This window comes from Perca fluviatilis, chromosome 11 (assembly GCF_010015445.1).
Source record: "Perca fluviatilis chromosome 11, GENO_Pfluv_1.0, whole genome shotgun sequence".
In the NCBI taxonomy this organism is placed as follows: Eukaryota; Metazoa; Chordata; class Actinopteri; order Perciformes; family Percidae; genus Perca; species Perca fluviatilis.
The window spans coordinates 21,125,240-21,188,844 of NC_053122.1; the positions used below are offsets into that span (position 1 = coordinate 21,125,240).

A 63,605-nucleotide genomic window follows, 5' to 3' on the forward strand; every position below is an offset into this window, starting at 1 on the left:
GTACTTACTGTCCAAGTAAATTGATGAACTGAGGACTATGTGTCCATCGCATGCATCCTACTGGTAATACATCAAAACACTCTCTTGTCTACGATATCTACCATGATGAACTGTTTTCTTCCAAACAGTCTCTGCTAGAGCAGTTAGAGCATCCATCTCCTCAGAGATTCTGATGAATAATGGAGTAATAGGAGGAATTTCCTCAAGAATAAAATGTTTCTAACCCTGCACCTCTCCAGGCAAGCGCTCCAACTCTCCTGGTGCAATTGCAAGTGCAGCAGGCGTGCCAAAAAACCCAGGCGTCTACACAGATCTATGTTTATCCCATCCCTCTAGAAACCCCACTATGGGGTCTCTGGGGCTTTCCCCCCTGCCCAAGCGTGTTTGCCAATGAAAGAAACACATGCTCCATTATTATTTATAGAATCATTTGTTTGTGTATTATTATATTTTTCCAGAAGGAGAATGTCAACTCAGGTCCACCTAAGATTTTTTACAATTTATGAGCTGTATTGAATTCTTCATTTGGACATGGGTAGGAGTGCAGCGTATTATAACAGAAGGAGGGATATTTGAGAAATGAGCTTTGTCATGTGAAGTTGACATTTTTATTATTGTGAGCAAGTGTTGAAAAGCTCCTGAGCCAGTTATCATCATTATCCATCGCATCTGATGAGGAGGCCTCGGACATGGTATGTCTCCAGTATGGAGCAGTTCACTTACAGTAGGATAAAAAACACTGATAGTTTTCATGTATCAGAAGACATATTTAAGATATATTACACTTGAATGCTCTTCCTGGTGTTTAATCATTTGAGCAGCCTGTCCTGTAATCTTAACTGAAGTGATTATTTTGTTAATATTGCTGTTACCCAAGGAGTATTTAAATGAAATATGTATCTAACAGCACCATAAAGCTTTTCACTCAACTTGATTGACAGTCTGCATGCTGATTCAAACAAAGTCATCCTTGTTTGAACAGCAGATTCTCACCACCAGATACAGAGAGTATGCTAAGTGTTTTTCCTCAGTGCAATGCATTTTCTTAATTCACTCCTGTTTTGAGAGATGCTGAGCTCACATGTTTTTCCAGGCGTAAGGGACAAGCAGGAGCTTTGACAGGTACTTAACAACAATCAAAAACAGTTATAAACAGGGTAGGCTATTGGGCAGGGCGCAGGAAGGAGGCGAGGAAGGCACATACCCTTCAGACCCCTATCACACTTTCCAGAGAGGAACTCGCTTTTTCCCAAAATGCAAAAAAAGAAAAATCATAAATCTGTGAGTTCCACAGACCTGCGGCATGAGCTAAGGTGTTTTCATAGTGCTCGGCACATATGTTTCACCAAGTATGTCTGTCTTTGAGGAGCTAATGCTCAGATTCTCATTAATTACCCTCAAGTTTTACATTTTTGTTGAACTGTCATTGTTTTTTTTCAAGTATTCAACACTGAATTAAAGTGAGACCTATGTAACTTTTGAAGGAAAAAATTACACATTCTTCTTCATTAAAAGTTTGAATTCACAACCAATACAACGCACCCTCGCTTCTGTCGGTATATTCAGAGGTGTTGCTGCTGCAGCCTTACTTGGTCTGGTATGAATAGAATAGAATAGAATATATTTATTGTCATTGTAGTACAAGTACAATGAGATTAAAATTGCAACCTCCATATCAAGGCTTTACAAATTATTAAATGAGGTAAAGATAAAGAAAAATAATAAAAAAATAAGGCAAACCACAAATAGGTAATAAGTAGCAATAAATTACAGTAAAATAGCAAAAAAGGAAGACAGTAAAGTTTGGACAGCACAGAGCTGGTGTGTCTGGATGCGCGGCCATCTTGATCTATTCCAGTAGTTTATCTGGTGGCTTATATTAGCCAACATAAGCCACCTTTAGATATTGCTGTGTGAATGGTATTAATTCCATAACTTACTAGAAGCAATGGGATCCTGTATGAACACATTTTCTGCCAAAGTTCAAACTGTTTTTTTTTTTTCACATGATTTCTGTAATTTATTTATTTCATTTTGCTCTTCTCACTGGTTTGAAGTGGGATGAGCTCAGTCTGAAAATGGTGATTGACGTATTTATGTGAACCAATCGGAGTTTAGCGACATTTAGTTAGGTAGTGCTTGAATATTTCTTGGCCTGGTGTCTTATTATCACTGGGAGGTTGCCAGGCTGTCCAGTCTCTGTGCTAAGCTAAGCTAACTGCCTGATGTTGGCAGCTTATTATTTACCATATAACGACATGAGGGTGGTATTGATCTTCTCATCTAACTCTTGTCAAGAAAGCAAATAATTGCCTTTTCTTTGCCACTGGTTTCTGTGTTACTGACTCTGCACATTTTGCTATGCATTTAATTCCATGAATCCAACACAACTAGACCACAATCAACACTCCTCAGCAAATCCTCCACAAGGCAGCACAAATACATCCTGTGCAGTGGGGTGATGCTGGAATAACAAATCCTCTGCCACTTTCAGCAGTTCAAGAATTATCTCACTATCCACTCTCTCTGCTTGACAGCTCTGTGCATGTCCAAGCAGACCAGGAGGATGAGAGTGGGAATGGGAGGTAGTCAGGAGGAGCGGGGGCAATAATGCTTGATATGTTTTTTTTCTACCTTTTTTTTCAGTATGTGCTTTAGTTGCACCCACTTCCTTCATGGTAACAGCTGTCAAAACGTTGTCGGATTACATCGCACCGCAAAGTTACAGCTCATACTAGAGCCTGGTACAGGTCAGGAAGTTAGGAGGAGTCCAGCAAGCAGGATACATTAAAGCCTCTCAGTTTCTCAGAGCAAAGCAGCTAGGACCCAGGGGAGGAATAGCTAATACCAAGAGGGTGCTACTCCTGCACTGCTAATTTAGGTACACGTGTCAGGGATATTGAGGGCTTTTCCACTGATGTTTTAGGTATTAGAACAGATACACTTCATAATTGTGTGTTGTTTTCGCAACCGGACGTGTGTTTCTATTCACAGCCTGGGATCACAAAGACCATTTTCTCTTGGATTAGTCAAGCTTTAGGGCTTGTACTGTATGATGAGGCCACAATATATTTGCAAGATTGTTGAGAGAGAAAACTCCCTGAAATCTCCACTCATCTGTTAAGGGAATAGAGCCTGTTAAAATAATATCAGGATGACAGGGTAATTCTCCAGCACCTACGTATGTCCGAACGCTGTAAACCCAAAACAGAAATGTTTACATCTTGCACTAACGAGTTTCATAGTAACTTTGTTTGACATTGAAGTAAAAAAAACATCACTGCCATGGTACCGTGCAGTGTAATATGACAGAGGCCATGATAATCAGTTTACACTTAATCAATATAAAATGTCATAGCAAAGTGAGGGTGATCCTGCATGAAACTGTGAAAATCCAACAATGTCTTTATCAGATTCCCATAAACACCTAACCTCAACAATGACGTCTGATTACATAGAAGGAAGGCTTTTTTTTTTTTTTTTGCTGCAGTCACTCTCCTTCTATCAAAACGTGAGCCGCAGACATTTTCCCAGCTAGTCCAGGGATTTGAACAGGAGTCTTTCTGGTCACTTCACATCCTATTTGCTGCTCTAGCAAAGGGGAAAACCCCTAAGTGACAATGTTTTTTTGGAGGAGGTTTTGTGCCTGTGTTTGCCTGCAGAAAATGTATGAATGATAACCGATCCACAAAGGCTTTATTATCTCCAATTCATTTTAAAATGTAGACAAAACAACCTACACTCAAGGTACTTGCTTGTTGCTTGGCTATATTACTTTTAAGTCAACGTAAATCATCAAAAGAATATGTATGTTTCCATGACAACTGGGCAAACTAACCCTGCTTATGAGGACCATGTGACACAATCGAAAGCTCCAAAACAAGTCAGTAAGTTAACCTTGAGCTGACATTGATGATCCTCCAGTGTGATACTGTACAGTAAATGTATTTATTATTATTATAGTATGTATTATTGTTTTTATAAGTCTGTGAGTTGTTGCAATTATACTGTTCATTTTTGCAAAAAAAGAAATGCATGACTTGGAAATATGCATCAGTCGGGATTAGCAAGAAAATTATTGATAATTTAGTCTATAAACAGAAAGTTATGAAAAATGCTCTTTTCCAAAAGCCAAAAAGACATTTAATTTAAAGAATTGACGTCCACTAAGTTTTGCCAATTACCTAATTTATTAATCAACTTGGTTAAGCCCTACAGTACATGTCAGAGTGTCGTTCCAAACCATGAAATCACTAAGACTATTATTTCAAGATTATCATTTCATAATGAATTACTTTATAGTAATCAACTGATTAAAGTAAATGCTCAAAGCACCACTAAAGAATGAAACCACACGTGAAATAATTTAAAAATTCATTTATTATTTCAGATTTTTTTCGCCTTTGTTATACAAAGATGTTAAATAACTTAAATACATTCTTACCAGTCATTTGTGATCTGTTTATACCTACAAGCTATACACATGAGGTAGAGGAAAATAATTTAGGGATCCCATAAGACATGAATAAGTGAACATGGACAAAGATTTGTTGGTGTAGCATCATCACAAAGGGCAATACATGGTTGATGTGTTTTATCTTTGTTTTACAAGCACAGCACAAATCCTAACAAAAAGTACATGTACATGTAAAGTGATCCACATGGGAGTATACACTAGTCCACACTGATGCAATCATGAGTTTATACCGCATCGTAAGGTGATAACCAACATTACAAAGTCTTTTCACAAAAATAGTTGATTATACAAATAGATCAAATCCTATAAAAAATATTGTTGATGACTGTGATTTTGTTTGAATACCCTCAAAAATGTGTCATGATCCTGCGCATGTATAAAAGACAGCTAAAGGTGAGTTGATTCTAAATTTGTTAGGATTTGTTAGTGCTTAGATGACAGCGAACAGTATAAAAGTATAAAGTATACACTGCTTCTCGAAGCCTTCACCCCAAAAAGGAACAAACACCCAAAAGAAAAACAAAGTAAAAAATACAGGATATAAAATCAATTTAGACTTTGATGTTATTTACACTAAACACATGCTCATAATATATTTAAAAATAATTTATCTTTTTTTTTTCTACAAAACAGAATTTTGTACATGATCCACTGACGACTAAACAGTGCAGAGTTTTGGATTTGAGAATATGGACGACTGTGACACCTAAAAACCAACTGGCTGCTGCATCATGCTTCTCTTTCTTGGGAGAAATTTTTAGGCCTATGTACAATCTATAAACAAACAAAAATGCACTCGGTGTGCATTTGGTATTCCTGTCATGCCTGTTTTAAATCCACTCAATAGTAGAGAACATCAGTGTGTTTGGGCTGCGAGGTGTGTGTGTGTGTGTGTGTGTGTGTGTGTGTGTGTGTGTGTGTGTGTGTGTGTGTGTGTGTGTGTGTGTGTGTGTGTTGTGTGTGTGTAACGCACACTGCGAAAGCTGTGGGAAGCAGGCATTTATGCTTCAGGTCTCAGCATAGCTATTATGGTTTCCATGTAGCGTGCAAAGTTCTATGTATATGTTTTGACCAGTCTTTATTTGGCATGCCTTCTTATATCAAAATGCTTGGAATTCATCTCCTCAGGACAAATAACTCATGCAAGGCTCTCTTCCTAAAGCATGAAACTGCTGTCAAGGACGGTCCTTTAATTTAAAATATTGTGCTAATCATCTGTTAAAAGTAAAAGCCACTTTTAAGGATGGCATGTTGCTGCATCGCTGATTACAATCTGTAACCATCTTGTTACAGCAGCTGTGTGCTGTTTCCACAAATGTCTTAAGTTAGTCATTGCTACCAATTTCTGTTTCAGTTGCTTGTGAGAGTTGAACATGTGCCTCACTTTTGTCTCTATACCACAGGAAAAGAAACCTTTGCTATTTACAATAAAAAAAATTTTAACAAAATCTGCACTGCACTGTATCCATAAATACAGATCTTAAAATACTTTAAAGGGCTTTTGGGCTTCAGTGCGTGAATGGCGCTATAATACAAAGCTGGGTCCCTCACTCAGTAGTTAATTCACACCAATCTAAAACAAGGCATGTCTTATAGTTTATAAACATAATGTTCCCAGAAGCTGGGTGCTGAGAATACAGTAAAGTATTATTGTCTGCATTGTTTTTGTGTTCAGAGGCATTAGATGAGAAGATCAATGCCACTCTCATATCTGTCTGGTAAATTTGAAACTACAACCACTGGCCAGTTAACTTAGCTTACCATAAAGCCTGGAAACAGGGGGAAACCGCTAGCCTGGCTATGTGCACACTGACAGGTAACAAAATCTGCCTACAAGCATCTCTAACTGATTACACTGATTAGCATGTTATTTTTCATGTTTCTAGTCTTTATGCTAAACTAAGCTAACTGGCCAGCTGTAGCTTTAAACATGAGAGTAGTATCAATCATCTAACTCTCGGCAACAAAGTGAATAAAAAAGCAAATTAACTTGTGTATTATAACAACTTCACTGACTTTTGAATGAAGAGAGCTGATTTGCAAAACCCCAACGTTTGCATTTAGACATCAATTTGCTGAACATTAAACTAATATTAGTCTTATAAAATATATTTATATTAGCCATGAGACTTACGCATTCAATTTCACTTGAGCAACTCTGCAGACCCGTCAAGTTAGATTTCCGTCTCAGTTGCCTCCATACTGTTTGGACTGACCGATGCAGCTCCCACTGTATATACATGCTGCATGTCTACATGTGTTGAATATGGCTCAATCAAATCGTGGCAGCTGAAGAGGAAAGCAGGATGTGAAATGGTAGGGGGCTACATTCCTCCAGTTCTCCACAGTTTTCTTTACAACTTCAAAGTATTAAAAGATAAACAAACAAAAATAAAATAGATTTAAGCTCCGCAGAGCTCCACAATTTCTAATGTGAGTCGTCACGTGATCACCTGTTGCAATGTTCTTGGCTGTAATAACAATGCCACTGTCATTTCCATCTTGGTTATCATTTGTATTTGCACTATTTCTTTCCAAATAGTTATAGTGGTTTAAGTTATTCCCTGAACACTGGTTCGCTCAAGGCCGAGAATAGCCTAAACTGACTGGTTTAGTTATTTTCTGTTAATGCATTTACTAACAACTTCATATTATATTAAAAAAAGGGAAAAAATGAGATTTTTTCCCTGTGAAGGAGTAGTCCCAAAGGATTTATAAATTATCCACAGCAAGACAACGGACACAAGTGTTCTGCTTTCCAAAGGGCCTTGTCAACATGAATCAAGAAGAAAAATGAGCGAGAGCACACAAACAACAAAACATTTGTGTGGTTAGTGGTTTGTTTTAACATAGTTAGATAAGTGGCTTGTATAATATCATTACAATATAACTGAATTTATGTACATACATATGCAAACACACAATGTGTGTGAGTGTAATATGTGCGTGTAGAGTAAATCTTACACCCTGTCTTCTTTTTTTTTTAACAGTCTCTGAATATGGTTTTTAATCGCCATAAAAGTCGTCATTCAAACCCCCTTCCCCCCACACTATCTATCACATGCTCACGTACAAACACACATGTAAAGATTGACAAACAAACACACACACCATTCTTCTTTGGGTAAGACCCCAGAAACCAGTCTGTTGGTGTTACTGTCCTCGAGTTCGATCCTCATTAGCTGGACGCTAATCTCTGTTTTCTTGTGAAAAGATGCAATTGGATTTAAAAAAATAAAAATAATAAAAGCTTCTCTCTTCAAGGCAAAGCCATGATTTAAAAAAAAAAAAAAAAAAAAAAAAAAAGGCTTGAGATGTTGACCCAGTTGTCTGAGAAGTTTTTTTTTTAATCTGCAAACCCCAGACACAGGGGCCACAGGATCTCTGAAACACAACCCACAGAAATCCCTCAAAGTGCTTATTGCTCCTCCATCAGCTCGCTCCTCTTTTGTGTGCAGAACACTGTTCCGACAGTGGAAGCAAAATCTTGTTTAAAAACAAAACAACCACTCCTCTTCAACACAACCATCTTTCCTGCTCCACTGATTGTAGGGGCTGACAGCGTTTACCCTTTGCAGGTATAGACCTCCTCCCTCTGTGTGCACTGCTTGCATTCGACGTAGCAGCACCAGCGCACCTGGCACTGGCAGGGCCGGGTCACCTCCCTACTTTGAGTGTTATGGCCTCGCCCGCAGCAGATTGCGTCGCAGTTCTTGTCCTTATAGCACTTACGGGCTGCCGTGCCCGACGAGTACTTGCTGGGTCTACAGAAACTGGGCGAGTCCTCAATGTGCAGCAAGTCCATAGTGCGAGGGATCTGATCGTTCAGGGCAGGCACGGGCTGCTGCTGCTGCTGCTGCTGTTGTTGCTGTTGTTGTAGCTGTTGCTGCTGCTGCTGCTGCTGCTGGCTCCGGCCTGTGGAGATCTCTCCCTCCCCCGTGGCCTCGTTGGTTGAGCTGCCGACCTTAATGGAGGTCTCATAGCGCTGCTTCAGCTGCTTGCCGATCTCGTGGAAGGGCAGGAGCTGCCTCCAGCAGGTCTGGACGGTGCAGGAGCCGGAGACGCCGTGGCATTTGCAAGTGGTCTCCACTCCGGCCTTGATTACCTGGGGCAGAGACAATGAAATACTGTTAACTGCCACGAAACATTAAAGGGATGTGATGAAAGCTATGCCATTTAATGAGCCTGTGTTTCGTAAGCAGTATTTCAAAGAGCCAAGATTACCCAAATATGCACACAATTAGACGATGAGGGTGGAGTGCAGTGGTTTGGGAGGAATGTAAGACACTGTGGAAAAGTATTACATTCACTGCTCTCTCTGATATAATAAAAAGGGGAAAACAGAGGCTTCACATATTGCATGTGAACTATCATTAACATAATTCAGAAGAGACCAAAATTACACTTTGCCAAGCCTTCGTATTAAAGAGCAAAAGAATATTAGCTGGTGGAAAGATTGATTTTGTTTTGATAACCACGGATTACATTTTGATCAAACTCAATGACTGTTATCATGATAAGTAAGGGAGGGATACTGCTTAGAGAAGCACTCACAAATAGACAATCCATTCAGACAACCATGGGAAAGAGAAGGTGTATGTAGATGCTGGGCACTATTCTTTAACTGTAAATCTGTTTTCTAAACCCAGAGTTGATCGACTCAAACTTCTAGTGTGGTATTTATGTCACTACCCAGAGAATAAGTCATGCAAACAGTTGGAAAGAGAAAGAAAAGTAAAGAAAGTTCTCTCTACATAAAATCATTCATAATTGCAATTGAAACATGGAGATCGTCAGCAAAAGTAACCACAAACACGTTATTTTAACGCTACTTGACCTCTCCACGGTCAGCCAAAGTTCACTGCAGCATCAACCACAAAGTAAAAGCAGTGCATGTGCGAAAATCAATGACAATAACACATTGTCTTAGTTTGGATTGCATCTACAGTTCTTTTCTCAGACTGTGAAAGAGATTGGGGAACAGGAAGTGCATATTCATCACACCAGCAGGTCAAGAAAATTTGATAGGTCAGTTTTTAAATGTCGGGGGGATGCCGAGGCTAGCACATTCCAGCTCTGTCCTGTGTGGGAATTCATCTCGAAAGACTGCGGTATACCTCACTACGTGCAGATCACAAAAAAAGAGCAAAAACAATGTTGTAAATCTTTTATCACAAATTAAATCTCCTGAGAGATTGGATTTTGGAGAGCCAAGCTGAAAAGGAAGAGCCTGCATTGGTCTTTTGGGAGAGGTTTGTGTCTGCTAACATTTGGGAAGTGTGCCTCTACTATAATTCATGTTGAAACCAAAATGAAAATGGCTACAATATGAGAAAAGCAGAGTAAAAGCAACATATTCCAAACCTTAAGTTTGCTTTGGCTTGACAGATTAAGACCATTCCCTCTATTTTATTTTACTATTAAAAACACTTCCAAGATGAAAACCCCACATTAGCTCACCACAAACAATTGCTGAACTGTGCCAGAGCACAAATGTGAGTCGCTGCCTATCTAATCTTGGAGAGAAAACCAAATATTGACTAATGAGCACTTTTAGATTTCACCAAATTTACAGTGGCAATTACTTTAATCAGGTTCTTTTCTTCAGGTTTCCTGGAGATTCATGAAACTCTATCTGCGGTTGTATTAAATTCCTCTTTGGTCATTCTAACCGTATACTTGAATAGTGTGTTTTGTCTGGGACAGCAGTCATTTACCAGCTCTGTAATGTTTAAACTCCAGCATTACAAAAGCAAAACCAAAGATATGGTAGTACAGTATATCCGGGATAAGACGCACAATGACTTGGCACTTCATGTTGCTGTTTGTCTACATAATTGCACAGAACCCAACCTGTATTATATTATCACAGTTTTCCCACCATTTAACTGATTCATGTGAGCAGACAATATTTCTGTTTAAATACTGTCTGTGACTCCAAATGAACCCTGACCCCATTCAAACTGTTTTCTTGATGAGTGTGTCCTGGTTGGCCTCGTGTGTGTATTATATCAATTTTGATAGATATATATATATATATATATATATATATATTTTGAAAATTATTACTTTAATAAAAGGCAAATTAAGATGACAGTTGTGTAGAGTGGTATGAAGATACTGCTCATAAAATGATTTTGTAATTTACTTTTTTCTTTCCTTTGAATGTTACTCCCTAAAATGTAACATCACCGAGTCCTTAAATCACCGTTTAATGTGTTAGACAAATTATTAGCTAATAAAATGCTGTTGCTGTCAAAGTCACAGACAAATATATGATAATCAATGAAGCAGTGAATGGCGAAAAATAGAGACCATAAAGGGTCATTCCAACAATTTAGTATTGGACGTCCATAAAGTTTTGGGATTCACAACAGATTACAGACGACTAATTATTAAAGCAAGAGCGGTCAAAATCGATGCAGCCGAGGCCGTTGATATTTTAACTTTTCGTCCCTGGTTTTGCGATTATGAGTGACGCCTTTCAGATTACACATAAAAGTTTGATTCATTGATGATATAAAAATATCTATTAGAGCAGCTTTAAGTAAAAGTGATGTAAGCTAAATAATATTCACAGTTTTAGTAAGATCCCTCCAGAGCTACAGAAGACATTATTTAACTGTTTTCATGGGCTGAGTAGTACTCCCCACTTTAAAGTGTAAACTTAGTGCAGTGCCCCGTAAATAAACCATCACCATCTTCTCACTCTTACCTTCATGCCCACATTTGTGTTGTGCATGTCCACACGTGCGCGCAGGTCCTTGTTGGATCGTTTGCCCAGGAAGTCCTTGACAAACTTGTTTGCGTATTTGAGGTTGTCTCCGCAGCCTCCCCACTGCCACGCCTTGCGGTTCTCCAGGTCCGGGGCCTCATCACACGTGCAGCGCTCCATGCGTCCTGCGCTGCAAGCTTTGGCCATCGCATGGGTTAGGCCTGCCGAGGAGATGGCATACAGGAAGGCTGTCTCTTTAAATCCTGGAAAAGCCCATTGGAGAGTGACAAATGAGAGGCAGGAAAATAGAAAAAGAGTTTGGTGCACCAAAATCCGAGTTCCTTTAATAATATTTTTCATTTTCAATTTTTACCACAGGGGAGTAAAATACACAGATTCTTCAGTGTGCAATATTAAGGTCTGTTAAAAAAAATGAAAATTAAATCCCATACCTCTCTTTAATATATTGGCTCGGTGGCGCCCCTCTAAGGTGCAGTTCCACCTCTCAAAGCGGAATTGATACTGGCATTCTAGGGCGCTCATGGTGATGGCCTCTCTCAGGGTCTCGGCCACGCCCGGGTCTCGTCTGCACATCCTGCGCTGCTTCTTCTCCAGTTTGAGACGGTCGCACAGCTTGTAGTGGGCCCTGCCCACGTTCTCCTCTGGTAGAGAGTTCAGTGGCAGGATAGACAACGGTTCATTACCTGTCAACCTAGAAGAAAGATCACAGACACACTCAGGTCAGTTAAAACAGCGCACCGAGAGGGTGGATTCATCTTGATAAAGGTTCCAATAAAACACAGGATGCTGACCTTCTTGGATAAACAGTAAGAGTTGCAAAGATATACTACACAAACAGCACAGGAAGCGCAGCTGGGGCATATAATGCTCAAAAGTTTGGTTAATGTTCAAATGAATTCAGCTGTTCGCTGGTTAATGTTCTGGGGAATTCAACATTTGCTGGAGATTGAGATCAACCTCCAGCACAGGCGTGTCTGTGTATAGAGCAAATTCTCTGCAGAGGTGGAAGAGTTCTTTCTTTACATAAGAAGTTCCTGACACCGTTTTGTCCCTGTTTTAGACCTCACACACTAATGAAGTCACAGTATGGGGACATATTTTAAACAACGGCATGCAGTGAACCTGACAGTCATACTGTACATGTGAAACAGTAGCCAGCGGATACTTGGTTTAATATTTATATCATATTCCGATGGGGGGAGGGGGATGTCACTCACAGCAGCGTTGTATAGATTTAAACATGACCACACTGCAGGATCTACACTCATTATAGATGCTCCATAACAAAAGTGAAATATAACAAGCAGAAGTTTCAGTTCTAAACATGGTATGGAGAACATGTGGTAGACGTGAACTCCTTTCATCAGTTTATTTAAGGGAAGCGTATATAAAACACACAAAGCGGGGACTGCCACATAGCTGGCAAAACCAACGACCAGCGTTCTGAGGTTGTGATGGGGAGAGCAGAGCATTACTTTCATAAACACACACAGGGGACATGACTGTCAGCCTGTGACCATTTTGGTCACACCAACTGACAGGATTGGCACCATAGTTGTTCATTATGTGGAATTTCTGGCCTCCTTTACACCCTTAAAGTGAAACTGAAGAATAAATGGATTTACAGAACTCACAAAAGCACAAGTCTTCTGACCAACGTGCCTTCACAGATGGACTTGGGACATTTAAAGGACACATTTGTAAATGGATTTACACCTCGCCTAATGCTGCCCTAATAAAATGCAGGACTCTTACACTACTAATTTTTGCTTTCACTGGAAAATGAAGTGTTACATTTTCATCTTTGTAAAAAATAAGTGAGCAAAAACAAGGATTAAAAGGACAGAGTTTTGCATATGAATGTCTTGACAGAAACAATCCATGACATCCATGATCAGTCATGAATTGTTGTCCATCCCTTCTTGCCCGTAAAAAGTGTACAGCTAAATCAATTAATAGAAGTCCAACTATAAGACTGTGAAGAGTAACCTAATGGATCAGTGTAACAGAAATGATTCTGCAATATTTTTGTAAAGGTGCAGAGCACCTGCTGGATGTCCACACTGCTTTAGTTAATGGAGCAGGAGTGTTGATCGGTGAGCTACATTACTTACATTTTTTACTTCATTACTGTTTTTCAGAGAAGATTCTGTCACCACTCATATTCACTTCATCCTCTAGCAGAAGGTCAGAGGAGTTCTTCAACAAGAGATTTGTTTTAATAAGTCCAATAACTGACTGAAATGTTTCCCCTCCAGTCCTCTGTTTCATACCAATGGACTTAATAGTTCACATATGCTATACGATATTGTCTTTACTAAGCATTCATGGCCTGGTTGAAAATCTGAGCAGTCAAATTAAAAAGGAGGCATCAGGATTTGCTTTCTGATTGGGTCAAATGGTTTCCTTTTTAAGAAGTGTGTTTGCCTTTCCTTAACTTGTCTGACAGCTATGAATTTTCAAATGGAAACCTGGCAAGTTGTGTCTTGACAGAGATTGCTCTCCCAACACACTTAGAGAGTATAAAAATCTATGGTTTGAGGCGTACAGAGTGAAGCATACACAATGCACGAGAACTGTCTCGCTGTGAATAATATTTTCCTCTTGTTTGTCTCATGCTTTGTTAAAATGCACTGTGTTAACAATGCCAAGGAAACATATTCAAAGTGCCAAAACAAACAATTTCAGCTGACCCGGTATGTTACATTTGACTGACAACCGTTCCACAACATTTCTATGGCAAGCAAGGGGTCAGGAATTGAATGTAGGCGCCACATGGGGTACCTGCCTAAGTCCATTTGAAATACCAGTGGTGAATTAACAATCATATCAATTTTAAGATGTATTTCAAATTCACACTACACCATGAAGCAGTTTACTACTGCATATGTCTGCAATATTGAAAACAATAAAATAAGCACATTTGAATTAAATGTATAATATTTATGTAATATATATATATATATATATATATATATATATATATAGATTAGCAAAGAGATCCAACTATCAAATGGTGGTCTTAATTTACTCAATACCACCAATGTGACGTGCACATTCTTCAGTAAGGCATGCATAGTTACATGTATCAGCGTCAAATCTTGCAAAAGCCCACATGTCTGCAAAAACAAGAGACCATTAGAGTGACAGGCCTCAACTGTCTGTGTGACCTCTGTCTGTCTGAGACAAAAAGATGGTCTGAGCGCAGCTGGAGGGAGGCCAAAGATGACATGAGACTGATCTCAGCGCTACTGTCTCTGCGGCTTTTTTACACAAAGGCAAATTTCTAGCTAGTTTCAAAGATAGCCCAGAGGCAAAGCATGGAGGGGAGAGATTTGCGAGCGGAGAAACACTTCACGTCTCCAGAGAAGAAACTACTGGCCGTAACTCGCTCTTGTGCATGTTTCCACTCTGTGGCAGACCAGAAAATAGTCTATACAGATGTAATCCATTTCTTGTGTTTATCTATTATCTATTACTGGATGCCCTTTTTGATTTCTACAACATTAAAAACAGAGTTGACGACTTTAATTCAACTGGAAATTGAAGAAAATATTTTCACTGGATGCAGGACCATGACCCCTGCTGTCACACAAAAGGGTCCCACATTCCAATATGGTGATCTGCAAAAAAGAAGAAATATCACACTGCTGTTTGCTGAAGAATGAACTTATTCAACTCACTTAGAGGAAAAGAGAATTGGAAGACAGCACAGTGGCTGAATCACAAAAATCATTACAAATCTGAACTTGAAATCTTCTGTCAAAAGGAAATAATTTGTTTTCCCATAACAATGACGACCTTTAGGAGAAAACATGTAAAAACCCAACCACATGTCATCTTTGACAATGGACCATTTATAGAGGGTTTATAAATTGTAGTCTCGCTTTGCCAGACCATCCTCCACAGCGCTGTGGAGGAGGGTCTGGCTAGTCCACATAGCATTCTGGGATGGGAGAAAAACGTGTTAATTGGCATTCCTTTTAACCAATCATAATTGCCATGGGCAGCGCTAAGCTCCACACGGAGCCGCTGCCAAATAGCCTAAGGAAGGAACTTGTTTTGGTGGAACATGTGTACGTTCAAAAGTTGTTTTAGTCCTGCAACCGAAAACTCAGATTGGACAGATAGTCTAGCTCGCTGTCTCAGTTTACCCTGCAGAGATCTGAGGAGCAGTCAACAATAGTCCTTATAAATGGACTGGAGTTTAAAATCCAACACAAAGAAAGCGGAAGGAAACGGACATCTGCGAAAAGAAATGTATCCGGCATGTGGCACCGTAGCAATCCCGGAAGTGAAACGTTGTGGATATAGAATAATAAACTGTAAATCATTGCTTTATTAAGGGTTAATACATATTGTATTAAAGCTACATAGATCAGTTAAAAGCCATTCATACAAACAGTATTTTTAAGTTGCCAGAAAGGGAAAAATCCCTGTTGTAATCCAACTGATAAGGCATTAAAGGGGACATATTTTACTCATTTTCAGGTTCATACTTGTATTTTGGGTTTCTACTAAAACATGTTTACATGCTTTAATGTTCAAAAAGCATATTATATTTTTCAAACTGTCTGTCTGAATATGCCTGTATTCACCCTCTGTCTAAAATGCTCCATTTCCAACATTTTAGGGCTGCATCAAATTATCATTTTCCCCATTAATCGATTAATTGTTTGGTTTATGAAATGCCAGAAAACAGAAAAAAAGCTCATGGTGAAGTCTTGAATCAGCTTGTTTTTGTACAAAGAGCCATGCTGTAGTCACTAATCTACAAATATATAAAACAAAGAAATTTCAGCTGTACAACATAAATACCAAATAGAAAATATAATTCTTCACAACCTGGAAACCTGAAATCTGTTCATCTAATAACTGATCTATAAAGCACTAATGAATTATCTTCTGCCATTAATACAGCCACTGGTTACAACTTATAAACCCTTTTTAAAGGGCACCTTATTAGAAAGTACAGTTTACAGTTGCTTATCACCAAACATATTTAAAGACGAATAGAAGTGATGTTCAGGGACCTACACAGTATCTCTGTCACACTGAATTAGAAAGTAAGAACATGTAACTCTGTTTTCACATCATGGACCTAAAATGGTAGGTGTTTTTGTTTGAGGTGTTGGCACAGCAACACCAATTACACGTGGAATATAACACCAACATATAAAACTCATTATTATCCTACGTGAGGTGGGATTCTTGCTGATGTTTGCTCAGCTTTGCTTTTTCCATTCACACACTTGCCTCTACACACTCCTCGCAGACATCACTGACCCACTCTCACACTGCGCCTCCTGCACTGTCTTTCACTTAGTAACACCGGAGTTTGTTTAGTCCTTTCTCTTTACCTGTCAGCACTTCCCATTGCCCGTAACTTTTACTTTATGTACATTTTCCAAGGCAGCGGGTTCAGTGAAAACGCCTCATTTCACACCGCGGAGTCGATCCCTCAAGGAAATCATTGACTAGTACTAAACTTTGCCATCATCACTCCCTCTCTGGCTTTACATTACAGGCCTGGAAGTGACCCTCAGCTGGTAATTCTGCTCGTTTTTCACTGGTTTGGTATGTAAATAGTTAAGGAGGTGTAACAATACCTAAACTCTTAGATAGTGGCAAACATTATCTCTCTTACTTTAACTTTTTTTGGCCTAATTGAATTGCCTGCTCCGTGTATAGGGTTCACAGACACAATGCTGTAGTTTTGTAACTGCTGGTGTTATTCATATACTCACACAACCATATATAAACAAAGGCGGCTCAGTCCATGTGGTTTAGATTAATTTCAGAATGCTAAAGCAAAACAGAAAACTTTACAAATAATCTATTAGATGCAGAGCTGAAACAATTCATTCATTCATGCATTCAATCCTTGGTTCCAGCTTTTTAAAATGTTTGTTGATTTGCAGTTGATAATAAAAAAAAAATTTCACAGCTGGACTATCAAACGGGACAATATATAAACCAATTTTAGCTTATCACCGATATGTTGGCACAAGAAACTGAAGTACAGAAATGCCAAAAATATGTCTGAGGTAATTTACAAACAGTGTCACCATTACAAAGTTTGTCCAACAGAAAGTACTGAGTTTTCCCTTCTGTCCTTAACAAAAAAAATAAATGGAATTCTTCAAGCTTTTCTAGTATGCCTTAAAAATGATTATTGGCCGATATATTATTGAGATATATATATATATAGATTTATTTATTTATTTTTTTATTTATTTTATTTTTTTTACTTTCAACTCTCAAAAGTCCACTATTAGGGCTCTTGTTGTTGCCCTATTTAGATGTTTTTGTTTCACTTATCAGAGACATTTTTTGCAACTTCTGCACACATTCACATTAGAATAGAGCCATACTATTCAGCAACCCTCCGCCTACTTCAATGGCATGGATCCACACATTCTCACCTGACTTCATTCACTTCTAATTAAGGGTCTATTCTCATCTGACTTCACTCACTCCTAATCAATGGTCTACTCTAGAAGTCCCGCCCATTTCCTTTGTTCTGGCTCGCAGCCACATGAAGCAGCATGTGAGGGCCCCCTGTGCATGATTAAAAAAAATACATAACCGTAAGCCTCATCATCTCCTATCGCTCTAAATGTGTGCATAGTAACAATAAATATCAGTTGTCCCTCCTACATTCTTATTGATGTACAACGGTAATACTCGATCTCCTGTGAACCAATCCTATAGATTCTAAACATGTAATACAATAATGTCAAGATCAATATTTTCCAAAGGGAAGACTCTCTTTGGTGTTTCAACTGTTGAACAAAGTCTTTAAAAATGATTGAAAATACCAACAAGTTACCAAAATGAAAACGGAAAAGTCTTTTGGCAATTTTCAGCCAGTGTCATCATGTTATCTTCACTCCACAAGGCTAACAGGTGCTGGCTACGTTTGGGTATGTACTAACCATAAACGTGTGTGTGTGTGTGTGTGTGTGTGTGTGTGTGTGTGTGTGTGTGTGTGTGTGTGTGTGTGTGTGTGTGTGTGTGTGTGTGTGTGTGTGTGTGTGTGTGTGTGTGTGTGTGTGTGCGCACACATGGATACAGGCACTTACTACCTTAAGTCAACACCTACAAGAGCCAGTCGTGGCTGAACGCGCCCAGGCAGAAAAAGCACAAAAGCCACAGTTTCTCCATCAGCCTGAACTTGCAGGTTGTGTGGTCTGGTGTCTCGTAGATCATAATTTACCCCCCTCCTCCTTCTCCTCTTTTTTCCCTCTTCTCCGAACTTCCCCTATTCCCACTGGTCAATTACTCTAAACGAATGCCAATCATTCCGCCCAGCTGTTGGCTCAAACAAAGCCTCCTGTAGACAAAACCACCGCTGTCTACGAACGTAACCTACAAGAGACGGACAAGACAATGACGGACATGAACATGTGTCCTGGAACAGTTCAGCTGTCATGAAGACAAACTACCGTGCTCACCTGAGATTAATCTGTACATATTTAAAAAAAAAAAAATCAAACATTGAGTTTTTGTAGGAAATTAAACTCGCCAGTGCTGATCTACTTTTCTCTCTTTCACTTTTTCCTTCACAGTGTTTAAAATGCTCCTTTTGGGGTGGGGGGGGGGGGTGTGCTTTTCTCAGAAATGTTGGATGAACTTCAGACCACCCTGCCCAAGTCCCATCTGGTGTATCACAGCCCAAGCCATGCCAGAGGTTGTAGGAATGTGTATGTGTGTGGTGTTTTCCCTCTGGCCCACTCCAACTATAGCTGACAATGTGCTCCACAGCTTAAACTTGAATAATTGAAGAAACCATGAATCAGTGTCAAATGACTCTCTGGTACAAGGAGTCTCCAGGCTATTGTCCACCTCCAAGAGGTTCAGAAGACACTAAATTCTGCACTGAACTCAGATATTTTCTCCCCAACACAATTCATTCCCCAAGTCCTTAAAACCAGAGAGGAAAGAAGTAAACGATTATCTACGAGGCTAAAATAACATTAGTCACTGTTTGAAAAGCACTGGTTGTTGTGACTACTCCTAACAATCTGGGGTTGACACAGTACAGTAACATGACAAAACGACTTTGAAAACAAAGTGGTACTGGCCTGGGACTTAGTAAGTCATTATTAGTTGAGTAATGAGCCTTTCAGCGTAGTGGAGATCTCATGCAACATCTAGAAGCACTGCTATTTACAATGTGAGGGGGGGGAAGTCCAGTATCTTGTATGACTTAACAGGATATGACCCAATGTTATATCATCTGCTGTCCTTTCTGGTCATTTACAACCCACATACGCCGTGTCAGACTACTCCCACTAACGTATTAATGTACTCTCTTGATATTTTAAATGTGAATGGCATGCTGCATTAGGAATATTTTCTTTTAATTCATTGTATTCTCACGCCACACAAAAAGTTAAACCAGTAAAATATCTGTTTTTTAATTCATAAAAAAGAGGGAAACGTTACTGCTCAGCCTAATTTTTTAATCCACAGCCGTGAATGCATGCGCTGGTAGCTGAGCAGTAGGACTACAGGACCAGGTTTGGGAATGGGAGTGTGGGGCATGGTAAGAGGTTTAACTGCTATGTGAGAACTCAAGGCTTCTAAGGTCAGCAGCTCAGTTATAGTCACTGTGTGACTGGCACAGATTGGGCGCGCAGCAGTGTCCGCATGACTCCCCTGTTCTAGCCTACACCATGGCACAGAGCAGCCCTGTACCAGCGCACCGACGCACCAAACACGTTCAGGCACACATACTGTATTCGGCTTTCACCGCTTCGCACATGCAGACACAAGACCTAGAATATGGTAATTTAGTGAGAGAGCAAAACAGTTTGACTATAACCTATAAAGAAGATATTTGCATTTCAGTGTGCAGAGACTGGAAATATCAGGTTTGTTCATTCCTCTTACACTGTGCAAAAGCACTCCTGTGAATAAACCGAGCATGCAAAGTCAAACCGCAAAATCCAAAACAAAACAGTTGCTGTTTTGAATCACTCATGCCTCAGTAACTACAAGTGGCTGAGTTAATTAACGGTTATTTGCTCTTACTACTGAATGATTACTTTGGTTCCTGAAAGGCTTACAGAACCCAAATGCAAAACAAAAAAAATGCAACATTTTATTGTTTTTAATCTGAAATATTGAAGTTTGAACACTTGTTGTACGATACAATATGGTACTTTATTGTCTGGACTGGAATTAATTTGGCGTCATTCATTTGAACATACATATCACTTTTCATAGACGTACAAAATGCATCAAACAGTCATGTTTGTGACAGTAATTTCAAAGTTAAAGATGGAAAGTGTTGTTAATTTGCCTCACCTGACAAATATTCCCCAGAAGCATGAGTTTCTGTGCATGTACATACAGCTAATTTATCGCCTGGAGTGAAAAGCTTTGACTCTTGACAACTGACTGATGATTAAAGCAGCAGCAACCAGTTGAAAGTCATGCAAATGGACCATTTTAATGTGAACTAATCTACTTCAGGGTTAATCACATCACAGATCGCTTGCCATGCCTAGGCCCATTCATGTTAGCGTATGTCTGACTGTGTCCATTCTCAAACTAAAGCTCAGGCTTTATTGATAAATATGTCTTTTGGGGCAAACCTTAGTCTATGTAATAACACCCATTTGGCAAACACACCATTTGAGTAGAGTATCTGAGTGCATGTCAGGTCAGGCTGCTGTATGATTGTGTTTATGCAAGATGTACGTCCTGATAAAGTCCAGTGAAAGTCTAACCCTTCAGTTTTGAAATGGTATGGACAAATTTCTTTCATCCTTTATGAAATTATTCATCTTTGCAAAACAGGTGCATGACATTAAAAATGAAAGACGTTTTAAATTGTGAAAATTGACAAATAATTATTATAAAACAATGTTAGACATGACAAATGCACAGATATTTCTAAAAGGCCAAAGCCTTATTTAGGGTTTGTCAATCTGCTAATCTTGGCAGGTATGTAAAGTGCCATGTCTCTTTTATCCCCACAAACCAGGCAGAGAAAACGCCTGTGGTCAAGGATGGAAAACACAGGACATAGTGGTCACACTAACTAGCATCATCTCCTCAATGCCTGACCACTAAAAGTATCTTGAGTTTATATTAGTTTTCCTGTTTTGCAAATTGCCCATGTCTCCAGCTCCATCTGCAAAGATCATCATGCGTTACCAACAAGAGTTTCCTTCAACAGGAGTTTCCTTCCCATATCTTCTCACTATCCACCAATGAAGTGCACAGCTGACTGTTGGGACAGTCCTTTTAAAATCAAATATGTCTTAGCTGCGGTCTCCTCGGCATGCTGATGACACCAGAACTGTAAGTGTGACGTGAGCAGGCCAAACACATTTTAAAAGCCTAACCAAACCATGTAATCTTAAAAATATTCAGAACAACCATGTTATTATACAGTATGAGCCCCATAACAACCCACTACAGACACCACCAAAACCTCCATAACAAAAGGTGTGTACTACTCTGCAAATTTTCACGATTCAACCTGTTAAATAAACAGTAAGGCTGTGCATTACTTAGTTTAGAGAAGACATGATATTCTGTGCAGAGGGGATTTTTTGCTTTGTAAGTTGAAAGACACTTTGTACATGTCATGCAGGTTGACCACAACTAAGCACACGTAGAAGTATTTTCTTTTCCTAAATTATTTTTTCACAGACTTGGCTGCCTTTACATTTGATGTTTTCTCATTTCATTTCCCACTCTCCTACTGTTACACAAAAAGGTTACAAAGTGCTGATTGAGGACCATCCTGAACTCTCAGAAGGCGCTGCACCGCCCTGTGGCATCGACAGGCATAGCAGGCCTTTCCACGGGGATGTTATAGAGCAGAGCACTCAAAGCACAGCTTAGCTCAAATCCGGATTTATCAAACAGAAATATAAAGAAAACAAAGCTCTCTCTTTTCAGAGGCCATGCAGTCTGTTATCTAAGCCTCCAGGGTTGCATGATCTCACCACGCTACATGGTCACAGCGCCAGTGCTGAGAGAATCCTATCTTCTTGGCTCACAGTAAAGTGATACCCTTTGAGGTGTGGCTGTAGCCACAGGATATCCTATGAAGTTGGGAAATCCCTCTATCAACGGTGCTCCCCGCCCTGCTGCGCGTCAGGGCTAATCAGTCCTTAAGGTCTGGTAATGAGACGCCCGCCACCACTGTCTGCCAGGCATCGCCAGCCTGAGCCCACACTAACTCTGCTGCTCCTAATGAGTGGTAATCACCCAGCAGCTCCCCACAAACCACTGCAGGGATGCCGGCACGCACATGAGGCAGGCAAACCAAAAGACGGGAGGGGAGAAAGAGAAGGGAACCAAAGGAAATGTTTACATGGAGCCTTTTCAAAAACAACTTGTAACATTTCTGTGCGAAAGAAATGTGGCTTCTTTAAACTTTAAAACACACACCGTTTGATACACACCAGGAACTAATTCAGCACAGTGATAAAAAACCTTTTACAGCTGCAAACTGAAAAATCCCTCCTCCACAGTAAATGTACACACATCCCATTTGTTATCCTGTTGTTTTTGGCATTCTGCCTCACTTAATGGAGCGCTGAAAACAATAATACCTTCTGAAAGGGCATCATCTCTGTTCAGGAACTAAATGCCGATAGAGTGTTTAAGGATATCGCAGTAATTAAACAGCATGCAAAGGCAACCACTATATTTGCTTCTTCCGGATGCTGCGGTGCCTCTGTGATTGGCTAATCCCAGTTGCATGACTGTGGGCAGCCTTCCTGTATATGTCGCACATGAACTAAATAAAAACAAACTCTTGACTCAGTGTTAGGACTCGCATTCAGCACAGTTTACAAGACCACTGAATGATATGCCTTTTACAAAAACTCAAATTTAAACCAACAGTCGTCTCAGAGAGCCCTCTGAGTCCCGACAGGGTCAACTGAGCAAACAAATTACTTCAGTCTCTGACAGTTTACACAATATCAAGGTGCTGCAACCTATCAAATCAAGTAAAGAAAGCTCAGCATACATCTCCAATTCAAACTCTAATGATAACGGATTAAGCAGAACCAGCACCTGCCACAACAGGCTGAGGGAAAGAAAATGAGTGCTCACATTCTTGTGGCAAAGGATGACAATTTAAGCGGGTGCTTGACTACGCCAGGAATCCCACCCCACCCTCGACTGCGCAGACTATGGGCAGGAGAGATTGTGTTTATGTTACACTTACGCTCCACCGCACTCTGGAAATTGGGTATGCAACATTGACCCTCTATTTTGAGTAAATCAGTACTCAAGAGGCCCTAGGATGCCTCATGCTCATGGAATATTTATTTGAACAGGTTTGTACTAGTGTGTCCACCAGTCAAAGCCGAGCTGGACTGTGCTGGAGTGTCACCGGTGTCGAGTTTCTGGGAAGTTGGCCACGGGGCAGTCACATTTTGTATCTGTGTCACCTGTGCAGGCTCTTTCAGTATGTTTCATGTTCCTCAGCTGCAGGGCTAAATCACTCACTGACACTCATTCATATTCCCTCCTCACTGAGCCGCGGAATAATAAATCTGGGAGTATCGTAATACCACATGTCTCGCTGCACTACACAGGCCACAGATAAAAAAAAATAAAAAAAGACTGACAGAGGGAATTGAAAACAAGTACTAACTGAATAAGTAAATATGCATTGCCATTAGGACCATTAAGGCTGATGTGAGTGCCAATTTGGCACGTCAGCCTTAATACATACTGCCTGCCAAGGGAGGGAGACAGAAACAGAGTACAGGGTTACATTTGTCTTTTTAATGCAACTTTGGAGCTGAAACCAAAGACAGAGAAAGTACTTGATATGTACATGAGCATTATAGATGATGACGTTGTACTGAGAAGGGCCGAGATATTTCTATCATACAGAGATATTACAGTTGTCGTACAGCATGTTTACATCACTCACATGAGAGCCAACTCTTCGGTCCAACAGCCAAGAGAACAACATTTACCCAGGCATGTGAAAAACTGTAAATCACAACAATCAGGTTTATTCAGACAGTTTGATATCTAGAAAATGACTCAGTACTTTTTTCTTGTTTTTAAGTTTTAGTAAGATTTTTATACCAACATACCTTACCTTAAGAAGATAGCCTATACACCCAGGAGAAGCTAAAACCCACTTCAACAGGTAGACAGGTCTATCACACGAGTCTAATGGGCCCTTAGGGGACACTTCCTGTTCCCAGATCATTTAACACTCCTGGATCCTGCACAACACCCATGCCTACAGAACTATAAATTTGACTCTGCTGGAAAGGCTTCAAGTGTCATCACTCTACAGTCTACAGCCATTTGTCTCTGTGCACGTCTGCACTGTTTGCAGCCAAGGGGAGCACTAACAACACCCATCAACACAGATATTAGATACTACGGAAAAGCACCCAGATCTTGCTTCTGTTTAGTGTGACATGCCACCTTGGTACATTTTGTTCTGTCAGTTTGTAAAGATTATGTGTTGGATAAAAAGGCGAAATATGGCTGCTCTTCCACCTGACATGCTGACCTCATTTGAACAACCTTGGCTTCCCTGCAGGGTTAATGCTCTTCTGTAACTTAAGAAAAAGCTAACAGTGCAGTTCATGTGAGTAGGCAAACTGGAGTTCAGTGCATTAGTAGGCACTCTGAAAGTGGAGGTCATAGTGGGCTACACCTATAATCCAAGGCGTTCCCTGGGAATTACTTACTTTGAAATATACACCCTTGTGCTCTTTCTAAATTAAACATTATTGTCTATATGACATGATACATGAAACGCTAAATGTTTCTGATTAATTTCCTAACACGTGTTCCAAGTGTTGTTTAAAGTTGATGGAGGCAGCAGGAAGAAAAGAAAAAAAAACCTGCCAGAGTTGTGTGATGTTTATGCTGGATGGGGGAATTTTCTGTGCAAGCTGAGCAGACGTTTCGGCCACCAGTTCAGTCAGTCAGATTGCTTTATTGTTACCAGCTGTGGAGTCTGAGGCATATACAATCACCTTTCGCTCCGCGGCTGTTTTCAGAGTCGACTAAGGATATGATTTTACAAGTGTTTTAGCAAAATAATCACTCGACCGCTACCTGCCATTCAAACGTGCCAGGGGTTACTTTACAGTGGGCGCTGGCTCAATTGTCAGGGAAAGAATGGGGTGAACTCTCCTTGGCCAACATTACTCCGAGGCTGCATTTATCTTATAATATATGCTGTGTTTATGGGCTTGCTAAGAGGTGACCCTGCTTGTCACACTTTTGTTTAATTGTCAGCAGCTTCAGTGAGGCCAAATCATGTGCAGACAACCTGTCGCAGCCCCCAGCTGCGAGGGGCCGCTGAGCGCTGCTCAACCGCCGCCAAATGACACCTCACTGACCCGCGGATATTAATGCAATCGAAACAACTCATAGAACAAATCAAATGTTGTTTTTGCTCCAGAGTCGCTAAATAAAATTGCGTTAAAAAAAAAAAGTTTCAATAAGTTTAAAGTAGGAACAAAGTTGATACCTGCTTTGTATTTCAGGAACCAATCAAATCAATGAAAGCAGCATCATGGGCCTACTGTAGGCTATGTCTGTCTGTATGTCTGTCAGTCCTTACCCGAAATATGCTGCGGTTGGTCCAGGCAAGTTGAGAAGATACACTATGACAGTGAACGATAACCATCCCAGGAGTAGGTGTCCATCCAGCATTTTGCTGCGGCTCCAGGGCAGATCATTTCGTTTCTCCTGAGTAGCTGTGTAAAATCCCTTGTTGAACGTCCAACACTTCTTATACAGAGAGGAGCTGCGCTGCGCTCCTCCCATCAGCACAGAGAGAGAAAAAAAAAAAAAAAAAAAAAAAAAAAGAGAGAGAGAGAGTAATATGGCAATACATACTACAGAGAGCTGAACTGATTCACAATTCACGCTCAGGTTCCAGACAGACACATCTTCTCAGTTGTCTTCATTTATGATTGGCATGGCAGTTTCTCCTCTGTGGGCGTTTTAAGCACCATACCGTCAGTGTTTGTGTAGACTGAGGTCAGTCTCAGCTGGCCTGTATGTGATCAAATACTTGTTTATCATCAGTCAGTGACAGTTTATTTCCAGAACGGCAAACCCTGCATTTGTATAAAGCAGGAAAAGCAGGAAAATACAGTCCATGTCCTGCACTGTATGGATGTGAAGTCCATATCGGCTAAGAAAAATATGTTAAAATTGTAATTTTTACAACAAAATGAACAATTTTCTAAAGAAATAAAGTTGTATCTTATGTTATCTTATTTTTGTGTAGCAGTGGAAAGTAACTAAGTAAGTTTATTTCACTATTAAGTACTGCACTTTAGTACAGTTTTGACCTAGTCTATATGACCAAACAAGCTCACCACCAGGGCAACACCATCTGCTGAGGAAGATCCTGTGATACGATTGAAAGCTCCAGAACAAATTCTCGAGCATTTACACAAGTGGACCTTGTGTCAAAATAGTTTTGTCAACTGCTGTTTCCAAGGTCAAGAATGAACTTTTAAATCTGAGTTTTGACATATTTAGTAGGATATGGAGTGAACTTTTTCCATATGTTTATACTACTTTCTATATTGTGCTTTTTGCTCCTCTACATTTATCTGACAGCTGGAGTTACTTTGCAGATTCACAGAAAACATATAATGGGCTTATAAAATACGATGCATTTTGTTAGACATTAAATTCTCCAACTGTATGTACAAGTTGTACAAGTTTTAACTGTACAAGTTAAAATTAGCTCCACCTGAACTAAGAGTAAACATGTATTCACTCACAGGGGTCATTTTCCTGCATAACAAGTACTTTTTGACTTTTGATACTTAAAGTGCATTTTGCTCAAATAGCTACTCAAATAAGGTTTCAAATGCAGGATTTGTACTTGTTATAGAGCATTTGTTACGTTGTAGTATTGCTATGTTTGCTTAAGTAAATGATCTTATAACTTCTCCCACTACTGCATTGTATGTTGAGGTTTTATAGTCTTTTTTTTAAGTTTTGCTCTAGATATTGTATTATAAAATAGTTCACTCATATGCTCCATATAACATCGTGCCTGTGTTGATTTCATCAGTCAAGAATATATCATTTGCCAGAAAAGGCTCCATGTTTGATAGATTTTTGGTTAAAGATTGTCTGTTGAAGTTAAATACGTATCAGTCTGGTCTTGCCTTTTTGCGAGGCACAGCGATCACTTCTCCTAAACCATGAGTTCATCCGCAGTTCACAATGAAGAAAGCAAATTTATTCGCAAATATAACTGTAGGCGATTTCGCAAGAGCTGAAGACGAAACATTTAATCACTTTCCATAATATCATATTAAGCAGCATAAATCAATTGGCAAACTATCAATCATTCTGGCAAGTAATCTGAACGCTTTGGCAGGCCTGCTCTTGAAAAATATTTACTCTTCCTACGCATTTGATTGCATAAGATTTGAAGATTACCAAAACGTTTAGTTATTGTCACAGAAAAGATTCTCTAACATGCAAACCCTGTTGACTCACTTGTAGTAGAAAGTTACATGATTGGAAAATACATACATTAACATATTATATACATTGAAACAATAGATTATTTCACAAATAAATGTAACTAAAACTAAGGTTGATATTACCATTTTAATGTATTATTTCAAAACAGACTAGATGATTAAATGAGAGTAATTCCCTTAAACTATTTCACTGGCATGACAGCAATATCTTCTAGAAGCAGTATTACAGATTTGTTGATGCTGACCTCTTGATTTGTAAATGATATCCACTGACTGTTTGCCAGCTGAGAATGTCTTTAGTCAGGGACAACCCTACTTAACTCCTGTGTAAACACCTTTCAGTGGCTCAGCTACCACCTGACATCCTTTGTGTCCGCACACACCTTGATTTCTGGCACGTCAAGAGAGAGAGGTACAGTATCTGAAATTGGGAAGGGTCCAGGTTTTTTCAGCTACACCTGGGGAGCGCTCCTGCCAGGATTCGGGATGAAGTCTATTCATTCCCAATCTCAAACAATATCCAGCCCGTTCACCGCAGATCACAAACATGCACAGATGGGCCAAGTGGCTTCACAGAGCCAGGTTTCTACTTACTGTGTGTAAACAAAATAGCACCTCAAATTAGAGATTAAAGTGAGCAAATTTGATAATTTACGGTTGCGTGTTTCACATGATACTGGATCTCTCATGATCGCTCCCATCAACAGATCCCTAGTTATTCGGCTTTTGCATAATGATATCTGAGCATGAGTGAACATGACATGTTGACTTGCTGCATTGTGGAAGGCTATTTTAAAGTTTGACATTTTGGAAAGTGTGTTTGTTGAGTATAACGCTATAGCCAGCAGCCAGTTATCTTACACTCATTTGAGTAATCTGTACAAAAAGGAAAAAAGTGTAAAAAGTTCAACTTGGGGTTTTAGATGGGAATTTATGTGTAAGACTATTTGATTTCCTGAAGTTTTTTTTTCACAGTAGGTTTTATGTACAGATTAGACAAACAAGATAAACCATGTTAATTAGTGAGCTGGTAGGCAGAAATTGTTACAGAGCCAGGCTAGCAAATTTTTATGCTTAGATAAGCTCAGCTGCTGGCTAAAGTGTCATATTTAACAGACAAACATGAGAGTGTTATCAATCTTCTCTTATAATTCTCAGCAAGAAAGAGAATAAGTGCATTTCCCAAAGTGACAAACAATTCCCTCATTTGTCACCATGTTATGAATGAAGAGGTCAGGGCTCATTTCTGAGAAGCAAACACGAGCACCTGAAGGCCTAAAATCATTCTGTGCATTTGCATGTGTAGCCTTATGTCATGTCACAGGCTGTTTTCATGAGCCATTCGTACATATAGCTACGAAAAGTAATGCACTGTAATTCGTATGTATTGCACATATTTATTGCTGTACGCACCACATTGACTGCTGCTGTATGAAACCGCTCTTGTCCGTGTAGGGAGGAGGCTGAGGTGGTTGGTTGGGTCATAGAACATAGGGCTTTCATCAGGAAAGCGGAGTTCTCCCGGGCAAAATACAAGACTTTCACCCAGGAAACGTGTGTTTGTGTTCCGGGAGTACTACTTAGGGGCCCTTGTGTTTTAATCTAAACCACAATCTTTTTTCTAATCTCATTTTGGTGCCTAAATTTAACTGTTGTCGCTGCATGATGGTCACCTTTTTGCCTCAGCTAAACTCAACTACAACACCCTCTGAAACAACTGGCGCCTCATGGTGACCGGTACCAGGCTCACAGTAACCTTTTTCGTGGCAAAATTTTACTGTAAATGCCGCTAAACTTAACTCATGTGACCAGTCGCGTAATTTCGTAGGATTATATACGAATTGGTGCGCATACATTTTCATATTATATAATACGAACCCGTTCATGAGAATGCGTTGTTGCGATGTTATGTGCGGGACTGTTCCTTTACTTCCTGGAGTCTCCGCTGGTTGCCTGGCAACTGCTCAAAGCCAAGAAATAGTCCTGCACATAACCTACAGTAAAATGGCAAATTTACATTTTTACACTTAAACAAACAAGATATAGCTTAAGCTTTACACACATATTAGCTTTGCACTTTAGCTGTACACACTGCCTCACGCACCTCATGGAAACAACACTTTATAACTCTGACTGACTTGTAGGAGGCTCTTCAGCACTGCCACTTTACTTTTTTAAACATATTTTTTAACTTTTTTATTGTGGGTATAATAGTATGCATCTATGGACAGGATGGGGGGCTGTATGTGTCTACATGTGTTTTCAATGTAATAACCGTCCCGCTATAAATGCTTTCTGTTTTTGTTTTGTAATGAGCACACTGCACCAAATTCTTAGCAACTTAGTTGCATGGCAATAAACTACTGAATCTTGAATCTTTAGAGATGGTGGTAGGCGTACTTTTTTTTGTTTAAACAGAGCCAGAATATTTCCCGCTAATTCCTTTCTTCATGCTAAGCTAAGCTAAGATAATGTTTACTTTTGGCTGTAGCTTCAAAGCGAATATTTCCCAAAATGTCAAACTATTGCTTTAAAAATTTCAAAAAATGCTGCTTTTTCACAAAAGATGACAGATGCAGTCACAGCTTATTACATACTTAGACTTATGAATTTGTTGTTTGCATGATTTCACTAAATCTAAATCTAATGCACAATATAATTCACACAGGTGAGCACTGAAAGCACAGGAATGCACTTTTTTTTTTAACATTATAAGCTTGTCAGTCATTCCTAAAGGGCAGTTATTCAAAAGCCTACAGGCCCCCAGTAAGGGCCATGCTTCTTAATAACACCTGGTTTTAAGAAGATCAGCGGGAGGGTTTGTCAGTACATGACAAGAATGGACACTAATCCCAAGCACTACCCACTGGTCCTGCATGTCTCTTGAGTGGGATAATTGATTCCCACACCCTTCTTAAAACACACTCGCCCCCTCTTCTCAGACCCAGCAACCAAGAAAACAGAGCTTGTTTCATTCTGGTGTCGAGGGAACATGGCCATGAGGACAAAAGCGTGTGTTTTTTTCTAACAGGGCTCCTATGAGAGTTGAACTGAGGGCTGTCATAAGTGGTGTAGGTGGTAGCAGAAATTTGTTTGGTAATGGACACTAATCTCTTTAGGCAGTCAGGATATTTCCCCCTGCCTGCTGTTGGAGATACCTCCTCTACTTCTCTCTCAGAAGCTAACATGCATATATAACTGACCAAAATCCATTTTAGATATTATATTATGGATCTTTCTGAAAATAGTCGTATCAGATATCCATGAGAAAGTCACCCCTTAAGTAACAGTGTAGAAGAAGTCAACTTTGTTTCAGCTCCAAGTGTGACTAGAATACTCAATTCAGATTAGAGTGTTAGCCTGCAGTGTTACATTTCTTTTGCAATTACAATGATGTTCCTCTGGGCATTGAGGTTTGTCTGTGCACCAGCTATTCAAATGAGATGGAATGTGTTATGGGACTTTGATGGAGTTTGAGGTATTTCCTTGAAAGGAACTCCTAAAGAAAATCTCCAAAAATGCATTCAAAACATTTAAATGTACCATATGTTTAAAAAAACACTGCATGCAAGGCATCTGCTGCATGTCCATATAAATTAGGCAAATAAAGAGATCTAGAAAGATGTAGGTAATTGATACAATGCAAGACAGATTGCATCTCGTTCAAAATTATGCAACATGCAGACTTAACATAAAATATGGTATTGTATTCTACATGAAAAAGTAATTTTGAATAAAGAGCAAAGATTAAATTCCACCTCCCTCTCCTCAGAGTCTTATGTATTAGCCTTGGTCTGACCTTGTCTGTCTTGATATCACATCCCTGGAGAGGAATGTAAATCGTATCCGTCCAATCCCAACCCAGTTACCACCAAACTCCTCGTTCTCACCACCCCTATTCCTCTGCAGGGCCACATGATCTTTTCCATTTACCAGACATAATTTGTGGCTTAGGTTTGGAGGCTGACGGTGCGTCTGCGCCACTCTGTTTCAGGGTGCACCATTTGCAGCAGTTCTCAGGATTCAGGAAAGCCCGTCCTTAGGGGCTGGAGAGGTAGCTGTAATATTCTCAGTAAAAGCACAGCCACCTCCTTTGTTGGCTTGATTGCATCCCTAAGAGAAAACAAATCAGATATTGCTAATGAACACATTTTAAAGACGGTTAAGGGAGAGCAAGGACCAAAATAATGGGTAACAAATAATGTCCACAATTCCCAACTAAAAAGTAACAAAATTAAGAAACGAAACCACTAAAAGGTGTCCTTTGAGCTTAGATGATACCATAATGATTGTCTCTGGGATTTACCTTCTTTGCAGAAACCAGTAGCTGCAGTTTAAAGGAGCACCTTGCTATCAAAAAACACTATAGTGGAACTTAATCCCGGTGCTTCACTTGTAGCATGTAACATTTGGTCCATGCACATTTTCTAGTGACATGTTGAGCCAAAATGTATGTGAGCATGTGGCAGCTTGTCCATTCTTGAAAGTGTTTAAGTAGGCACAGCTAAGCTGTTGCTGCTGCTGTGTAACTGTGGGACGAAACATGAAATACCTATAATGCAAGGTAAAATGGTTGGTTGTATTAAACATGATCTTCCAAAAGTGATCACTTAAATTTAGTTTGGTGTGACATTAGAGAAATTTTCTTTCTGCAGGCATCTTTTGGTTTATTTTATTAACTCGTCCCGTAGGCGACCAACAGCTTTGCTCCTTTAAGGATCAATTACATTTCCTGTCCTGCAGACAATGACATTAATATCTGACATTGATGTCAAATCAGAGTTTATGAGGTTTTTCACTGGCAAAGCTGCAACATACAATCCACTCTTTGGTTTCCCAGCAACCTGTAAAACACACTGCTTAAATGGTGTTTACAGAATCGTAATATTCTATTTGCCCTTGAACAAACACGGCCATTCATCGAGGTTCACTTCATCTCACCGGAGAAAGCATCTACAATGACACAACACAGTCTCAACAGTAAAGGTAGTGACATGTGGAGAGTTGGAGCCAGGAAAGTACAGGTTGCTGTGTGAAGACAGACGATATGGTAGACATATAGCGAATGGGTCGTGCTCTTGACCAGCAGGTGGTGTTGATGGAATGGTATGATCTGCTTAACTTAGCGTTAATGAAACAAGACAGAGTCCAGCTGAGCAGCTGCAGTCTGTGCAGCCTCCCTCTCAGCTGATTGCGACCTCAGATGACCCAGAGTAAAGTGTCATTGTGTGGAAAAGACCAGAGAAGTAGAAGAAGGGACTGGATTAAAGGTTTTTTTTTTTTTTTTTTTTTTTTTTTTTTTTCTCTCTCTCTCTCTCTCTCTCTCTCTCTCTCTCTCTCTCTCAGCAGTTGATAGAAAACACTGCACCCCGATATGACACACAGGGCTGTTCCTGTAATTAAAGCTGTGTTGCCTCTTCTTGTTTTCTGGCCTGAGCTTCATCCCGCTTGCTTAATGTGTGACCTCAGCGCTAACACAACTATCTGAGTCCCTCTGAGGACCTACAACACTTCAGTTATAGACTAAATGAGACTTAACAGGCTACACTTGTTGACAGACAGAATGATTTTAGGTCTTCAGGTGCACCTATTTGCTTCTCATGGCCTCAGATATTAGTTGTGACACCTTTAAATTAAAGGTTTAAAACTAAACCAGACATCTGTTTTATTGCTTTTGGATCTTTTCGTCAGCTTTTGATACAGTTGACCACTTGATTTTAACCAAAGGTCTTAAGTACTGGGTAGGTATATTGGATACTGTTTTAGATCAAAAGGACATTTTGTGTGTGGCTATGGGGGACTATAAATCCTCAATTACACTCATGGAGTACCACAGGGATCAGTCCTCAGTCCTCTACTCTTCTTAAGCTTGATTTATGGTCCTGCGGAGGCTCCATGAAGATTTTTGGCCGTAGCCTACATAAGTGGCTTGAAGTTTATACTTGTGCGTTGGTCGATACTGGTGCGTGTCGATCTCTGCAGGGCTGGCATGTGTGTGTGTGTGTGTGTGGGGGGGGGGGGGATTAGCTTCAGAGGAAGTACCGATTTCATGTTGTTTATGGAGAAGGAGAACCAGGAAATGAGTAGGGGGAAATGTAACGCTACCAAGCCACAGCCGAGCGACGTGCGTCACCGCGACGTGTAGTTAAATTTTTCAAGAGGTGCACGTCAGGCTATCTACCTACGTACATAGCCACGGAGTGGATTTTACGCAGAAGTATAAATCAAGCTTTATTCTACATGCTAGCTGTAGGTCAAATATTTCAAAAGCATCATATCTATTTGTATGCAGATAATTTTAATTCTACCTCTCTTTTGATTCAAATTATTTCATAACTTCTTTCAGTTAAACTCTGATAACTGTTATTATTATTATAAAGTTATTATCAAAAGTTGCAGAAAGCTCAGGGTCACATTTCATAACAGGCATAACAATTAATGATCATCATGTGTCCAATCTTGCATCCTGCTTTTCCAAAATGAAATATTTCTATCTGCAAAGCACTATAATTTATACGTTTGTCTCAATTTGATTACTGCAACTCTCTATACCTGTCAATCTATCAAAGCTTCTTAAGATGGTGAGGGAAGAGCGTTATCAAAGCCATCTTAACTGGGTGGAGATCTGGTGACTGTGACAGCAATAGATTGACATCATACTCATCAAATCACTTTGCTAACCATCCATAGATGAACTGAATATCTATCTATCCTCATGCTACTCTAAAATACATTACAATACACGACATGTGTAGGTGTATTCTGAGCTCAAAAGCAACTAATCTGACCTCAGACTATGAAGACCGTTTACATTAGATTTGTCTCCCATGACTTTTCTTATCAGAAGCTTTTTTACACCCTGTATTACCAAGAGGCGAGCAGGCGAGATAAGGACGTCAACCCTTGTGGTAATGCCCATCCTGAAGATAAAGTCAAAGCACTTTGCTTTGGTTCCCATGTCTGGAGAACAACGAAGGAGTACTGGGGAAAGAGATGAGTTGTTTCCAGGTGTGAGTTTGTGGGGTGTGTCACAACTTATTGAGGCACTCAACTCTCCTCTCTTTCCCTTGGAAGGGTTGTAGTTCAAAGAGAATTAAGAGTCGTTTACAAGTCCTGTTGGTGTGCTTTTATTCATCTTTTCTCTGTCTCTTACTGAACATCTACGTTTGTTTTTGATGATCATCTACAAAAAATAGCATTTAGCAACAGAGAAGATTAGATTGGATAATGCATTCTGAGAGATAACAATTTAGGTCCTCACAATGCTTAGCCTACATCATGTTTTGTGTTTGCTTGAACAAAACATCATGCACTAATCAAACTTAAACCATTTATTTAGCACGTCCCTTTCTAGATAATTCACCACAGAACAAGTCTGTCTCGATATGAGATTGACTAACTGCCACTTAACAAAAACTACAATATTAAAATAATTTTACAATATTAACCTGTTTCAATTGGATCGATATTGAACACAAACACATTTTCCCAGGGAATAAATAGAAAATAAAATGGAATTGTATAATGTGTATTTCCGGTCTTGTAATTCCATTACAATGCTGACATCTAGTGGTCCTGTCACATTTGTACACACCAAAGTTCTTAAATTGTTGTTGTGGTTAAATTAAAAATGTCTTTGGATGTTGCATCTTATTAAGACACTTGAATGCACAAATGAGCATTAACAGCTTTGTGGCACATGAGGAAAATATTCATGGAAAAGTCAGTGAATTGTAATGAAGTAAGTAATGAAGTAATGAAAATATGATTAGTTCAATATTTGTGTATTTCATGATGTAGGTGTAGCTGTGTTTTGTCAAACAGAGGGAGTCTGACTGAGGCCTGTGATGCACAGCAATGACAAGACTCACTTGTTGGACATGACTTGCAGCTAAAGGCACTTTGCTAAATGACATCATCATCACAGTGAGGTCAACATGGGCACACAGAGGTGCCATGATGTCCTTCTGTTTGCTCTGGGGAAAACCTGAATGGATGGACTACAGAGACAGCATGGTGGAAAACGTGTTGATGGAGATGACTTAAACATAAACCAGTACAGTTTTCTGAATACATTTATTTGGAATATTGTATTCACTGTGAGACCACTTTATATAAAACCATAACTTGGTTGATTTTATTGTATACAGAAGTTAAACATATTTTACACACCTTTTAGCACTTATTAAATCTCTTGTTGTACTAAATGATCTACAGTCAGTAGCCATATGCTGAACAGGCATCGCATTTTTCACATGCATTTAACACCCTCGCTGACTTGGCCTCAGTGCCAGTGCTGACAGCTACTGGGGAGAAAAAAAGGCCCAGTTCATAGCTGCTCTATAACTTCCAGATTTCCCCCTCTGCAGCTGTCCAAACTCTCTGGCTCCTCTGTGCAGCTCTCCAGTTATTAACTCTATGTATGGAAATGATGCCTTACATTTAGGCTGAGTAAAAGTAGGAATACCACAATGTAAAACAAATACTCCATTACAAGTAAAAGTATTGGATTCAAAGTAAAATTAAAAGTGGTATCACCTAAATTAAAGTATATCATACTCATTATGCATATCCTGTCTGAGTTGTAATTTAAACTTCTTTGTATAATCTGCAACAATGCATTATATTTTATATAGTGATCATAGGTTTTCTATGTAAAATCTGCAAGGTAACTAGTAACTATAGCTGTCAAATAAATATAGTCAAACAAAAACTTAATATTCTTATGAAATAACTTTAAAATTTCACAAAAATGAACAAAAATTACAGTACTTGAGTAAATGTACTTAGTTACTTCCACCATTGGATGTTAAAGCAGGCATATACTGTAGGTGGCGTGCCTCAGTCTCACTGTGACATGAGAGTTTAAACTTCAGTCTTTTGGTGTCTTTGCCAGGGTTGCAGTGTACAACAATCTCCACTAGATGACGCTAGCATCTTTAGGCTTCAGGGCGTGTGCACCATGTTTAAGTTAAGTTAAGCATGTGAACACGTTTTGGAAATTGGAGAACAATGACAGGTTTGACTGAAATGTTTGACTAGATGTTGCATAAATATGAAGATATCCAAATTAGCTCGAACAGGTGAAGTAAAAAACAAAAACTCAAAGCTCACAGAACAGAATCTGAGCAAATAAAAAATATTTAAATAAAAAAAATAGAATCTAATTTTTTTCTGTTTTGATATTAGAAAATTGGTTACAGTTGTTATGGCCTACAAATACACAGTCTACCATTGGGCTGATTGAGACAGCTGTCTGTTATTAACTACTTAAGAATGCATGTCCAGCTGCATGCTTCTGCAATATGATAAAACAATAGTCACTGCAGCTTCATTAATATGCACATTTAATTTCACTGCACATTAATTGTTTTTTAGCTGCTATTGGCTGCCTTGGGGTAACTTTTTTCATACGCACAAAGCCAGAAACGTGCACTAAAGTCTTACTAAAACTTAGTTTGATTTTATATCATTGTAATTAAATGCACTCTTATTATTATTATTATTATTATTATTATTATTATTATTATTATATAGTCTACTAAACAATAACACGTGTTGACTAAAAATAGTGAAAATAACAGTGAAAGTGTTCAGAAATTGTCTTTTATACAGTCACTGATGTTGCACAACTAGGACAGATTTTTTTTTTTATCTTCAAGTATGCATCAGTGCCTGTAAATGGAGATACCTCCTATTAGATCAGCTATCAACAGCCACTTGACATTGAGAAAGGGAAGCAGAGGTCTGCCATTTAAACTCAGTGGTGCGGCCAATTTGATCGAATATTTTCGTTGGAATAAACAGACTGGCAGCTCATCATGCAGGCAGCTTTAAAGTCAATCTCTTCAAGCTGTGAACAGTTATAAACAGTGCAGGAAGTAATACCACGTGGAGAAAAAAAAACGTTTCCTTCCTTAACTAATGCTCAAAATGTGCCATTTTTACCTGAACCTGGATGCGTTATGATTACAAGAGAATGAACAACACTGTTTTGTTTTTGTTTTTTTTTGGGGGGGGGGGGGTTTGCCATTTTATAATCTCAGAGCATATTTTAAAAGAGCATACAGTATGGTGACAGAAAGCCAGATATTTTAGAGTATAGTATATTTAGAAGAATAAATGAATAAATGCAATAGATGGCCAAATAATTAAGGTTTTCTTTGGAAAAATCCAGTAGCAATTTATCAATTATCCCGTTTTATTCATTTCATCGTGAATCCATCAGTCTGTAGAAAAAACCTTCTCAACTTCTAATTTTATGGTAAGCAGGCACAAATAAGGACAGGAGCCCTTAATAATGGTCTCAAGCAATTCACACATATTTATTTCTGCATTTTAGAAGCCTCAAGCCAGGGAGTGAAATCCGGACAGGTTGTTATAGCTACGCAATCCACAGGGGTTCCGATGTCTATTTAAAACCCCTCAGACCCTCCCTCTCTCCTTTAAACATTATATATCACACACACTGCATGCTAATGCGACCAATTCTCAATGAGCACTAAAACACATCTTAAAATTAGCTTGTTCTGTTGTCTGAGTTCAAACTGCCTGACTAGGCAACAGAGGGAACATATCATCAGAATTCCCCCTTTGGCAATACCTGCTGATTGGGTCCTAAAAAAAAAGCAAGCAGCTTTTAACTTTTAATATTTGGCTCCCGAGTTCTGCCACGAGTAGTCGCGAAAGATAGATTCTCCCTCATTGTTTTTGGAGGATAGAAATTAAAATCCATCCGTTCAGATTCGTTTTTTTTTTTTTTTTATCTTAGTAAAATCTCAGTGCGCGTATGAGCGCGCATGTAGGCTTTCTGCTGGAGAAGTTTTAGCGAAACTTTAAGGATGATATACCTTGGATGTTTCCTGTTGCTCTGTGGGCTTACGCATGTCATGGCAAGTTATCCCATCTGGTGGTAAGTTTTATTTTCATTAGGCTATATGCCGGAACGAATGGGGTAGCATATTTTTTTGAAACGTTGAGAAGTGTCTGATGATCCGCTTGTGTGTCAGTTTGAGTGGTTATGATTCTAATTTCGTTTCTCGCAGCAGCGGAACATTTAGCTGCACTGATGGTAAAGTTGTTTTGAGCAATGAGTTGCAAAGGATGGCTTAATAACCAGACGAGAAGAAAAATAATGACGCTTTTAAATTGAAAAATATAGCAGAAAACGGACCTGTAGAAAACAAAACGAAACAGCATATTTCCAAATGGTATGTTAATTTTGTTATGCTATGGTCATTTGCAACATTAACGATGCAATTTGACTGAGAGCAATTTTAATTTTCATAGTGCAGCAGGTGCAAAGTTTGTGTGTGTGTGTGTGTGTGTGTGTGTGTGTGTGTGTGTGTGTGTGTGTGTGTGTGTGTGTGTGTGTGTGTGTGTGTGTGTGTGTGTGTGTGTGTGTGTGTGTTCGCTCATATAGGGTCAAAGTGGCACAGAACAAATATGAAATATTGCCCTGGGTTTGACCTTAGGACAAACTGATCATGTAAAACATATTGTATACGCATATTCATTATGTAATTTATATTTATGTATGGCAATGTTTTTTTCTTATCTGACTTGGGATCCTCTTTTTCTTTTAATGAAACATATTTGAAGGCTTAATAACCAAATTCACCACAGCTTGAAGTGTGATAGCAACCTTTTCTGTAATGGATATCATGGATGTCTCAGTCCAACACTGTTTTTTTCCCATCAGTTTCTTCACTTTCCGAATGTCCTCAAAAATCAAAAACTGATGCCTTTGTTGCAGTTTCTTTCTAATTTTAATCACACAAGGAAACACAGAATCACTGCGTAGTATGCACTAATGAGATTGTAAATCAATGATAAAGCGGCCTATAATTTTTCATATTTAAGAAACTGACAAACATCACTAATTGGCACTATTTTTTCATTTTGTATAAATGTTCTGTCTCATTTTTAGAAGCTGGTGTCTGGTTCCACAGTGTTCATGCTTGATCCATCAGCTACACACATCAATCACAAATGTCTTGTTAGCACTAAACTAACAACTGATGTGTGTTTTATATATTTTTTAAATCATTCTATATTTGGTTTTGCTTAGTTATTGGGTGTTCCCATTACTTTCCCTTAATGGGGTTCCTGGTGGTAATACTGATGAGAAACTAATTACACGCACAGCTGGAAGGAAATCCTGATATAACAGTGGGCGGAAAAAAACTGACCCAAATCAGGAAAGTCCTGTTTCTAAAAGTTAGTGCATACATTCACACAGGACGCTCTACCAACTTGATGTTCAGTTCATTTTTGTGTTCTATCACCTGATATGTTTTGCTCCTTCTTTGTTGACACCTGTGTGTGTGAGCTATCTTAGAGCTCTGCTGATTGACACACATGCACACTGGCCTTGAATTTCAATCTCCATAAGAGCTTCTTTTTTCCATTTATTCTTTTTGTGGAGCCATTTACAAATGACACAATGGGAGGGAGGTTTCCATTCAGTCATAACAAAACTACAGCAAATCTAGCTTCTGTGTTGATGGTTTGATTGAAGAGTCTAAGAGAAGCAAAAGAGTGGCAAGTATACATAACGGGAGCAAGTTTGCTGTATCACTCCTACCAAAGAAACAAGCTGCAGAAGTAGCACATGAAGTCACCTTAAGTTGAATATTCTTGACGTAATACTGATGGGGAGGGTGTTCATGCAGCACTACTGATGTGTTTTTTGTTTCGTAGCAACTCATCCCAAGTCAAATAGCGTTGTTCCTTTTGGATTGCGCTCAATACGGCTGCATTGTCTTTCCGTTTTCAAACAGCATGTCAGCTATCATGAGCTTTCACTTCTGTGAAAAGCAACCTGTGATGTTTTGCTTACAGACTCTGCTGAACTTTGCTTCAAGTGGCCATCGGAGCTGCATCACACTCAACCTCTGTGCCACAGTAGTCTCTGGGGATAGGGATATGCACTAAGACAGGTTCTTGTCTGTCTCTACTCGACCTGCCATGACATAGCCTAGCTGCAACCGCCACCCCACCGCCCCCTTCCCGAGTCCACCCCACCTTAGAAGATAAATACCTGGAGGTGAAAGCTTGCCGCACATTCCTTTTCCCAAACATATTCTCTTGATGTCAAAGTCGGCTCCAAGGCCCCAGGGCCCACGAGTAAAGTGGTAATTCTAAGGTACCCTGCTTGGGCTTGCTGAAATATGCATTAAACCTATGCTGGATGCACTTAGATGAGAGGGGGAAAGTCTGTACTGAGACAAAAATTGAATATGATACATACTTAAGTATTTATTTGTAACAGTTGACAATAAAGTGTTCATTTGACATCATGAATCTTAATAGCATTAGTGAATCCTCTTGTATGACCACTTACACTTGCCCTTTCTTTGCAGGGCAGCTGGTGTGAGGAGGATAAATGGATTTTTCCGCTGAAATGATAAAAAATGAAGGCAAAAGCATTCAATAGATGCTTAAAATCCAGGCAACGTCAGTATTTAAGTTAAAATATTTGTTAGAGCTATCCAGCAGTTCTGGCATTTATGCAATAGCTCCTTAAAACCAAAATCATAAATCATCCCTGGTGGAACAAGCCCTGCCTCCTCTTTTAGGCCATTTCCTAACACAGGAAGAGGTGGCATGGATTACTCAGCCCCATTGAGACAGACACAGAGATGCTCATGAGTGGAGCAACTGAAGCACATTGACTAATGATGGTTTTATGTGGCACGGTTTAGGAATATGACCTTGCAGAAATGCACCCAAAAAGACCCTCACAGGTGTAGTCCTGATGAGTAGTTAGGCTCATTACAGACTCTGGTCAAGAGGAAACTTGTATATGACCTTAATTCTGCACTGTTTTGCTGTTCAGACACATTTTGTGTTCAGACACATTTTGTGCTCATTCACTAATGCAAAATATATTTGACAATGATGGAAGTGATGAAAGCACCTCAGAAAACCTCAGAGACACCACATTTATTCCTCATAGAGCAAAAGGAAGCAGAGGAGGTTCAAGACCAGACTGACAGGGGACTACTATCTTTAAAAAGAAATTGCAGGCCTGCAGCTCTTGTTTTCACCTCCTTCAGTCCCACTAAACACCTCACAATGATGAACCTCTGATGAATTGTTGTACACGTTGTTTGTTGTGCATGTCAGAGGCTAACCAAAAGTCTGCACCAGTTTGCGATGTGGACTCAGGTTTCTGCAGGGAAAGATGTGCTTCAGGGTGTATGGACTGACAAGGGCCAAAGAGAGGTCAGTGTGTAATTGGAGTGCCCTTGTTTACTGATGGATGTTGTAGACAAACTGCAGGCAAACGTGATTTTCTCTGGAATCAACTTGCCATTGCTCGCTTACTGGATGTCTCATTTATGATTAACTAGAGTGGTCTAGTCTGTCGAAATTAGGCGAGAAATTTTGTGCGAACCAGTGTGACACATAACTCTGACATTTGCTCGGGGGAAATAACAGTGGTTTACTCAACAGGTCAGTGTATGGCTTACACACACCTTGACAACAGACAACATTAAAGTGTAATATTAAAAATGAAATGAATTAAATTCAACATGTAATTGAGGTATTCAAGGTCAACATGTTTTGCTGCCATCATGGTCAGGCAGGGGTCAGTTGGCTGAGGAGATCTTTTCTTGGTCTGTGCGCTTTTAAAGAAAGCCGCCTGAGGCCAATGTCAGGACTTTTGGTAATCTTGATGTGATCGCCGATTAGTCCTTGAACAACAGTGAACGGGTCAACAGACAGCGAGCTGAGTGGCAAAAGACTACACAACTGCTCTGGCTTCGCCTTTGTGCAACAGCTACAGTAACTGTTATCAAGCCCATATCACTCAGGGGAGGATCAGCAGATTACTGCTGCCAGTGTTCACTCTTTAATAGACAGTTGAGGTGACATGTAGACTGGATTTCCAACAAGCTTGCCAAAGATAATAGGAACTGTGCTATTAAATTATGAGAGCTCAGGTCAGCGGGTCATGCACAACATATATATATATATATATATATATATATATATATATATATATATATATATCCTTTTAATAAAGAGCGTAACCAATCAAACCAATTATCTACTTTTAGTATGAGCCAATAAGGCTTTCTGTGATGTGGAAATGCCAATAAATGGTCATGTCAAAGCATAGTACAGCAAATTGATTAAATTACATACTGTGCAATGATACAATGGATATCCCATTTCTATGATTACTAGTTACTAAAAATCCTAATTGAGAGGACACAGAAAATAAAGACAGAAAGACAGAGAAAGCTACAACGAGAACGAGACGGAGAGATGTAATCAGTGAACCAAGTTTGCACTTGTTGTATCCCAGAATACCTTCCTCAAAGGAAAAGAAGGGGGTTGGGTTCTGTGTTACACTTAATACACTCTCTGAAGTTTCAATGTAGGGTTTGCACTCTTATTACCCTAAGCCGAAGGCCTGTTAAGTGTGCGGACAGTTAATAACAAGGTGTAGTTTTCCAAGTTGTCAGCTTAAGGTCTATGAAGACCTCGAGATGCATTGTGGACTTTCATCTTACACAGCAACACTGGCTGCTTCTGTGGTAGCAGGGCTACAATTTCAATACATACAAAGGGCAGGTGTCTGCAGAGAGGGTAGTTTAAGGGATAACGAATGGATGCCTAATGGTGGCATCTGATACAGCAAATAAACACACACAATCAAACTCAGACATGGAATTACACTGCACCTGCAGAGGGAAATTAGTCTTCCATTTGAGAAACATTTTTTATACGTCACATATAATCGTACAAAACAATGTAATGAAGTTCAGTCTCCTGAATCCTAAATATTAGGAGCAGTGGACAGCCACATAGGGCCCAGGTAACATCTCAGGGTTCAGTGTCTTGTTCAAGGACACTTCGACATGCAGACAGGAGGGGTCAGGGATCGATCCGCCAATCTTGTGGTTGAAAGACGACCAACTCTACCTCTGTGGTGTTAAATAAATAGATAAAGACAGACAGATAAACTGCAATCATGAAAATGCACTGACAATGTGACTTCCCCTCACCTTTTAGGTCACTAGCAGTGGGCCACCAATACTCATCACTGGGCACTCAACCCATCCTCTGTGGCAGCATCCCGGGTCTGGTGCCTAAGCAGCTGCGTTTCTGCCGGAACTACGTGGAAATCATGCCCAGTGTGGCAGAGGGGGTGAAGATTGGCATCCAGGAGTGCCAGCACCAGTTCCGAGGCCGACGCTGGAACTGCACCACGGTCAATGACAATCTGGCCATTTTTGGGCCAGTGTTAGATAAAGGTAATTTTATAGAACAAACACATCTATGTGGACTTAATAACATGTGCAGTGTGCTTTCTATAACATCATCATAGTGCACATATGCTGCATTTTGTCATGCAAAAAAACTCAAACACAGGTCGCCAATATTCATGTTTAAACTCCCCCGAAAGATTTCTGCCGTTTTAATTTGGCACCATCCGTGTGGTTTACTTGGCTCATTTGTGATTAACAGACGTCAAAGCTATCAACCAAATTTACCTTTTTCAAACCAGCTTTTGAAAGATCAGACAAAACCAGTGTCTTGGTAGCATTTGCAAAAGTTCTACTTGCCCAATTATCAAAGTAAGAGGCTGTCAAGAATCTACATAACCAGGAAAAATATGACAGACATAACAAAAACATCTATATTCCACAGAGAAACAACAAGAAATGAATAAGCCAAGTTTCATCATGTAAGACCTATTTTTGTAAAGATAGTCTCAGAAGGAAAATATAATGCTTTGAGTAACTGCATGTAACATCACACCAAAAATACTTTTACTTTGGTGATGCTGTCTGACCCTACCACCCTCAAATTATTTTCTTTTTTAGTTTATATGTCTCTAGTTAAGTTCTTAGAAGTTCTTAGTTCTTTAAAAAACCTCCAAAAAAATTACTAAAAAAAAATAAAAAAATTTTTTTTTTTTTTTTTTTTTTTTATTTATTTTTTTTAAAATTTTTTTTTTTTTTTTTTTTTTTTTTTTTTTTTAAATTCCCCCCCCCCCCCCTGCATCATTCATTATGCTCATTCAAACCCTTGTTTAAATAGACTGTAGACTGAACAAGCTCTGAGCAGCCTGTATGCATGAAATGATGTACACAATAGAGACGAGTGAGTTCTGTCTTGTTGGAGTTTTCTTTAGGAGGGAATCCCCTGTGATTGTTCTTCTGTACAATCCTCTGAAGTGCCTTGCACAAAACTGTAAACTGAGTTATGGACTATTACAAAATGCATTTTTCCATTAGATTATGTGATGATGTATTAAGACTTTCAAGTGTATGTCAATTTTGGTCTACATATGGGCTCAGGCTGCAGAAATCCCCACTGTGTTGGAGGTAGATTTTTTTTTATCTCCAAGCAGAGCCAGCCTAGCTGTTTCCACCTTGTTTCCAGTCTTTGTGCTATGTTAACCGGCTACTTGCTGTAGCTTCATATTTAATGGACAGATGTTATTGTATGGTATCAATCTTCTCATCTAACTCTGGGCAAGAAAACGAATGAGCGCATTACTGAAACATGTCCAAGTATTCCTTTGATGCCTTCAGTGAGTAGAGCAGATGCTTCTTATATGGTGTCCCAAGATGCTCTTTTCTGGGTTTTCTTGTTTCCGTCTGTGCTGCGTCTTGCTAACGCTAAAATGAGTTACAGGCTCCAAAATTAAGAATGGGCACTAAACATAGGGAGGGTCAGGGATCTAAACCTGTCACATAGTTTACAGAAAATTGATGGAAACACAGAGGGTTGGAGGTTACGTAGGGCAATTGCTTTTAATAAACTCCTGAGCCAGTTAACAAGAGGCTTGAGCTCAAGTAGGTGGCTAACGATAGGGGTTCTCAGTCCGAGCCCTATTGTGGTGCAAAATGCCACCACAACTCTACAATTGCCTTCCCTCCCAGGCCTAAATTGCAGGGGTACTGAGTGGAAAGAGGAGGCAGCTACTGGGCTTTAGTAAATCATTTTGATTGGATTAAGGTCACTGAGGCCCTTAATAATGTGAGAGGTCAAAGTGGCTGGATTAAGTGCCTTTGTCAGAGGCCAATGAGAGTGACTTGGGCTCACAGGCCTTTGATAGGGCTTAGTAGGAGAGGGCTTCCATTTCATTGGATTTGATTGATGCTGGTGTTTGTCTGTGCAACAGTGCCATTGTCCTCACTGGTGTCTGTTTGTCTGTGAATCAGACTGTTGTGTGTCGGTTTCCTCCTGCCTTTTTGGGGGCCAAAGCTGAAAGGAAGAGTAGGCGCCTTTATAGGCTTCAGGGGCTTAGTTCCTATCAGTTAGTCCATCACTGCCCCTGTCCTCCTCACCTTCACCGAGGACATTAGAAGTTTGTTTTACAGAGGTGGATTAAAAACTGGAAAAGTACTAGAAGAATGAATGACATGTACTATTAAGGAAAGAAGGTATTCTGCAAATTGAGTTGAGACTACAGTTTAATACAATGGAAAACGTTTTTTAGTTTCTACTTGTGGAAAAATGCTTTGATCACTTACGCAACCTGCTTTCAAATATGTATGCATAAACATGCTAATACAAATTGGGACCATGCATTGTCTTGACCACACACAAACACTCATCTATCTAAATAGACTGTCACATACTCAACCTCATGCACCAAAACATAAAAGAGTTAAGTTTCTCCTGCCTTTAAAATACTTACATACTTCTTCTATGTGCACGTTTTCTCTCCCCTTCACATGGCCTGATTGTCTCTCTATGTTTCTCTCTCACTCCACACCCCAAATCACAAGCCCTACCTCTAGGCTATGTCTGCGTCAGCAATCATTAATTTACATTAACTAAAGTGTCAAAACATGCACTGCTGGAATCTGCCTGTGATGAAAGGTAATAGAGAGCTGCGCAGGTGTTCTTAGTCTGCGGAACTGATTCCAGCGCCATTTCTGCATTCTTTGTATATACAAAACACCTACCAACTTTATGGGTATAATCAGGCTCCAGTTTATGAGTCATATGATAAAATGAGTGAGGGCAAATTTGCTACGAAAAGCGGACAGTCCCAATTGTGCAGGTGTTACCACCCACACAGGTATAGACATGCGCTGTCACTATTCTACTTGAAACCATTAAATGCACGTAAGGTTTACAGGACACTCCTATTACGTAATACATAAAGCATTTGGAATGGATTGCAAAGTTCAATACTGACTTATCAAACCATTCCCTGTAAGTACCTCTGCCTCTGCAAAGTCTGTATACCAGGAAATCCACCTAACAAATTAACCTAAATCATTAAGTCTCAACTAAACTAACTGGGAAAAGGTCAGGGGATGTAGGTTACGACCTATGACCTGAGGATGAGAAGGTGTAACTATTTAGGATGAGCTAAGAGGTCTATGCTTCTCATGAGACGTATGTCTCTCCATGCTGGGGGAGGGAAACTAGCACACCAGTATATCATTAACTCTGGGCAAGAAAGAAAGAAGGGGTGTGGCAAATGGAGTTGATGGGGGGACCTTAGCCCCACTCCCTGCTGGGCACTGCTCAGAGCACAATATCTTCGCAACCATGAGATTAAGCAGAAGAAAAAGTGCTTTTCCCAATTCACACGCCCTTTAGATTGTTTTATTAAACCATTTGAATAGGGATTTCCCCGTCTGCCGACAAGCGGGGTTCAGCCAATGCATAGTTCTCTGTTGCTATGACTTAACTTGGTCCCCACTAATCACTGGCCAGGGCAAATTTCATATAAAATATCTGGGGCCATTGTGGGACTAACACAGCGTGACAGTGGCAGCACAATAGGGGATTCAACCCCCCAGCAGGTTGTAGGGACCACTTGGCCTGCCAGGGTCTGGCAAAGTTTGGTGGAGGAGCATAGTCTGAGTAAGAGGGTCCTAAAATACCATAAATTGGTCGTAAAATCAAGTAAAGCAGAGCAACTAATGTAAGAGCTGGTGTTTCCAGGTAAAGTAAATGTTATTACAGGTGTATATAGCCCCTGTCATATGAAATACCAAGTATGATACATAGACATTCTCAATAATATTTCTAAATTTGAACATTTGTATAACTTTTGTTGACTTTTTGATACAAAGTGTAAATGCTTCAACCACACCAGGGTAAAAATATGCCTTGGAATTGGCACCAGGTTCATAATGCAGTGAACGTGTATAGAGACTATACTCTCTTCATAAACCATCAGAATCACAATCAGAAAAAGGAAATAAACAAGACATTTTAAAGAAACATGAATAAACAAATATATACAATATAACTGCTTAACAATGGGAAAAGAAGGCTGTATGGTTTAGTGCAGGATGCACAGAGATGTTGAGGGATGTGCAAAAGTTTAGTGTATGTTGTGCAGTGGACAGGTTATAGTCCAGGATGGTCGTTAATGTAACATGTAGTAACTAGGGGTGGGGGTTAAGAGGGATCCCGGGCCTTGTTAATGAGGCTGACTGCTGAGGGGAAGAAACTGTTTTGTGGCATGAGGTTTTGGTTCTGATAGACCGCAGCCTCCTGCCAGAGGGGAGTGTATTAAAATGTTTGTGTCAGGGGTGGGAGGCAGTAATATGGCAGGCAATATGCTACAGTCTGCCCTTGTCCTTGGTGGTGGCAACAGCGTACCAGATGGTGATGGAGGAGGAGAGGATGGAAGCAATGATGGCAGAGTAGAAGTGCACCATCATTGTCTTTGGCAGGTTGAACTTCTTCAGCTGCTGCAAGAAGTACATCCTCTGCTGTGCCTTTTTAAAGAGGGAGCTGTCGTTCATCTCCCAATTGAGATCCTGATGGGTATTGTTCTGTATTTGCACGTGTTAAATGTTTTTAGTGAGTGGTTAGAATAAAAAAAACGTATTTCATCAACTAAAAAGTATAGGGTTGCAGCTTGTTGTGTATGCTGCGCACAAGGGACTGGAGGGAACTGTGCATTATAGGGTGTTTGGGGTGAAGGTGTCTATGTTTACTGTGTGTATGTATGTATATTTTTGAGGCCCTGTTCAGACTTTGAAAACAAAATTTCTCAGTGGACAATAAAGACTATCGATCTATCTATCTATCGATCTATCTATCTATATATCTATCTTATTGGAAAATGTTTCTGCATAGGCAATAAGAGTTTAAGAGGTTTATGGGCAGTAGCATCATTGCTTGGCATGGATATCGATATGCTTGAAGGCAGATAACCTGTTATATCAAAACCAGTCTTTGTATTATTTGTATAGTGATCCTGTAATGTACAGAACTACATTTTGTTGGGGTCAGTTCATATTCCCTGTATTTCTTTGGAAATCAAGGCACTTTAGAGTGTGGTGGCCCTAAGAGACCTACTTTATTTGTTTTTCTCCTTTATTTGTTGATCCACCCAACACACACACACACACACACACACACAAACACATAAGGACATAATACATTTGCCCTGGTCCTTCTCTTTTGCTCATTTTAACCCAAGATAATCCTCTTTTCCTCTCCCATTTGAACTCCTCCACCCCTTTATGCTCCAAAGCATTATAGCCAGTCACCCATAAGGTCACGTTTTCAAACGAGTTACCCAGTGTCCTGTTTAAGGTCAATATATCTTCCCACTTTTTATAAATAATGACAAACATTTTGTGATGCACTAAATTAAATTATATTTCTATGCTGATGATACAGAATTCCCTATCATCCTTATTATCTGTAAATGCAATTCATTTTATGAATACCTTGACATTTAAGATGGATGTAGGATAAACACCACATACATACATTTTAACTCACTTGTAGCTCGAAAAATTCAAAACATGAAGCTCATACTTTGTTGGTTTTAGAGAATACATGGTGATATATATTTAATCACTTTAGACATCTTACAGCCCTTTGCTATCTTGATTGCAAAGAAAATAATACAATATCCAAGTGAAATGATCTGTGGTGGATGCAGTAAGCGTGACTCCAGGAAGGAGAGCAGAGGTTCAGCTGTATCGTGAACATTAGTAACCTTGTGGGTATACAATAGCAATATGAAGTGGGTGGTGAGGATGCCAGTATGCCTTTTCTCTTGCATCATTGTTTCAAATGCCCTTTAGTCCTTAAACTGGTTGGAACCTGCTGTAAGGGAGGAGCTCCTACTCCCTTTAGCTTTATACTCCTCCCTTCTTTCTTTTCTTTCTTTCCCTGTCGTTCTTCTTCTTTAGACAGAAGCATGGACTGCCTCTTTATCTATCTATCACACACACATGCATACACACAATCCCAAATTTCACTATTGATCTTTAACCCTCTCTGTCGATTTCTTCACTCTCTGTTTGTTCATTTTTATATGTACACCTGGTGTTTCCACTTTCTTTATCTTGTTCTCTCTGTGATTCTCTCTTTTCTTGTGATTGTGCAAGACCATACAATTACATATATTCAAGGCAAAAGTCCTGCCATAATGAATTCTGTTAAAGCAGGGAATGCTGAAGCAAAAAATTCTTCCCTTCTATAACTGTAAAATATTGTTCGGGATTGCATTTCTGGACACTACAGTCACATCTTATTGTTGTGACTATGATTTGTTTCCTAACCTTTCAAAAGCTTAATTGAGTCTCTTAATTATAGGCCTGTCAGGGCCGTCTCTTCCTCTCATCTCTCTGGAAGATCCTGATCCCTCTGAGTCATCAGTTAGCTATGTCAGACAGAGGCACTGAGGCCTTGCTGGCCTTATTCAGAGACAGGACGATTGATGTCTGAGCTGAATGAACACACACTCAGATACACCTTGGTAGATACAACCTAAACACATGAAGGCAACAAAAGTAATGGACTCTACAGTATGTATAGTTTCTTGTAGTTGTGTTGTTGTTGATTTTTTTTAAAAAAAAAAAAAAAAAAAAAAAAAAAAAAAAAAAATTCATTTTCTTCTTGCAGGATATTTAAAAAAATTTAAAAATTTTGTTGCCTCCGAGTATTTTTCCAATGCTCTATGTCTTACAGATTTCTGAACTTCTCTTTCCAGCCACTCGAGAGTCAGCATTTGTCCATGCTATTGCCTCGGCGGGAGTGGCATTTGCAGTGACCCGTGCCTGCGCTGAGGGTTCAGCAACCATCTGCGGATGTGACACACGCCACAAGGGCCCCCCTGGTGAGGGATGGAAGTGGGGTGGCTGCAGCGAGGATGTAGAGTTTGGGAGCATGGTGTCCCGGGAGTTTGCTGATGCGAGAGAGAATCGCCCTGATGCACGTTCAGCCATGAACCGCCAAAACAATGAGGCAGGAAGAATGGTGAGTTTTCTAAAGAAGCTCTTTTTGCGGATTGTGTTGTAGCAGTTTTTCTACTTTCAGATGTTTGATTAACACATAGATTTTGTTATCCTTAGTCCCTTAACGACAACATGTTCCTGAAGTGTAAGTGCCATGGGCTGTCAGGCAGCTGCGAGGTCAAGACATGCTGGTGGTCTCAGCCTGACTTCCGAGTTATTGGCGACTACATGAAGGATAAGTATGACAGCGCATCAGAGATGGTGGTGGAGAAACATAAGGAGTCCCGCGGATGGGTGGAGACCCTGAGACCCAAGTACAACTACTTCAAACCCCCCACAGAGCGCGACCTGGTTTACTATGAAAGCTCACCCAATTTCTGTGACCCCAATCCCGAGACCGGCTCCTTTGGTACCCGCGATCGCATCTGCAACCTGACATCCCATGGCATAGATGGGTGTGACCTCCTCTGCTGCGGCAGAGGCCATAACACCAGGACTGAGAAGAGAAAGGAGAAGTGTCACTGTATTTTCCACTGGTGCTGCTACGTCAGTTGTCAGGAGTGTGTGAGAGTCTACGACGTGCACACCTGCAAATAAGGACGTCTAGTTCTCGTCCTTTTCTCACCAAAATGTAAGACTTCAGTAGGCAGAGGAACAATTACACCAACTTATCTACAAGACATGAGAGACTGAAGAGCTGTCTGATCTGTCCATGGACTCCAGTGGCAAACATAGCAGATTTGTGTTTTGTGCCAAAAAGAGCCAGTCTCTGCCTAATCAACTGAATGGGTTGAGTAGATGTTGACATCACAAATCGTCATCATATTAACAGTGATGATGGTGATGATGACAACCATGTTGCTATCTCTAGCGATGACGAAAGAGTTTTCATGTACTGACGTAGAAAAGGAGAACTGTCGGCCAATTGACAAACACCATATTGGTGATATTTTTTTTTCTTTGTTCCAAATAGTTACTTTTGTTGAGAATAGTACAGCACTGCCAATGCTTTTAAGTCTATGGGGCAAACAATGAAAGTGTCACATTTTCTTCAATGTTTAATCATAACTTGTTTTTGCCACACAAAAGTGACATTTATGAGCAACTTACACGATCAGACACTCAACAGCATGCATTATCCTCAACATTATAAGTATCTGAAAACTAACATTGTTGTGTGAATGAGTTTTATAGTGTTTTTATGTTACTGATGTTTGGGTAAGAATGCACTTGAACCTGAGTGAATGTAGTTATTATGCTGTAATGTGTTTACATATTCTTAAATTCTTAAGCTAACAACTTATTATCTGCTTTCAATTACTAATTTTATCTCGAGAGTAGACATGAGCCACATCAACTGAACATCGGCGAAACAAGAATATACAGTCTGCACATTGTCTTGAAACACCTAAAAACCAGTGGAAGCTTTTTTTTTTAAGAGTAACAATGCTTTGAACAACATCGATAGTTACAACCAAAGACAAGTAAAGACAAAAAACCTGTAAGTCTGAGGTGGTCAGAGAGCTGTAAATGAATCTGAAAGGTCAGCACTTGTGTCCCATTGAGAAATATGAAGCATGTTCTCCTTGTTTTTATCAGTATTAGCAATGTCTCATGTGAATGGGTGTGGGGAAAACTATTATTTATAAAAGGGATATCCCCACTATATTTTTTGTTTCATTTACACACATATACTATTCTATTATTTTGATATTTGATTAAATAGAGGTCAACTCTGTACTCCCTGATAAAATAAAACACAAATGGCAACAACAACAAAAAACGCAAACTAAGCTGTATTATCTAAGCTCTGTATAATGCAGTATAATTTGCAGTTGTGGTAAAATGATGACCAAAACCTGTGCTATGAGATTATTCTCAGCTGTGGCTTCTTTTTCCCCAAACTAAACAACATGCAGCATCACTGAAACTATCAATACTTCCCTTATTTTAATGCTGCTAAGTAAAGATAATATCTGTGTGTGTGTGTGTGTGTGTGTGTGTGTGTGTGTGTGTGTGTGTGTGTGTGTGTGTGGGTGTGTGTTGTGTGTGTGTGTGTGTGTGTGTGTGTGTGTGTGTCTAGGTCCTTACAGTATGGCTTTGACTATTTGTGTTATATGTATATTCTTGCATGTATTTGATTCTTTCTGTGAAAGAAACCTATTGTAGTTTGGAAAAAAATGTGAAGTTTTGACTAATTATTGCATACAGTAATTTCCATTTTAACCAAATAGACCAAAATAGAGTTTATGTTATTTTAGTTGCCTATGGTTTTGTAGTCATGCTAAACATCAGGGCACAATGATTAATGTTGCTGTCCCTTAATTTGAGAAGAAATACAACACAGTATTTATTTATTTGGAAAGTGTAAAACTACTGAAACAAAATGCTTATGAAAAAGTGTGCATGCCATTTCACCAATAGCCATGACTATAAAGACATGTGTAAAGTCACTGATGAAATTTTGTTTACAGCCGATGTAATGCTACGTCTCAGGCATGTATAGTTCTCAAACATTTTAATCAAAGTCGCCTACCCATGATTACTTTTCATCCTGACTGAAAATATTAATGAGCAGCCATAACAAGTTTCACATTTTAAGTCATCTTTAATTAACTACACAGCAACCATTATCAATACAAGATCTGTTATCATGCATTTATTACTGTATACTTTATATGTGATTGATTGCTGTGTGGACAATTTGCTTATGTTCTAATTTTTTTGTCAAGTCTTTGAATCCAAAGTTTTGTACAAACTAGTTTTTGCGTTTTTATGGATTTCTAAAATTGGATGTTTTTTTATAATTATTTATTTCATGCTATGTAAATATTAGTAAGTAAAAGTATATATTTGCAGAAATATGTTTTTCGAAACAGTGTTGTGACTTGTAACGCTGTAGCCTTTTTACCTCATCTGTTTTTCACTGACTGAACACAGGTATTGTTTGTCTTACTGCCTGTAGTAGATTTCAAAAGTTAACTCTGTAACACCAAAATAAAGCAACATAAACAACCAAACTTGTTCTGTTATCTATGACTGAACTTATGTGATGAATTATTTTGTTGAGTTTTGTGAATTGTGAGTGCCAAGACATAAGCATATAACCATAGATGGATAAATGGCCCATTGACCTCTGACCTCTGGGGGCTGACCTGAGGGAAGGCTTCTTAACACAGGTACCAATATCATACATGTGTGTGTAAATGTAGCACATGGATCTGACGATGCTCAATGTGAAATAAGTAGGTAACATTATTCAGCTACTATGCCTTGGGCAATGAAAACAAGCATTTTTAAAAGAGAAAGACCCAAAGCTGACTGTCTCAAATTCAAATCTGACAAGACTTTTGTGTAATAGCATTATCTGGTCTTGATCTGAAGAAGAAAAAATCTTAAAAAAAAAAAAAATCAATGCTCCTTTTAATTTATCTTAGGGTGATGGATTGTGGGAAGTGAAGTGATGCTTGTGAGTTTCAGTTAGCTAGAAGAGCTAGTTGGCCAGTTTTAGTTGAAATGTGTTAAATAGTTTGTATTGATGGATAAAAGAAAAAGAAACGAGTGATGAAAGAGTTTTAATTTTTTTAAACAGCCCTGATTGGAACATCACACTAAACTATGCTTTCCCAAAGAGGACACAAATATGCATAATGACAGACTTTGCTATTTCTATGCTGAGAGGAATGTGATTATGAATGATAGACTGACAATGGTCATACTCAGCTTTGGAAGGGTGTAAAGTAACGGTAACAGGTTGTGGTGATGGTAGGGGAACCCCAAAGATTTGTCCAGGAGCACCCTAATTGGTATAATAATAGCAATACATAAATATTGCAGTAGTGCTAAAGTATGCAATGTCCTGTAAACTTTTGTGCATCAAACATGGTCATGATTTGTTGCATATCTCAGGTGTGAGAGATTGAAAAGCTTCTATTGCATCTTTAATTCAGCAAACAGAATACTTTCTTGTGTTACATTTTACTGATTAAAATTATGTTGAATTAAGGGACGTGTAGCGGTGAATCCAGATTCAGCTGATTCCAACAGGTGCAAGTCCTCAACAACAACAAAAATCTAATCAAAATTGAATATATTGTATTTTTTTCAATAAACAGCAAGAATTAGAATTAAGACCACTCTACCAACAGGTCAACAAACTCTGAACCCTTCAGTGGCAACCATGCAGGTAAGCCCATAGCTGGCACACCATGTAGTTACCATGTTAAATAAGGGCCACTGAATTAGCTGCAAGAATGCCTGTCTGTAGACGGTGCCTTATTGTGAAGACACTACTGCAGCCTGACACGGATAATACTGATGCCTGAATGAATGAAAAATCTAATCACAGTTGCACACTTAGAATATGGACAAGCTGTCAGTCAGGAAGACTAATAGATTTAGGCCATAATGCCCAAACATGGGGCGAAAGAAGAAGAAAATAAAGCTGGTCTAATAATTTGATTCCTTTGAGAGACTGCAGAAGCCAGCTGTGCTTTTTGGAGAAACAATAATACCAGAAAAAAACTCAGTGATGAGAGTTAAGAAATAGATGGAGCTTTGTTGAAGAGAAAGACCTGATCTCAAGATAGATTAGGGGTTGGATGTGAATAGAGCCCACCAGTCCTCCGGCTCAGCCGCTGGACCCCTGATAGTCTTTGAGCCCTGCAACAATGTCACCACCAGAGGCCAGGTCTCACTGCTATCTAACCCCATTATCTCACAGAAAGATTGATACACACCCCCTCCAGAGTGGAAGCACCACAAAAAGTGATACCCTTCCGTTCTCATTCATGTGGATTCATTAGTCAGCCCACCCCCACTTCAAACTATATTTTAAGCCGTCTTTCACAGTTTGTCCTACGACTGAAACTTATTACTTGGGTATACTTATTTTCCCAGAGATTCATAAAAATGCTATGGCATTTAAATCCTGCCTCATGATGGGAAATGAATAAAGACTTGTTGAACACTCTGTTGTGTATGAACTCTTAGGAGCCAGCCAGGTTCAGGTTTGGTTTAACGACTGGGAGGCTGTCAGCAGCTCATTCCACACCTCGACCTTTGACACTTTTCACACCATCTGAATGGGAGAAAACAAGTACAAAACATGAAACAGATCACAGGATAGACAGAGACTCTGGCCCTGCAGCAACGCTGTCATTTGGCTAAAGGAAATAGGCCTTTCCCTTCAGACCAGACCCACCCTAGCAGCTTTGTCACCCAAGTGAGATGAACATTGTTAGCAGATAGTTGCCAGAGGAGGCTATGGTGGCTCAAGTGAGAGAGATGGCATCCTGACTGTGAGAACTTTGACGCGACCAGACTGCAAAAGGCACCACCCAATAACCATATAAATGGAAGACAATGGGCCTAATTGCAATCAGTGTCCTCTTTTTATTTTATGTCCTGAGTTTCACCCTGACATTCACAAGAGACCACTGCATGCATTTCAATAAAGCCATGTTGTTGTGGGGCACACCGGAGCGACATATATACAGTGGAGTGGTGCAAAGGCCCACACTCAAATGACACGATGCAAATACTCCCACAGAAGTCACACTTTGGTTACGGCCAGCTTTCAGTTTCACTCTTCCTGAGGCCTCTTGATGTTATGAACATAAAAATCCATGATAACAAACATGCAACCTGGGGTTGATACCTAATATGTTCAATTTGAGGTTTTATCTGTGTGCAAATGTTTATATATTAGAGAGACTCAGCTGCTCTAATGCTTAATATTACAACACATACTGTAGCTTTCAAAGAATGTGTTTCTCAAAGCTCTTCTTGTTTATAGGTCATACACACCAAAGGTGATGGGCCAAAACTGAACTACAGAGGAGAAGTGCAGTGTGTGGGCATTTCATTATGGAACTGACTTTGAAGCCAGTCTTTTCATGTCTATGTGTTCTTCTGTCTGAAATTAGATCACTCCCTTGGATTCAGTACATGTCTTTAACACATTTAACACATCAGACTATCCAGATCGGAGGATTATTAAAACAGAAATTATTTTTGTCGTATGGATATTGCATGAAAATCTGGTATACTTCCACAGTCTAATTTGAGAAACGAACGCATGTGATTACAGCATTTGACTTACAAATTAAAATATTGCAAACAAACCCCCCTTAAATGGCCTGTAAGTGATAATATTTCTCACTTAAAAAAAAAAAAGATCCTGACAGCACTCACACCTTTATACAACACTTCAGCCACTAAATTCTAACTTAAGATCCGCCAATGTGTTGTTTATCACACAATCGCCTTTTTTCATCTTTAGATAAACATTAGACACAGTAGACAGACAAAACGATCTTCAACAGATAACTCTATGCACTGATACAAAACATATCATTCTCTAATGGCTGTGTTGAAAAATCTTAACATCTGTAGCAATCATGGCAATACATTTTCTCTTTTACAGCCAGGGAGGGGAATGTGTGAAGTATGTCACCTGCCTTGAATGAGGATGATGGGTTATCTGCAAGATTTCTAAAGAGGACAGGCATCATCAGAAGACATGTGGCACCTGTAAAGCAGCCTTATCCCCTTTTGAAGTGCCTGTTTGTATTGTTGAAGCCAACAAAGGAATTTTGCCACCTCTGTACTTACAAGAGAACATTGGGCAAACTGGAGAAGATAACAAGAGGGGGAAGGAGCTGGCGATAGAAGAGACATACTACACACAGTCTACAGGTGTGCGTTTACACATGCATGAGTGCACATTTGGTTGCCACACTGACTGCTCTGACTCTTCAGTTTGATGAAGAGTTTTTCAGGGGAGCCCTCTGTGTTCAGGTATGCTGCTTTAAGATGTGGTGGTGGCCGGGTGCCGAGTCTGGAGGTTGACAAGGGGTCATCTTTCAGGTCAATGCGGGTTGTAGTGGGGAGGAGGAGGCAGACATGATCACCCATTAGTCACCTTTTCACCTCTCTGAAGCTCAAAGTAGTTCAGCAGGTAGGATGAGCATGTATGCATTTCCCAAAGCAGTTTCAGTAATATTAATTAGCTCTTTCTCTTATCTTTCTGGTGGTGTGGACTTCATAGTACACCAATAATATCAATGAAAAGATTGACATTGTTTATTCAGTTGTGGAAAATTGAATCCTAATGGTGTTTATTATTATTATTATTGTTGTTGTTGATGTTGTTGTTGTTGTTGTTATTCTTGTTATTATTATGTTATTTTGTCATCTTGTTAACTCATTATAATCATGACCAAAGTATTTACGTTTAGCACAAATTGAAAGAGGCCCTGAACCTTCTCAGAGAGTGTTTATTTCATGTGTCAGCATATAGGTATAGTCTTGAAGTATAACATAGTTTACCAGTTAAATCATTATTGTTACTTGTCATCTGCCATTGAAAGAAAATATAAAAGTGTAGAAACACAAGAGCTCAACCATTTCAATGTGGATGTCAACTTTTTCAAGTTAGTGAAAAAATTGTATTTTCAGATAGTCATTTTCTGTCAGTTGTACATTTACTCTAATAATTCATAATAACCAGAGTAAATCTAAACTTGCAATTATCTTGTAAGCATCATTTTTTACTTTTTGTTAAAAAAAAAGTAACTAGGCATCTCTCAATTGACAGATCAGTTTTTCAGAAACGACATGTCATGGCTAGCAGTGGTGGAAAAAATAAAACTGACACTGCAAGTAACAGAACCTATGTAAAGTAATCAACACAAAAAACAATACATACCCCAAAACACTCCATTTCAGTATTCTATTCCTATTTCCTGTATGGTTTCCATGCATCCATACAGCATCCAAACAGTAGCTCTGTTTTTATTTTCAAGTGCATACACCTTCCAAGTTCCATTCTTGGTGATCGCATCAATGATAAACTTGATAAAAGCATCAGTTTAGTGTTGATGGAAAGACTAAATGAAGGCGGTTGGGAAAAGAATGCATGTCCAAATTCATCCACATTATTGTGGACATGTCCTGAGTGAGTGAGATTGGGTGTATCAATTACAAGGTGACTAGCAGGGGAGAGGAGCGAGGTTATCATTAGCAGAGACTGGCACTGGCCTCTGGTAGTTCCAGTAATTACCTCACAAAGGGTGGTGCTTGCCTTCCCACTGCTTTTCCCACACTGCACTCCAGGCTCAGAATTCCAATCGGCCCCAGACCTGCAATCTCCTCGGTTTTAGACAGCAAATTACTGACAAGTCCCATTCTTCACAGCACTGTAATTGCTTTTTAGTGCTGTTTTTATTGAGGCAACCCCAACCCCCTTGCCCTTCACTCAATAAAGCTTAGTCAGGGAAGGGGGCGAAGGGTTAATATAGATAACATTAGTACCTAATTGGAAGGTCTCGAACCGCAGGAAAGTTTCATACAAGTCCTGTCTTTTTTTTTAAATCTCCTAGCAGTTGTTGCCTGAATACAACTGATCAGATCTATTTTGGAGTGATCAAGTAAGATGTGTTTTTTAAATGTTCATTAGATCCACATTCGTTCGAAGGTACATGCAAATTCTCTGCCTCAGCGTGTCTGCTCCAGAGAAGTGATGTCATCAAGGCTCTTCACACCCCATACAAAGAGAAGCACTGAGCATCTTGGCTACTCTTCGACTTAAATCACTTTGTGTTGTCTTTCCCACCCCTGCGCATTACTTTCTCAATCTATTACTTTGTGGAAATCATTAGTCTCCATGTCAATACAAGCTCCGAGCAGAGAAAACATCTCATTATGGGACTTAAAGAGATCCGTAGCATTCTTGGCTCTGTCAAGCTGTTCTTCCTTTCTTCAATATAGTTACTTTCCTTTCACTCAGAGGACAAATTCTCAACGTTCCAATGCTGGACAACCAAACAGTTGCCATTTGAAATGAGAAAAAGAGAAAGAATGGAAAATGGCTGAGGGATTAGAGGATCTAAACAGGTGTGATCCAGTTTAGTTTGAAAGATGGAGGGTCTTAACAAGGATTTGAGACTTTAGAATTCAATGTTCCATTATTTCCATCCTGTGCAGTTTCAGTTAAATTGTTTGCCATTTGGTGGCCCTTACAAGCCCTTAGTTCTAAACATCTTTACATGCAAGTGTAAGCACAATATTTCAAACTATTGTGACATAATGTGCTAACTGTCCATTTATTCAGATTTATAAGTTTGTTTCTCAAATGAGGTGTGTGAAACATCACATACAACTGGCAATATCCATTCACCTTTTTAGGTATTGACCCCCACAACAATTTAATAGCTATAGAGGTTGTTTTTTTTGCCTTCAATAGAAAGCGAACACAAAGACATCATAAGGAAAATATCACAAGAAAAACAAGAAAAAACAGAATGCAAAGATGAGTTGAGTATGGTTTGAATGCTAAAAGGTTATTTACATTTCTCCTGTTTTCTGTCTATGCATCAAATGTGACTACATCCAGGCTTTATGGCAGAGCAGCAAAGTGCCCTAGGGCTACAACCTGCAATTGACTCGGATAGCAACCTAATTCCCCTGTGCCCTTATGTGTCCATCTCCCTGTCAGTCTGAGCAGGTTGACACCTCTGACCCTGTCAGGGGTGTCAAATAGCTTGTTAGAGGCCTTCAATAAAGTACAATGACAAGCCCTCTAATGCATTACCACACGAGTTCCAGAAATGAGAGGCTGTAGCCTTTCCAGCCTCAAGGCAGACAGGTGCGCCATTGAGTAACACACACACCAAACACACACACACACACACACACACACACACACACACACACACACACACACACACACATAGAAAGAAGCCCTCCCTATCAAAACAACACACCAACACCAACACAACACAATGATAGGTTGATAACACTGCTTGCATGTAGTGAACCAAACATCACGTGCCTGTGGCACACATAATTGTATGCAATGTCCAAAATGCCTCCAAATTCATTATTCAATCACTTAAGGATTATCTTTAAGGGGCTTACATAACCAAAAGAGATCAGTTGTCACTAGCAATAAAAAAAACACCATACCTGGACCACCTTAGGAGCATGTTAGGCCTGTCACCATGAGGCCTTTCTAAAGGGCCCAAAGGGCCACTTACAATGAACATGTCTATGTCACGGATGCCTGAATGTTGGAGAAATAAGATGAGAGTGAAACCATGTTACAAATCATTTGGCATCAACTTGACAAGCGAAAAATCCCATTTGCCAAATCTGGACATCTACCTGGTTTTGATGCCACATGTTTTGGTTGGTGCTGGTTGGCCCTTGAGGCCCTGCTTCGACATGCTGTGCATTCCAACCAATTATCTACCCCAAGGTGCAACAGGTTCACACTTTAATCTTTGATGCCTCCTCCAATGGGATATAGCTGGATTTAAAAAAGGGAACAGGGGTGGGACAACCCTTAAAAACCTGTATACATAGCAAACATGAATCAACTTCAAACCAACTCACTGAGGGAAACAAAAAAGTCTTTCAAAGAAATCCCTTTATCCTCACCGTTGTTTCATCTTGCAATGGTTCATCATTGCCCAAGTGGATGTTTAGTTTCAAAGTTAGAGCAGCAGACGTAGCCTCAACTATTACACAAGTCAAAATGTCATTCCAGTTCAGGTAAGATGCCCTGTTGAATGTATGTCATTTAAAGGGTGCTGAGAATGTGAAGAAATGGACCATAGTAACCTCACTTCCAACCAAGTCATCCTTTACCAGGAAATCCAGTTCCCTGGCATGGACGTTGCGTTCTACGTGTACCGTTACACCTTGCCAGTATACCCTTTTCCTGGAAGCCAGCGATTCCTATTGTTAATAACCCACCCCCACGCCAGAGGCCCCACGTGCGTCCCTGAAGAGCTTTTTTCAACCATCTGTCACGGATGTCCCAGGACATCTCCCATCGATACCAATGGCTCCCACATACTAGATCAGTTGTCATTGTAGTAAAAGGGTCATACGGGGGAACTAAAATCAATCATAAAGATCTTCAAAGATCATTTGTTGCATCAAGAATGAAGAAATGTGTACTGTACATGTAGGTTTTTAGAAAATTTTGATTAATGCAAGACAAAACAAACAATATTGTGGCTTACGAACTTTACCATCTTTAATTGTCAGTTTGTTGCCGAAACGCATGGTTTGATATGCATTTCATACTCTTCATTGCTATTCAACTAGATTACCTCATTTCCATTGTTTCCATAAACTGTGCTGTCAGAATACATGAGAACAATCTTCATGCGGTAATGACTCAATATGGAATCAAATATTTCCGCATGCACTCCGGGGCGGAGTGCAAAATGTTATGTAAATCCCCTTAACGACCTTTTCAGAATGCCGACAATCACCATACAAAGGTGATTGGCAGCCGACACCAGTGCACATTTATCCTTTTGCCCCAGCCTGTCTCTCTCTGTAGCGCCCCCTACTGTGAGAGGCGTGGGGTAGGGTGCCCAGTGGCACTTGTTGCCAATGGATGAAGCCAGCGTGGATCCTCTCATGGCAACGATGCTGGTCGTTGTAATAATGTTTGGTTTGTTTCCTGCTTCACACCTCATTTGGGATTTTGCCCGATCTTAATCCAGTACTACATGAGACGCAGAGGGAGGCATCCCATGCCTGTCCATCCAAGTTCCAGCACTGCTTAGCCCAAACCAGCTCCTTTGTACGATTCACACAGCAGTCTATTGGTTGTCCACGGGCCATTTTATAATGTTCTTCTATTATCATGATTATAATGATTATTGAAACGCCACACTATATACACAAAATCCAAATCTAAAATAAGTTCTATGAATAATTTTAAGTTTAAGAATGTGAAGCTCACAAAACTAAAGATAACACTTCTCTCTTACCCATACACTCTTATTCATATACACACCAGCATTCTCTCCCTCTGTCACACACACACCAGATCAGCAAAGCCCCTTACTGAGCGTTTTTATCCTCGCAAGGCCTCGTCTCAGAGGGGAGTAAGGCCCCTACTGAGATCCTTACCCACTTCCTACTGGGAAGCCTGTTTGGCTCTTTGGCAGCCCTTTTCCATTCACAAAATGCAGACAAGCCTCACTCTCTCCCTCATACGTGTACAATGATTTGGGCATGACTGACTCAGCGACTTGGAAAACGCCTCAGGTGATGATGTAGTCCATATACATTGCCCATAAATATACCAAAAGCATATTTTCTTGACTTTGAAAATCTCCTGAGTCTTAGCTGAGCTGTCCCGTCTGCAGCTGTGGCCCCCAGGTGGGGATAGGTGTTCGGGGGACACATTTGACACAAATAAAGAAGGGATTTAAAGAGTGAGAGAGAGAGAGAGAGAGAGAAAGAGAGATAGAGAGAGAGAGTGCACACGTGCACGTGTGGAAAAAAATTGTCAAAGCGTGTATACAAGCGGGGCCATCAGAATTTGTTTGTGTGTTTGTGTGTGTGCTTTGAGGGGGTGATATATACACCCCCCTACTGTCCTATTTCTAGTACTCTGTCTACGCATCACAACTGTCAGTAACTAGTGAGATATGAAGCCGCAAAGGACCAACTAGGAAGGAGCCCATCAAATGGATATTACCGCTGTGTTTGCCTGTGGAGTATGGAAAGTTGGATTTAGCATTACCCCTAGGATCTTTACTGTACCTTTGGCTCATTACATGGTACGTTATAAATGCATATTATGCTAATTTCAACCCAATAAAGTCTGCTTTTAGTGAGTTTTAGTTAAAATCCTCATGAAATAAAAAGAGAGATAAGCTGCTATTGGAGATATT

The 63,605-nt window shown here is 39.6% G+C and overlaps 2 protein-coding genes across 2 annotated transcripts; one reads left to right on the top strand and one right to left on the bottom strand.

Moving 5' to 3' along the window:
* Nucleotides 1–7,762: 7,762 nt before the first annotated feature.
* Nucleotides 7,763–25,947, bottom strand: wnt9a (wingless-type MMTV integration site family, member 9A). Its single transcript, XM_039816859.1, has 4 exons — nucleotides 25,801–25,947; nucleotides 11,645–11,904; nucleotides 11,193–11,455; nucleotides 7,763–8,582 (listed from the first exon to the last, which is right to left on the bottom strand). Exons 1-4 carry the CDS (start codon nucleotides 25,890–25,892, stop codon nucleotides 8,043–8,045), a joined length of 1,155 nt encoding a protein of 384 aa, XP_039672793.1. The 5' UTR covers nucleotides 25,893–25,947; the 3' UTR covers nucleotides 7,763–8,042.
* A 12,533-nt stretch (nucleotides 25,948–38,480) lies between these two features.
* On the top strand, nucleotides 38,481–53,592 carry wnt3a (wingless-type MMTV integration site family, member 3A). The gene is made up of 4 exons (XM_039814767.1): nucleotides 38,481–38,609; nucleotides 43,727–43,968; nucleotides 50,655–50,920; nucleotides 51,016–53,592. Exons 1-4 carry the CDS (start codon nucleotides 38,539–38,541, stop codon nucleotides 51,493–51,495), a joined length of 1,059 nt encoding a protein of 352 aa, XP_039670701.1. The 5' UTR covers nucleotides 38,481–38,538; the 3' UTR covers nucleotides 51,496–53,592.
* The last annotated feature ends 10,013 nt before the right edge of the window (nucleotides 53,593–63,605 follow it).

Excerpts from the sequence above, each read along its gene's own strand:
- wnt9a (XM_039816859.1), bottom strand. The coding sequence starts at position 25,892 with ATGCTGGATGGACACCTACTCCTGGGATGGTTATCGTTCACTGTCATA. Across the intron at positions 11,905-25,800 it reads CCAACCGCAGCATATTTCGG|GTTGACAGGTAATGAACCGT; the intron begins GTAAGGACTGAC and ends TCTTTCTTCTAG. Across the intron at positions 11,456-11,644 it reads AGCCAATATATTAAAGAGAG|GATTTAAAGAGACAGCCTTC; the intron begins GTATGGGATTTA and ends GGGCTTTTCCAG.
- wnt3a (XM_039814767.1), top strand. The coding sequence starts at position 38,539 with ATGATATACCTTGGATGTTTCCTGTTGCTCTGTGGGCTTACGCATGTC. Across the intron at positions 43,969-50,654 it reads TGGGCCAGTGTTAGATAAAG|CCACTCGAGAGTCAGCATTT; the intron begins GTAATTTTATAG and ends TTCTCTTTCCAG. Across the intron at positions 50,921-51,015 it reads ACAATGAGGCAGGAAGAATG|TCCCTTAACGACAACATGTT; the intron begins GTGAGTTTTCTA and ends TGTTATCCTTAG.